We start from the raw sequence: 69,684 nt of genomic DNA on the forward strand, positions 1-69,684 counted from the left end.
TTTTTAAAACGTTAGGAGTGTAAGAAATTTGGTTTTAAAGTTTATAAGTATGGATGAAAGAAATAATCGTCAACTGAGATGGCATTGTCGGATCCATGATAAATTAATGGCGGCGTAGAATCACCCGTGAGTATGTGTGTAATAATACACTCAGTAATTTAATATTTTCAAAAAGATTCTTGGCACGTTCGAGGACGCATGTTTGTTTAAGAGGGGGAGAATATAACGACCCGACTTGTCATTTTGTGAATTTGCATCTCGTTCAGTGACTTAAGGTCCCGAGTAGATTCGTAATATGTATTATGACCCGCGTGTGTGGTCGAGCTTGGTTTTCAGAAGATTCGGAATTAAACTGAAAGAATAATTCTTATTTTTGAAGCTTAAATGAAAAGAGTTGACCGGAGTTTGACTTTTGAGCAAACGACTCTGGAATGGAATTTTGATGATGTCAATAGCTTCGTAAAGTGATTTTGGATTTAGGCGTATGTTCGGATTTGGATTTGGAAGTCCGTAGGACAATTCGGCACATTTCGGCGAAAAGTTAGAAAATGAAGTTCTTGAAATATTCATAAATTCCATCGTAAGTTGATTGGTTGATATCGGGGTCGAAATTCGATTCCGTAAATTGGAACAGGTCCATTATATCATTTATGACTCGTGTGCAAAATTTGAAGTCATTCCGGATTGATTTGATACGTTTCGGCGCAAATTATAGAAGTTGAAAACTTTGAAAAAACACACTCATAATTCGATTCGAGGTGCGACTTGTAATTTTGGTATTGTTTGATATAATTTAAAACCCCGACTAGGTCCGTGTTGTGTTACGGGGCTTATTGGTATATTCGTACGAGGTCCCGGGTAGCTCGGATGAGTTTCGGACGAGGGTTCGAATCGTTTGACGACTTGTTGAAGCTGCTGGAATTTTCTGCTGCGGGAGCTGTTTCTGGGCAGCACCTGATGAAGTCGCACCTATGGAATTATGGGCGCAAGAGCGACATCGCAGAAGCGGCATTGGGTAGACTGGGTAGAGGTCGTAGGTGCGACGTATTTTACGCACATGCGTGATCGCATAAGCACAAGAGGGAACGTAGAAGCGGCTGGTCCGCACATGCGCATTTGGCCATCGCTGAAGCGAAAATGCTTCCGCAGATGCGAGGCTTTAGCTGGGCAGTGTACTCCGCAGATGCGGCATTTCTGTTCGCAGAAGCGGAACTGGGCAGAAACATAAGGATTTGAGATTGGTCATTTCACCATTTTCAATTGGAATTTTTGGAGCTCGATTCTTGGGCGATTTTGAGGATTTATTCATGACTTCGACTTGGGTAAGTGTTCTATATCTGGAAATGATTATATTTCATAAATCTATGGTTATATTCATCATTTATTTCAGATTTAAATGGAAAAAATTGGGATTTTTACAAAATCGTTCAAAAACGGAAATTTAAGATTTGGAGGTTGATTCGTTATCGGAATTTGATAAAATTGGTATGATTGAACTCGTATCGGAATGGGTGTTCGGATTTCGTAAAAATTCTATCGGGTTCCGAGAGGCGGGCCCCATATTGACTTTTGGTTGACGTTTTCATGTAAAATTTTAAGTCGACGTTTTATTATCCGAAATTATTTTCGATGAATTTTAATGAAATTATACAATTAATTTGGATAGATTTGAGCTGTCTGGAGGTCAATTCAAGCAAGAATGCTATTTTGAAATATCGGTTTAACTTCACAAAGTTTAGTATCTTGGCTAACCTTGAGTTGGAGGAATTACCCCTTAAGCATTGGGTCTTATGTGAAAATTGTGTGATTGAAAGCCATGTACGCGAGGTGACAAGTACGTACTTGATTTATATGTGCAAAGTATACCGGTTAAAATTTCTAGACACCCTTATGTATTAAATTAGAAAATTGTTGGAACTTATTAAATCCTTTATTTGTCATGCCTCATTCCTTGCTTGCCGAGGTTGTTTTTATATGATAATTTGGTGTGGTTGCCACTTTGATTTTTATGTGAAATGTAGTGGTTGATTGGGTTGACATTTCTTGGAAATAATTTTATTATGGATTCCTTATCTGCAAATAATTAATTAAATAAGTTTAAAATGAGGCATTAATATATATATTTATCAAAACTTTGGATTAAAGAAGGCCTTGTCCTATGCTGAGTTAGTTTTCCATTTCTCTTGTTGTTTTTGAGGTTTTATATACGTTGTGTGGATACTTGGGCTATTACCAGTGAAATTTATTGATTTTGTTGTATCTTTGGAATTGGTGGTGGCCATTGCGCAATTTGTGATATGAATTGATTGTATTGTGTTGTTGTGATAATATTCCGTGTAAATTGTTGGGTGATTTGAGTTATTGTTATGGGGACCTAAGGGTGGCATTTCACTGTTGATAATATGCGGACATAAGGGTGGCATATCATTGTTGTTATGTGTGTTGGGGTATTGTCTGGGAGTAGAGATAAGGGAGGCTATTATAAGGAGAGATAAGGGTGACTATTGATATTGTCAAGGCGGAGTGATATGGGTGGATATTATTATGGAGTGATACGGGTGGCTATAAGAGAGATAAGGGTGGTTATTGTCATGGATGATACGTGATGATGTGGGATTATTGTGTTGGTGAGTTTTATGTGATGTTGTTATTTTTTTGTGTTTATTTTTATCTCTTGTGCAACTTGTCTTGTTGTTTCGGTAAACTAGATAATAGTTTGATATATGTTGAAATTGTGAGCCTGTGGCCATTGCCGGGCGGATTATGTTATTGGCACGTGAACTGTGCGGACATATGTGATATGAAATATGGGCACGAGGTGCCACGGAAATATAATGATTTTGTTATTGGCATGTGAACTGTCCGTGCAGATGTGATATGAAATGCGGGCACGAGGTACCGGGGAAATATAATAATTTTTATTATTGGCACGTGAGTTGTCCGCGCGGTTTTGATAGAAATATGGGCACAAGGTGCCGTGGAAATATGAAAGTGGACTGAGACCCATGTTACAAAAATATGAAAGTGGGTTGAGACCCGTGTTTTATGATTATGAAATGAGGTGTCACAGAGTGATATTTATTTGAAAGAAGTATATTCGAAAGATATTTATTTGAAAGAATTATATTCGAAAGATATTTATTTGAAAGAAGTATATTCGAAAGATATTTATTTGAAGGAATTTTATGTTCGAAAGATATTTATTTAAAAGAAGTATATTCGGACGGTATTTATTTGAAAGAATTATATGTGAAAGATTTATATTTGAAGGACTTGATTAATTAGTTGTACTTGTATTCCTTATTCGTTTGAGCAATAATTATGGTGTTCTTGTTGCCTTGTTGTTTATATCACTGGTTGATTTTTGTTGCTATCACTGCTAGTTATTTTCTAGTACTATTGTATACTGTTGTATTGCACCGGTTATTTTACTAGTGAGTGCCTTGACTGTACCTCGTCACTACTCCACCGAGGTTAGTCTTGATACTTATTGGGTACCGACGGTTGTGTACTCATACTACACTTCTGCACATTTTTGTGTCGAGCCAGATATATGAGATGTCGGATTCGGACAGAGATTAGAGTGTGATCGCAAGGATTTAAGGTAGGGTTGCTTGGTCATCGCTGTCCCTTGGAATCTTTACATTTTATTATACTGTCAACTCTTATTCGAACAGTATTGTATATTCGATCCTTGAGATCACTGCATGTATTCAGTTAGAGTTCATGACTCAGTATTACCAGTCTTGGGAGGTTGTTATATTTATTTCTGCTGTTGGTTTCGATTATCTATTTATATATAAAAGAAAGACTCGAAATGTAATATTAATCGGCTTACCTAGTCTTAGAGACTAAGTGCCATCACGACGCCTGTGGTAGGATTTTGGGTCGTGACACCACTACTCCTCCAAGCCCCCATAGTCAGCAACTTGACCCCAAACTCCTGTGCTTTAGCTTCCGTCAAGGCTCCCCACTTGATCCTATGTTGGTTATACATTGCCATCTTCCTCTTCTTCCTCGTGATCTCAAGGTCCATGACCAAGAGCCTATGAAGGGTCGAGAGGTTCTCACTCGGGATGACCTTGCAATCTGTGCAAAGACCTCTATCGGACTTCCTGCAGAGTAAATAATCAATCTGAGTCTCGGCCACCGAACTCCAGAAGGTGACCAAGCGCTCCCTCTTTTCGGGAAACTCGAGTTTGCTATCACCAAATCAAATGCTCTAGCAAAGTCCAGCAGAGACGTTCCTCCTCCATTTCTATATCCAAAACCAAAGCCACCATGCACATCATCATATCCCACATATGTCGCTCCGATGTGGCCGTTGAAATCTCCTCCTATGAAAAGCTTCTTGGTATGCGGGATACCACGCACCATCTCATCCAAATCCTCCTAGAAACGCCTCTTGACTTCCTCATCCAAGCCTACTTGGGGTGCGTACGCACTGATTATTTTCAAAGTAAAACCTCCAACCAGTTGCAAAGCCAGAAAATTCAACAAGGGTGTTCAAAGTCTATTTTTAATCAGTAACAAGTAATATTTATCTTATACGGAGTATAATTTTCCGGCGAAGGATAGTCAGTTGACCACCCTTGGAGGAACGTAGCTTCACCCCTTCCTCCAACAACTAGCTTAATAGTTATTAGCATATCATTCATCCTCCTAAACTCCACCACTAGTTCATGGAGGTCCTTATCAACCAAGATACCTACCCCGTTCCTGCCCACTGCCCTCCCACAATACCATAATTTGAATCTGTCCACATCCTGCGCCTTATCTCCTACCCACATAGTCTCTTGTACACAAGCTATATTAATCTTCCTATACTCGAGAATCTTTGCTAACTCTACATATTTTCTAGTTAAAGTTCCTATGTTCCAACACCCCCACTCTCAGCCTAGTAGCTCCCTTATACCCCCGAGGACAAGACCTTACCCTACCATCATTCACCAAAGCCACTATAATCTAGGAGTCACTACGCAAGCACTATCCCGAAAACAAGCGACAAAAATAAAATGAAAAATTGAAATATCATACACCACTAAAGGTCGCAAAACATGTAAGGAAATAAAATAAGGAACTAACAGAAACTATAATCTACAACTAAAGGTCATAAAAATAGAAGAAGAAACAAAATAAAGGCCTTAAAGGGAACTATAATCTACAACTAAAGGTCAGAAAAACAGGTGAAGAAATACAATAAAATAGCTAAAGGGGACTATAATCTACAACTAAAGTCAAAAAGAATATGTACAAAGCTAGAGCAGAACTACTAGGGGATATATTAAATAAAGATTCAAAATAAAGATGTAAACAGGTAGATAACAATATAAACAAGTAGGCAAAGCTATCACTAATGTAATTAATTTTACAATGCTAGGGCAAATACTATCTAAAGATTCAAGAATAAATAGACAGGCAAGGAGATACAATTACGCTAAAATATCAAGACAAGAGAGGATTAATAGAACCTCAATTGCAGCCCTTGAAGTTAACGGAAATCTGGCCGGCGGTGATGGATTGCGATGAGCTAGCTGAAAGGGACAATCTGAGAAACCTGGACCGGTCGTTCTTGAGCCTCGATCACTTGAAAAATGATTGCCTCACACAACCCCACACACACAAACAACGACTAGCTCAGTGTGATGATGCAGGAGAATCGCTATGTATATAAACAAATATTCCTAGATTGTCAAATATGTGTTGAATCTAAGTTTGTCAAACATCCTTATAAGTCTGTTGAAAGGAATTCAAATTCTTTAAACTTAATTCATACTGACATTTGTGATATGAAGTCAATACCATCTCGTGGTGAGAAAAAGTATTTTATAACTTTTATTGACGATTGTACTCGATATTCTTATGTTTATTTGCTTAAGAGTAAGGATGAAGCAATTGAAGCAACTAAGCAATACATGAATGAAGTAGAGAATCAATAGAATAAAATGATTAGAAGTGATAGGGGTGGAGAATACGAATCTCCTTTTGCAGAAATATGTTCGGAATATGAAATTATCCATCAAACTACTGCCCCCCTACACACCTCAATCCAATGAAATTGCAGAAAGGAAAAATCGGACATTAAAAGAAATGATGAATGCTTTATTAATAAGTTTTGGCTTACCGTGGAGCTTGTGGGGGGAAGATATCCTTACGGCTAACCGACTACTTAACAGAGTACCCCACAACAAAATGCAATCTATTCCATATGAGAAATGAAAAGGAAGAAACTCAACTTGCAATATTTCAAAGTGTGGGGGTGTTTAGCAAAGGTACAAGTACCTTTACCAAAAAGTGTAAAAATCAAATCAAAAACTGTGGATTGTGTTTTTATTGGATATGGTACAAACTGTAAAGCATGTCAGTTTTTGGTTCATAAATCTAATAATACCGAAACTCATGTTAATACGGTAATTGGATCAGATAGTGCTGAATTCTTTGAAAATATCTATCCGTATAAAATTGAATGTGAGTCGTCAAGTGAAATACCTAAATGACCACAGGAAGAGCCAAAGGAAAATACTCCAAGTGAAGAGGATCGAAGGCGTAGCAAATGTCAAAGAACATCCACTTCCTTTGGACCAGATTTTGTGATATTCTTGCTTGAAAATGAGCCTCAAACTTTCAAAACCGCTATGTCATCTTCTGATTCAGCATTTTGGAAAGAGGCAGTCAATAGTGAGATTCAATCAATTTTGGATAATCATACATGAGAATTGGTTGATCTTCCTCCAGGAAATAAGCCTCTAGGTGAAATGGATCTTTAAGAGGAAAATGAAAGCTGATGGCACTATTGACAAATATAAGGCAAGACTTGTTGTCAAAGGTTATAGACAAAAGGAAGCCCTTGATTACTTTGACACTTACTCGCCAGTAATAAGGATAATATCTATTAGGGTGTTAGTGGCACTGCGGTCGTGTACGGTCTTGAAATCCATCAAATGGATGTTAAAACGGCTTTCTAAAAAGGAGAATTGGAGGAAGAAATTTATATGGAACAACGTGAGAGGTTTGTGGTTCCTGATAAAGAAAAGAAAGTGTGCAAACTTGTTAAGTCCCTTTATGGACATAAACAAGCACCCAAATAATGGCATGCTAAATTTGACCAAACAATGTTGGCAAATGGGTTTAAAATCAATGAATGTGACAAATGTGTTTACATTAAAAATACTTCAGGTCATTGTCACGACCCCAATTTCCCTCCATAGGATGTCATGATGACACCTAATCTCTAAGACTAGGTAAGCCTAACAATTTGCGGAATAACTAATTAATAAATCGAACTCCAATCTCAACACATGATATATAAATTAAAAAAACTGTGATTTAATAATTACACTCCCAAAACCCGGTAGAAATAAGTCACAAGATTCTAAGAGAAAGTAGCAAGTATCTCTATACATCAAAGTCTAAAGAGAATGAGGGAAACAACATAATAAGGATAGAGGGGGACTCCGAGGTATGCGGACGCTGGCAGATATACCTTGAAGTCTCCACGTACGGTCCAACTCACTGGTATCTGGCCCGGTAGGAAGAACCTGGATCTGCACAAGAAGATGTGCAGCAATGTAGTATAAGTACACCACAACGGTACCCAGTAAGTGCCAAGCCTAACCTTGGTAGAGTAGTGACGAGGTCAGGTCAGGTCCCTACTGTTTTAAAATATAAGAAAGGTAGAATATATAATAATATTTTGAAATGACTGAGAATTTAATCAACGAGAGGTTTCAGAAAATAACAACACAACAAATAGAAGTAAACAACAGGGGCACTCCCGAGGTACCGCCTCATAGTCCCAAATGTAAATATGCACGACATAGGGAACTCCCGAGGTACTGCCTCGTAGTCCCAAAGTAAATATGCAAGACAAGGGGGATCTCCCGAGGAACCGCCTCGTAGTCCCAAAGTAAATATGAAAGACATGGGGATCTCCCGAGGAATCGCCTTGTAGTCCCAAATTAAATATGCAGCAGTAACTGAAGGAACGACGAATTTACAGCAAGAAATCTTACAGTTAAAGATTTAATTCAAATTAAGGGAAGCAGGTAATTCAACTAATCATGTTGCACAAATTGCAAGTAAGAGTTAAGGCATGTAGGCTTGCGATAATAGGCTAAACATGATCACTACATATTCTAAGGCAACCCAGTTAAGGAATTTAAAAGAAGACAACTCGGCAAGAACCAGAATTCCAAATTTAGCCCGTGTACGCTCTCGTCACCTCGCGTACACGGCGATCAAATATCACAAATTGTTACAACAGTACCAAATCCTAAGGGGATTTCCCCCACACAAAGTTAGAAAAGGCACTTACCTCGAATCTCGCTCAATCCATCGATAAGGATGTCTTCCCCTCGATTTTGCGACTCTGAATGGCCCAAATCCAGCCAAAGGCAATTACATATCATGAATACAACTACAAAAATCTAATTTAAGTCATAAATCTATGACTTTAGCAAAGAATCAAAATATCACCCGAAAGAGTTGACCCGAGCCCATATCTCGGAATCGGGTAAAAGTCATAAAATAAGAACACCCATTCGATATCGAGTTCACCCATACCAAAATTACCAAAGTCCGACACCAAGTTGCCACTCAAATCCCTAAATTAAACCCTCCAAATTCCTAGACTCAAACTCCCAATTTCCACCTTAAACACATGCCATCTAGGTGGGAAAAGTAATGGGGAAACGAGATTATTTATAAAAAATAAGTACAAGAGACTTACCTCAAGAAATCCCTCGTAATTGCTCCCAAAAATCGCCAAGACCTGAGCTCAAAATGTTAAAAATGAAGAAAATTGTGAGCCCTTGTATTTGAGTGTTCTGCCCAGCACTTCCGCTTCTGCGGAAACATAGCCGCATCTGCGGCGTCGCAGAAGTGACAACTTATCCGCTTCTGCGGTTACCCTCGCACCTACGGTCTCCTCATCCGCTCATGCGGACTCGCTTCTGCGGGATCCTAGCCGTTTCTGCGGGATCCTAGCCGCTTCTGCGGTCCCAGCTTCCTCGCCTATTTCCTCTTCTACGGTTCATAGACTGCTTCTACGTGTGTGCATCTACGCAAACTCGTCTGCTTCCACGGAAAGGCCTCCCATGCACTCGTCCGCTTCTGCGATCACTCTTCCGCAGAGGCGACTCCGCTTCTGTGGCCTTCACCTCGCATCTGCGACCACTGGCCATTTCCCCCAGCCCCGCATTTGCGCCCACTTGCTTGCTTCTGCAGGCTCGCACCTGTGGTCAATCTTGCGCAGATGCGATTACACCAGAACTGGTACCTTCAGCCATTCTCACAAGTCCAAATTTGATCTGTTAACTATCCGAAATCCACCTGAAGCCCCCGGGACCTCGACCAAATATACCAACCAGTCCTAAAATATCATGCAAACTTAGTCGAGCCTTTAGATCATATCAAACAATGCTAAAAATACGAATTGCACATCGATTCAAGGTTAATGAACTTTAAAACTTCAAACTTCTACCTATGACGTCGAAACCTACCAAATCACGTCCGATTGACCTCAAATTTTGCACACAAGTCATAATTGACATTACAGACCTACTGCAACTTCCAAAATTGGAATCCGAACCCGATATCAAAAAGTCCACTCCTGGTTAAACTTTTCAAAAATCATCCAATTTTCCAACTTCCGCCAATTGACGCTAAAATGACCTACGAACCTCCAATTCAACATCCGAACACGCTCCTAAGACCAAAATTACCTTACGGAGCTATTGGAACCGTCTAAACTTTATTCCGGAGTCATCTTCATACAATTCAAACTATGATGATTCCTAGGACTTAAACTCCCACATTAGGGACTATGTGTCCCATTTCACTCTGAAACCAAAAATAAATCCTCCCAGCAAGTTACGTAATCATAAAATGAAATAAAAGGAGCAATAATTAGAGGTTTAAGGCTAATACTCTCAAAACGACCGGTCGGGTCATTACAGTCATGAAGTCATTGTTTGTTTATATGTTGATGACATGTTGATAATGAGCAAAGATATGGCAGATATAAATTCTACTAAGTGCATGCTGGCTAGAAAATTCGACATGAAAGACTTAGGAGTTGTTTATATGATCTTAGGAATCAGAATTCACAAGACTTCACAAGGTCTAGCATTATCACAGTGTCACTACATTGAAAAAGTACTTGACAAGTTCAAGTATTTGGATTTCAAGATTGCCAAGACTCCAATTGACGTGATTTATGCACGTCAAAAGAATGAAAGTGAAAGTGATTCACAACTGGTCTATGCAAAAGTATTGGGAAGTTTGATGTATATCATGAATTGTACGCGACCAGATATAGCATGTGCTATTAGAAAACTGAGTCGGATGACAAGTAATCCCAATCAAATACATTGGATGGCAATTAAATGAGTTTTAGGATATCTGAAACATACCCAAGACTATGCTCTGTATTAGAATAAATAGCCCTCTGTAATTGAGGGATATAGTAATGCAAATTTGATCACCGGATCATCTGAAATTAAATCCATGAGTGGGTATGTTTTTACAATTGGGGGTGGATAAGTGTCTTAGAAATCATCCAAGCAAACGTGCATCGCCCGTTCTACGATGGAATCTGAATTCATAGCTTTAGACAAGGCCGGTGAAAAAGCTGAATGGCTTCGGAATTTCATGGAAGATATTCCATTTTGGCCCAAACCTTTGCCACATATGTATTCATTGTGATAGTCAAGCGGTAATAGGTAGGGCAGGGAGAGTTATGTATAACGAAAAATCTCGTCACATACGATGGAGACATAATACCGTTGGACAACTACTCTCTAGTGGTGTTATCACAATTGACTACCTGAAGTCAAGAGATAACGTGTCAGATCCACTTACAAAAGGCCTATCTAGAGAGGCAGTTGAAAGATCATCAAAAGGAATATAGTTAAGGCCTAGGACAAATCATCATGGCTGTAACTCTACATAGGAGATTGGAGATCCCAAGAAAAGAAAATACAATTGCTTTTATACAAGAACTTCTCAAGGACTGGTAGTACAAATAATGAGCTTCTAAGATTAGAATTTACAAAGCTGGTATGAAATAAATACATCATCTATTCGAAATGTACAGAAACAGATTAAAAATTCTAAAGCTACCATGAACAAGAGGCAACCAACAAATGGAACGCAGGTACGTTTTCAAATCCCGCTCCCGTCGATCACAGCAATATCAGCATCCAATATCTGTACGCAAGGTGCAGAAGTGTAGTATGAGTACAACCGACCACATGTACTCAATAAGTAACAAACCTAACCTTAGGTTGAAAGTAGTGACGAGCTGGAACACATGTCAAAGTCCAACACCGATAGCCAACAATGCCTCATACCAATATAATAAAAAAAATGGCACTGGAAATAATTCAGAAATAAAATGTTCAACTCGTTCACAGTTCCAGAAAATATGCATGTTTTTCAAGTCTAACAGTGAAAACCCAAATCTTTTATCGAAAACACCAAAATATGAGTAAGTTTGCAAAATCGTGATTTTCCTTCCAAAACATTTCAATAGGTAAATGTTTCATTATCAAATGGCATGAGGAACAATACATCTCTATGCCTACATGTCAATGTGTATGAGAAGTCATAAATGATGCAATATCGTACAACAGAAGGAAAATGCATCTATATGACTGTATGTCAAGTGTGTATGTCAATGCAGTGCAACATAGTGAACAACCATATACATACTCTCAGAGTATCAATCCACTCAGTCCTCCCAATCACTCGGCACTCTCACTCGCACTCAATAGGTACCTTCGCTCACTGGGTGTGTGTGCAGACTCCAGAAGGGCTCCTTCAGCCCAAGCGCTATAATCCGCACGGACAACTCACGTGCTATAATATAAATATCTGGATCCGCACGGATAACTCACATGCTATAGTGTCAATATCTGGATCCGCAGGGATTACTCACGTGCTGCACGTACAGTTCACGTGTTATAGTATCAATAACCTCACAATCAGGCCCTCGACCTCACTCTGTCATCAATCTCTCCAGTCTCTCGTGCCCACGATGCCATAAAACTAGCCCAAAAATAATGATATGATGTGTCAATATATAGCAACAGAGACTGAGATATGATATGAAATGAATGAACATGACTGATTATGAAATTTCAATATAAGCAAATAACTCAACAACAGTAATGACCTCAGTGGGTCCCAACAGAATAAGCATGTAGCCTAGATATGATTTCTAACATAGATCACAGCTCAATAACTCTAGTACGTAGAGATTTCATGATTACAGATATGTTCCAGTAACTACACAACACCACAGAAATAACGGATTTATAATTCACATGGTGCACACCCACACGCCCGTAACCTAGCATGTGTGTCGCCTTAACAGCAAACACATAACACGAAATTCGGGTTTGATACTCTCAGTACTAAGTTTAGAAGTGTTACTTACCTCAAACAAGACGAATCCGCTGTCGAGCAAGCTAAACAATACTCCAAAAATTCCATTCCACATGTATCAACCTCTGAACGCCTTCCCATCTCCTCAATTCCAAGTCAAACGATTCGAAACTAGTAAAACAACGTGAAAATTAATCAAAACTATACTCCAATGCTTGCAATTAACAATTTATAAAAATTCCTAACTCTGCTCAAAAATCAAGAGTGGGGCCCATGAGTCGAAACCCGACAAAAGTTACAAAATACAAACGCCCATTCAACCACGAGTCCAACCATACCAAATTTACCAAATTCCGACAACAACTCGGCCTTCAAATCCCCAAATTTTATTTTCAAATCCCCAAGCCCAAATCCTCTAATTACACCTCAAAAACACGTAATCTAGTTGGAATACTCAATGATAATTCAATATTATCGACTAACAATGATCATAAGTGACTTACCTCAAGTTTTCCTGTGAATTCTCTCTGAAAATCGCCCCAAAACAATGTTTGGAATATCCAAAATGACAAAAATGTCGGACCCTTCTATTTTTGTAGCCTGCCCAGTGTTTCCGCTTCTGCAGAGTACTTAACTGCATCTGTGGTCTCGCAGATGCGAGGTACTCCCCGCTCCTGCGGCTTCTTTTGCTTCTATGGACAAGAGGTCTGCTTCTGCGGCCTCGCATTTGCGGAACCCAAGCCGCTTCTGCGATGAGGCCCCTCCCCTCTCACTTCCGATTCTGCGATCAACTCGTCGCAGGTGCGAGTACGCTTCTGCGATCCTGAGTGCGCACGTGTGACCCTTGCCCTTGCCAAGACAATTTCGCTTCTGCGCAACCAAGCTTGCTTCTGCGAGCCAATTACCGCAGGTGCGATCGCATCAGTAGACAACAAAACCTTTTTAATTGTTCTAAGTCCAAATTTGATCCGTTAACCATCCGAAACTCACCCGAGGCCCCCGGGACCTCAACCAAATGCACCAACAAGTCCTAAAACATCATACAAACTTAGTCCAACCTCTAAATCATATAAAAAAAAAATGCTAAAATCACGAATCATACCCCAATTCAAGATTAATGAAACTAAGAATTTTTAACTTCTACATTCGATGCTGGAACCTATCAAATCAAGTCCGATTGACCTCAAATTTTGCACATAAGACATAAATGACATAACAGACGTATTCCATGTTTCCAGAATGGGATTCCGACCCCAATATCAAAAAGTCAACTCCCCGGTCAAACTTCCAAACTTAAATTTCCATTTTAACCAATTCAAGCCTAATTTAACTACGGACTTCCAAATAATTTTTTGGACACGCTCCCAAGTCCAAAATCACCATATGGAGCTATTGGAATCATCAAAACTCTATTCCGGGGTCGTTTACACATAGTCAGCATCCGGTCAACTATTTCAACTTAAGCTTTAAATCTTGGAACTAAGTGTTTCAATTCATTCTGAACCCTCTCCGACGAGTCACATAATTATAATTGAACACAGGATAAGCAGTAAATGGGAGAACGGGATTATAATACTCAAAACGACCGGCCAGGTCATTACATAGCCATTCCCCATTCATGTGGGGGGTTGTTGAAATTGAAGGTTGGTGAATGGAAAATGGAGGGAAGAAATGTGAAGGGAAAGTGAGCTCCCTTATGCTTTGGAAAGATCAGTTATCTCTCATTGGTGGTGGAAAGTAAAGGGAGTGTGCTTATATTGAGAAAGCACTTCCTTTGGTGTTAAATAATGTTCGAGTAATTGCTGGTTTAATTGCTATTCAGGAGGATCAACACTTGAGTTAAATGATTATGAACTAAGTTTAACTACTAAAATAACGCATTTTATAATTGACAGCAAGGAATTGGAGATTCGCATAGTGGTTTCTTATCAATGTGAGGGATAAGGGTTTGATAGGATAGGTGCAAGATAGCTACTTGGGATTTAACTCTAGTTTAATGCACTCTAATATTTTAATGATTCTCACGAATTCACTCGATGATTAGTTCAAACGTGCAATCAAGACTCCTCTCTAGATTAAATCTTAACTCTACGAGGTGAACTAATATAAGCACTGTGAAGTATGCAAGCATGCGTTAATGGATTGGTCCTTAGGAAAACGTCTCTCGAATATTTTCCTAACTTGATTCAATCAACAATTAAACAAGCTCTTTCGATTACTTAAGAGAATCAATGAATTAAATCAAACAAAATAATGCAAATATAATCACCAAGATATTCCTCTTTCGATTAAATAAACTGATGAATAAAGTTGCAACAATTCAAAACTCCATAAATGAATTCAAGCACGAACTAGAGTTAAAATCCACAAATATTTATCAAAACACCATGTCTGTCAAACCCTAAGGTAAATGTCACGACCTAATTTCTCCTATAGGCCGTAATGGCGCCTAATGTCGTCGCTAGGCAAGCCTATGATGAAGTTACTATGTGAATTATTCTTTTACCAAATTTTCAAGTAATTAAATCCCATTTGTTTAGAATTTGGAGAAATAGAGATTCAAATGGTTAAAATGAAGACAACTGAATGCAAGCATAAATATGTACAACAACAACAACCCAGTATAATCCCACTAATGGGGTCTCGGGAGGGTAGTGTATACGCAGACCTAACCCCTACCCTGGGGTAGAGAAGCTGTTTCTGATAGACTCTCGGCTCCCTCCCTCCAAGAACTCCCACCTTGCTCTTGGGGTGACTCGAACTCACAACCTCTTGGTTGGAAGTGGAGGGTGCTCACCACTAGAGCAACCCACTCTTGTCATAAATATGTAAATACCCCAAACCCGTAAAGTCTACTAGAGTGTGTGCTAGGATCCGGTGTCGCAAGTGTATGAGCACTAGTAGAATATACAAAACTCTAACTACTGTCTCAAGTAATATAGACAGAAAATAAGTACAAAAGAAAGGCTCTAGGTGCTGCAGAACGACTCAGGATGTAGCTCACCACTAGGCCTCCGGGTAACGGGGGTGTGCACTGGTATGTCCACCAGATGCACCTGCCTCAGATCCTGCATGGTCAGTGCAGAAGTGTAGCGTGAGTACATAAACAACATGTACCCAGTAAGTATCAAGTCTAACCTCGAAGAAGTAGTGACGAGGGGTCGACATCGACACTTACTATAGGCTATAAATAAAATGCGAAAATAATAAATAAGCATGGATTATATAATCAATTAATACCACACAGTAACAAGCAGTTAATAATAATTCCCTTTACTAACAATAACTTCAAATAAATTATTGTCCTTTAAATAATAGTGACCGCTCAAGCCATAAATTAATATTAAATAAAAGTTAGGCTTCGAGTATTATCACGCACGATTTATGCCGAGGTCGTCCGACCCAATCCAGAAATATATTGTGCACTGCCGAGGGTCGAACGACACGAACCATAAATGCATCTATTAATCTGCCGAGGCGAACGACCTACTCCCATGAGAGTAGAGGAAAGGTTGCCTCGCTCGCGGAAATAAAATTGTCAGAGTTCTCATAAAATCCTTAAATTCTTTCCAAACACAAAAAATCTAAACTAGAGACTTTAAATATTTAAATCTTTAATCTCAGCTAATTTCAAAGCAGTTAATGTGCATAACCAACTTAACAGTGCAAATAAGGCATGGTGTAAGCCTAAGTTTATCCGGATATCACATAGAATACAGCTACGCACGGACTCTCGTCACCTAGTGCGTATGTAGTTCCCCACACATACAATTCACACCAAAGACACACGTAAAGGGAAGAGTTCCCTCTAACAAGGTTAGGCAAGAGACTTACCACGTCTCAAAGCTTACTTTTAGGTCCACAGCTGTGCTCTAAACCCTTAACTCGGTGCCAAACGACTCGAAACTAGTCAAATATTATATAAAATAATCAATACATGTTCAAAAGTTCATATTCTAGATATTAAAGTGATTACCCAATCCCAATTGAAGAATTCCTAAAATTTACCCCCGGGCCCACGTGCCTGGATTCTGAAAATGTTTGAAAAAAGTTGTTACCCATAACTTCATGAACTCAAGTATATGATTTTTACTAAATTCCATAACCATTTTCGTTGTTAAATCCTATTTTTATCAAAAATCTATGTTTTTCATCTAAACCCATAATTTTACTAATTTTATATGTTAAATCTAGTATTTAACTCACATTATATAGAAATTACTTACCTCAAAGTATTAGATGAAAACCCCTCTCTAAGAGCTCCAAAAATTGCCCAAGGAATGCAATAAATGAGCTCAAAATGCCTAAGTCCCGACTTAAATCAAGTGTTCTGCCTTCTGCGATTTTCGCATCTGCGGTAAGGGGCCCACAACTGCGGCATCAAGACCGCTTCTGCGGAATTCCACAGGACCATCGTTGGCCGCAACTGCGGATGTGTTTCCGCTTTTGCGATCATGTTTCTGCGGCTTCTCATCGCAAAAGCGGGGTCGCTTTTGCGCAAACCCCTTCGCTTCTGCGGGCACACCAGAACTTATGCACCAGCAGCCCTCTTGAGTTTTAACTCAATTTGCGCACCGTTCGAATGGCCTCCGGGGACCCTGAGGCCCCGCCCAAACATACCAACAAGTTTGAAATCATAAGACGGACTTGCTCGCACCCTCGGAACGCGTAAAATAACATCAAAATTAAGAATCACACCCCAAACCGAATTGAATCAAAATATGAACTTCAAGTTCTTCCAACTAACTCCGAATGCGCCGAAACATACTTAGACTACTCAGAACGACACCAGATTTTGCGTGCAAGTCTTAAATCACCATACGAGACTATTCCCGGTCTCGAAATTCCAATTGGACCTCGATAACACCAAAACCTACTCCAATCCAAACTTAAAGAGCTTAAAAACCTTCAAAGAGCCAACTTTCACTATTAGGCGCTGAAACGCTCCCGGGTCATCCAAAACCCGATTCGAACATACGCCCAAGTCCGAAATTATCATACGAACCTATTGGATCAAATCCCGATTCTGAGGTTGTTTACTCAAAATATTGATCGAGGTCAAACTTAGCCTTTTAAAGCAAAACCATGAAACCAAGTGTTTCGATTTCAGTCAAATCTCGAACTAACCATCCCCGCAAGTCATAAAATAGTAAAAGCACATACGGGGAGTTTTATTTCGGGGAATAAGGTTCTAAAAAGTAAAATAACCGATCGGGTCGTTACAGTAAACTACTCCATAATCATGGAGAAAGCCATCATAAATATAATTGAAGAGTAAGAAAACATCAATCTAACGTTACAATCCAAACTCTCGTATTAAATTGATGAAAAGATGATGAAATCTAGTGTCTTGTAGCCTCCAATGCTCTCCCGAAGCTTCCAAGGTCAAAAGTCCCCTAAAATTTGTATTTTTGATGTATTTGTACCATATAGGAATGGGTCCGGACGAAACTATCTTTTCCAAGCCGAAGTGAGAAAATTGGACCGCGAAAATACATTGTGCCTCGCGCCACGCTAGTGCAAAATATTTAGAGAGTAGATTTTTGTCAGACATGCCATTTTGCACTGTCGCGTCGCGCCCCATGCGGCACGACTGCATCTTTTTCTCAGAGTAAATTATTTCATCAACTTTTTGACATCCAAACTTAATCCTCAACCCCCGAACATGATCCTGGCTTAATTTCTTGGGCTTCTACTCAGACTTCAAAGCTCCAACTTGTTCGATTTAGCTCCACATTATATTAATACCTCGGAATCACTTCCTGCAAGGCATAAAACACATAATGAGTGCAATTCACTATCATTTAAGCTCAAACACATAATGAGTCCAATTCACTACCATTTAAGCTCAAACATAAGTAAAATACAATAATTAGTGTCACGACCCAACTGGAGGGTCATGACTAGCACCCGGGCCATACTTGCCGAGCACCAACGTACATTTTATCTAACCTTCCTTATTATCTTTAAGGGCCGACAAGATCAATATAAATAGTAGACATGGATCATGAACATCCAACAATGAAAGATAATGTCATGAACATACATAACATGGGACGACAAGACTGTCAAGAAACTATATATAAGGTACGAGCTATCATGATGCCATGAAAGACTATACAACAAAAATCAGCCGAAAAGGCATTCTAAACCATACATAAGTCGACACCTGTCTATGAGCCTCTAAAGGAACATAAGTGCTACAACATTGCCAGAACAGGGCCCCGACATACCCATAATATCTATAACAAAAATGCATACCAAGACCACGGCAAGTCCGGAGAAGGGATCTCGCCAATAACCGCTAAACTGGACAGCCTACTGTTGTGGGGGAGCTACGTCTACCTGTCTATCAGGACCTGCAGCACGACATGCAGCGTCCACAAATAAAAAGGACGTCAGTACGAATAAAGTACTGAGTATGTGAGACAAGAAAGCATAAGTAAGAACAGTAATGTAAACAGGGATAGAGAATATACAACCTGTGACATCTGGGTACCTCTGAGGGCTACTGACATGAAATACATGATACATACATATATATACATAAACTTTTAAAACATACGCCTTTGTGGGCATCACCATCATCATATCGTACCCGGCCATAATAGGCTCGGTAAAACGTACCCGGCCATCATAGGGCTCGGTAGAATCGTACCCGGCCACGTGGAGCTCGGTAAAACCCAACTGATCAGTGGTTGCACAATAGGTGCCGTACCCGGCCGACTATAGCGCGGCTCGGTAGAGTAAAATAGATACATATATATGATGCATGCTGGACTCATTGGAATCACATTTTGAACCTTTCGGAGTGACATAAGGTTGGTATCCTTCGTACACGTTATTAGGATTAACTCTTCATCAAGAATCTTATAAGAATCAGGAACTACCAACAACATTGATAATATAAGAATAAGAGAAGTAACATCAATATCAATCGTTTCATAAGAAGGGCAGCAATGTAAGTACTGCTAGCTTCTAAGAGTAGAGTATCTTTGGGAGCTCGTTCATTACATTATGTACAATCGGAGTCGTGAAAAAGAATGAAGGGGATAGCCTCACATACCTTGTATATACTGCCCAACCTCAAACTATGCAAATGTCACGACTCCTTAGTCTACAATAAGACAAATGACACTATCATTATCGTTTAAGCGTCGTAACTATTATGTATCGACCGCAACCTATTTTACGATGAAACGGACAGCACCTACCCTATTTATATGACTTCCCACAAGTCAATACAATCACCAAACAGCCCAAACAACATCATTAATAATCATATTGAGCCTCCAAAACAGTCCACCAACCAGCAACATTACTACCAAGCCTTTCGGTATATATTTCACAAGTTCTAGCTTCAACGACTTAGCTGCAACTTGGATAATCTTAAATATATATAGAGTAAGAGGTTCCTTACCTTTAAACAGAAAGAACAACTCCAATTTGACCTTAATTTTCCATGAAATATCCCTTCAATTCTGCCACAAGAACAAGGAAGCGAAACTAGCAATTAATTCGGGTTTTTCGGCACTAGAATTACTTTAGAAGACTTGAAATCACCTAGGGTTGATATTAAAAACTTGAAGGTGTATTTACAGGACATAAAACACTTAAAACAACCTCCCACACGAGCTGGAACAACACAAAAATCAGCAACAACAAGAAGAACAAGAAACTTACTAGCGCCACGGGATTCCCGACATTTGATTTGTGTTGTTTGCCCTTTGTTTGGGTCTTGGATCATGAGAGAACCTTGAGAGACTGTTTTTAGGGTTATAAGGTCTGAATATACTGAAAAATAATGACTTAAAACGGGGTTGAGGTATCTTATATATGTCCATATGTCTTAAACCGCCTTTGTGGGCCCCATAGAGAGCAGCTTGGCGCACTCTCGCGAAAACGCGAATATCTCTCTATTCCGAGATCGTATCGATGAACGGTTTAATGCGTTGGAAACTAGACTCATAGATCTTCAATTTGATAGGTAGATCACCCCATAATTCCAAGTACATTGGGAGAAAAATGCAGTAATATTTGACCTAAAGTTTAAGTAAAATTATAAACCTAAGTTGCAACAACTTTTATCGACTTTTGTTTCATAACTCGCTTGACTTCAAGACTTATGATGCGGATATTATATGATTCAAATACATTAAAACAAGACCTCTTGGGACAATTAATCACCTCTAGTGTTACCCAAAAATACGGGTTACAACATCCTTGATTCGTTTAACTTCAAATACTTGTTAACCACTCTTATACACCCTTGTATCGTTTAAGACCAATAGGATTAACTTCTTATCATCTCAAAGATAATCTCTTCTTGGATTTATGTCGACTAACTTACGGCGTGATCTATGGTATGCGAATTTGGGTTGTAACACCCTCTCCCCCTTAGGAACATTCGTCCTCGAATGTAAGGGTTTATGGGGTGTCTAACTCATTGTGGATTCCGACGGAGATTTTCGGCTGAGTTTCCCCTATAAAATGGACACTAGCCAAACTTGCAAGCAGTTAAACCTAACCTATGGCCTTACAAGACTATACAAAGCATTATGGATATGTACATTATCTGCATATTACCATTTTGTATTAAAAAGAGTATTCACAAGCTATTGCTTACCTCATAGAGCCGTTTCACCTTATAATGCGTCCTTCTTTCCCCCGGCATCCTCGTTATCTTCACTCTGGAATAGGTAAGGATATTTAGACTTCATCTCCTCTTCTGCTTCCCATGTCATTTCTTCTATATTCTTGTTCCTCCATAATACTTTCACGGAAGCTACATCCTTTGTTCTCAGCTTGCGGACTTGTCGATCTAATATAGCCACTGGCACTTCATCATATGATAGATCCTTTGTAACTTGTACATCTTTGATAGGGACGACCCGAGAAGGGTCTCCAATACATTTCCTCAACATAGATACATGGAATACCGGGTGGACAAATTCCAATTCAGATGGCAATTCTAACTCGTAAGCAACCTGTCCAATTCGTCGAAGAATTTTGTACGGCCCAATATACCGCGGACTCAACTTACCCTTCTTCCCAAAACGCATAACACCCTTCATCGGCGAGATCTTCAGGAAAACCCAATCACCAACCTCAAATTCCAGATCACGACGTCGGACGTCGGAATAAGACTTTTGCCTGCTTTGTGCCGTCCTCAGTCGCTCTTGTATCACTTTCACCTTCTCAATGGCTTGGTGAATCAAATCTGGCCCATATAATTCTGTCTCACCGACTTCGAACCATCCAACTGGTGATCTACATCTCCTCCCATACAGTGCCTCATACGGGGCCATTTTAATACTGGAATGGTAGCTATTATTGTAGGCAAATTCTATAAGTGCCAGATGGTCATCCCAATTCCCCTTGAAATCTAGAACACATGCTCGTAGCATATCTTCAAGCGTCTGGATGGTACGTTCAGCCTGTCCGTCAGTCTGCGGATGGAATGCAGTGCTGAGATTTACTTGTGTGCCTAAACCCTTCTGAAAAGACCTCCAAAAGTTAGCCGTAAATTGAGCTCCTCGGTCTGATATAATAGATACCGGCACACCATGAAGCCTAACAATCTCCTTGATATACAACTTCGCATAATCTTCAGCCGTGTAAGTTGTCTTAACTGGCAGAAAATGGGCAGATTTTGTAAGTCGATCAACTATCACCCAGATGGAGTCAAACTTATGATAAGAGCGAGGTAATCCAATAATGAAGTCCATATTAATCACCTCCCATTTCCAGGTCGGAATCTCTATATTCTGAATCAATCCACTAGGTTTCTGATGCTCGATCTTTACTTGTTGACAATTAGGACACTGGGCTACAAATTCTGCAATAGACTTCTTCATGTTATCCCACCAATACTGCTCCTTAACGTCATGATACATCTTTGTCGAGCCAGGATGGATAGAATATCGGGACTGGTGAATCTCAATCATAATCTTCTCTCGCAACCCTGCCACACTAGGTACACATAATCGGCCCTGGTATCTCAGTGTCCCATCTCCTCCGATCTTGAAAGCTGTAATCTTACACTGCTGAATTCCCTCTCTCAATCTTACTAAGGTAGGATCTTCATATTGCCGTGCTTTTACCTCGGCTACCAAAGATGATTCTGCTGTATTCTGTACAGTAACACCTCTGTCATCAGAGTCCAACAATCTGATTCTCATATTGGCCAGCTGGTGAAGCTCTTTGGTCAACCCTTGTCTACCTGCCTCAATATGTATTAAGCTTCCCATTGACTTACGGCTGAGAGCGTCTGCCATAACATTAGCTTTACCGGGATGGTACAATATCTCGACATCGTAGTCTTTCAGTAATTCAAGCCACCTATGCTGCCTCAAATTCAACTCCTTCTGCTTGAAGATGTATTGTAAACTCTTGTGATCTGTGTAGATGTCAACATGGACGCCGTATAAGTAGTGCCGCCATATCTTCAAAGCATATATTACTGCAGCCAATTCCAAATCATGAGTCGGGTAATTCTTTTCATGCTTCTTCAATTGTCTTGATGCATAAGCAATCACCTTCCCACGTTGCATCAATACGCACCCCAAACCTATACCTGAGGCATCACAATATACCACATAACCTTCTGTTCCTTCTGGGAGAGTGAGCACTGGCGCAGATGTCAATCGATTCTTTAGCTCCTGAAAACTATGTTCACAAGAATCAGACCACTGGAACTTGGTAGCTTTCTGTGTTAACTTAGTCAATGGTGCTGATATAGAGGAAAACCCTTCTACAAACCGCCTATAATATCCGGCTAGCCCCAGGAAGCTGCGGACTTCTGACGGTGTTATAGGTCTCGGCCAATTCTTCACTGCATCGATCTTCTGAGTGTCGACACTAATACCCTCATCAGATATCACATGGCCAAGGAATGCTACTGAGTTCAGCCAGAATTCACATTTAGAGAGCTTAGCATATAACTTATGATCCTGAAGGGTCTGTAATACTATCCGCAAGTGGCCCGCATGTTCCGCCTCCGAACGAGAATACACCAGAATGTCATCAATGAATACGATCACGAACACATCAAGATAGGGCCTGAATACACTATTCATGAGATCCATAAAAGCTGCTGGGGAATTTGTTAGCCCGAACGACATCACCAAGAACTCAAAATGCCCATATCTTGTCCGGAAGGCCGTCTTTGGAATATCCTTCTCCTTAACCCTCACCTGATGATACCCTGAATGCAAGTCAATCTTGGAGAAATACTTGGCACCCTGGAGTTGGTCAAACAGGTCATCAATTCTTGGAAGTGGATACTTGTTCTTTATTGTAAACTTATTCAACTGTCGATAATCGATACACATCCTTAACGACCCATCTTTCTTCCGCACGAACAAGACTGGCGCACCCCAAGGTGAAGTGCTAGGCCTAATGAAACCCTTATCCAGCAAGTCCTTCAACTGTGCCTTCAACTCTCGCAACTCTGCCGGGGCCATCCTGTATGGAGGGATAGAGATCGGTTGAGTGTCAGGCAATGCATCAATGCTAAACTCAATCTCCCTTTCAGGAGGAAGGCCTGGGAGTTCATCTGGGAAAACATCTGGAAATTCATTGACCACGGGGATTAATTGTAGAGTAGGCGGCTTCGCCTCCGCATCCCTAACGCGAACAAGATGATAAATGTAACCTTTTGAGATCATCTTCCTTGCCTTAAGATAGGAAATAAACCTACCTTTCGGCGTAGCAATGTTCCCCTTCCATTCAATGGCGGGTTCACAAGGAAACTGAAACCTAACCATCTTCGTACGACAGTCAACATTTGCATAGCATGAGGCCAACCAGTCCATTCCCATTATCACATCGAAATCAACCATTTCTAACTCAAATAAATTTGCCGAGGTTTGACGACTACAAATCATCACAGTGCAACCTTTATATACCCTTCTAGCAATCACAGAATCTCCTATCGGAGTGGATACCACAAGTGGTTTACTTATCAATTCAGGTTCAATGCCAAACTTATTAGCCACAAAGGGTGTAACATATGATAAGGTAGATCCTGGATCAATTAGCGCATATACATCATAAGAAAACATAGACAATATACCTGTAACAACATCCGAAGATGACTCGAGATCTTGTCGACCGATTAGAGCATAGGTTCGATTTTGAGCACCACTCGAACTCGGCACTGAACCTCTACCTCTACCACGACCTGTCGACTGTTGAAAACCTTGTGCTGGAGGTCGAACTGATGAGGAAGAACCAGACATAGATCCAGTCAGTTGAACCATACCACCACCTCCTCTATTAGGACAATCCCGCATCATATGGCCACGCTGTCCGCAAGAATAGCACGCATCGGAACCTCGACGGCACAGTCCAAAGTGGGCCTTGCCGCACTGATCACAACGAGGTGTTGGGGGTCTCGTCTGACTAGTATCTCTATGAAATTGTGAGCCTGATGCCCTCAAACTCTGACCTGAACCAGAATAGGTAAATCGATCATACCGAGGCCTCTGAAACTTTGGAGGAGCACTAGCTACAGGTGGCGCCGAACTCCTCGAAGATTGGGGCCTGATACTGCCTCTGAACTCATCAGAATACCCTACAAATCTCGCCCTCTTATGCTGGCCCCTATCCTGCTCCCTATCTGCCCTTTGCTGGCGCTTACGATCCTCTAGGGTCTGGGCATAAGCCTGAATACGGGAAATATCCATGCCCTCTACCAAGGAGGCTGTTGTGCACTCATTTATCAGATGTGGTCCCAACCCGTTCACGAACAGATGCACCCTATCACTCATCTCTGACACCATATGGGGAGCATACCTTGCTAAAGAATCAAACTGTATACTATACTCTCGTACACTCATATTACCCTGTCGAAGGTTCAAGAACTTATCAGCTCTAGCTCGTCGTATCTCAACTGGCAAGTAGTGACGAAGAAAGGCCTCAGAAAATTCCTTCCACACGGCTGGAGGAGCGTTCGGACCCCTAGATCTCTCCCAACTATCATACCAGAAAACCGCTAAATCCTGTAACCGATAAGAAGCCAACTCTATTGCCTCCGTATCACTAGCATGCATAACCCGCAATGTACGATGAATCTGATCAATAAATGTTTATGGGTCCTCCTTTGGGTCTGATCCGGTAAACACTGGAGGGTCTAGATTAATAAAATCACGAACTCTCGCACTAACTGGTTTATCAGCAGCACCGGCATTCTGCCTCTGAGCCTGAGCAGCTACCAAGCTAGTTAACAATTGCACCGCACTGCACATATCGTGGTCTGTAGTGCTAGACGGAGGAACTGGATGTACTGGGTGCCTCCTAATATCCTCTGGAGGAGACGGAGAGGTATGAGACGGCATCTCACTCTGAGCCTCACTTTGGCCTGCTCTGGCTGGAGGCACCTGAATGTTACCCTCTCCCACAGCTGTATCAAGCCGTTTACTAATTGCTTGCTTCCTAGTCGAAGGCATCGCTGAAAGAAAACAAGGTGAATATTAGATATGAACACTTACTACTCAACTCTACGCACGATCTAGATTCAGGAAGAAGGTAACAACCCTAGATGTCACGTAGCCTCCTGATTATAAATGTGGCGCGCTACACATCCATAATCAAAACTCTACTAGACACGGCTCATAGACATCCCCTAGGACAGACTTGCTCTGATACCAAGTTTGTCACGACCCAACTGGAGGGTCATGACTAGCACCCGGGCCATACTTGCCGAGCACCAACGTACATTTTATCTAACCTTCCTTATTATCTTTAAGGGCCGACAAGATCAATATAAATAGTAGACATGGATCATGAACATCCAACAATGAAAGATAATGTCATGAACATACATAACATGGGACGACAAGACTGTCAAGAAACTATATATAAGGTACGAGCTATCATGATGCCATGAAAGACTATACAACAAAAATCAGCCGAAAAGGCATTCTAAACCATACATAAGTCGACACCTGTCTATGAGCCTCTAAAGGAACATAAGTGCTACAACATTGCCAGAACAGGGCCCCGACATACCCATAATATCTATAACAAAAATGCATACCAAGACCACGGCAAGTCCAGAGAAGGGATCTCGCCAATAACCGCTAAACTGGACAGCCTACTGTTGTGGGGGAGCTACGTCTACCTGTCTATCAGGACCTGCAGCACGACATGCAGCGTCCACAAATAAAAAGGACGTCAGTACGAATAAAGTACTGAGTATGTGAGACAAGAAAGCATAAGTAAGAACAGTAATGTAAACAGGGATAGAGAATATACAACCTGTGACATCTGGGTACCTCTGAGGGCTACTGACATGAAATACATGATACATACATATATATACATAAACTTTTAAAGCATACGCCTTTGTGGGCATCACCATCATCATATCGTACCCGGCCATAATAGGCTCGGTAAAACGTACCCGGCCATCATAGGGCTCGGTAGAATCGTACGCGGCCACGTGGAGCTCGATAAAAACCAACTGATCAGTGGTTGCACAATAGGTGCCGTACCCGGCCGACTATAGCGCGGCTCGGTAGAGTAAAATAGATACATATATATGATGCATGCTGGACTCATTGGAATCACATTTTGAACCTTTCGGAGTGACATAAGGTTGGTATCCTTCGTACACGTTATTAGGATTAACTCTTCATCAAGAATCTTATAAGAATCAGGAACTACCAACAACATTGATAATATAAGAATAAGAGAAGTAACATCAATATCAATCATTTCATAAGAAGGGCAGCAATGTAAGTACTGCTAGCTTCTAAGAGTAGAGTATCTTTGGGAGCTCGTTCATTACATTATGTACAATCGGAGTCGTGCAAAAGAATGAAGGGGATAGCCTCACATACCTTGTATATACTGCCCAACCTCAAGCTATGCAAATGTCACGACTTCTTAGTCTACAATAAGACAAATGACACTATCATTATCGTTTAAGCGTCGTAACTATTATGTATCGACCACAACCTATTTTACGATGAAACGGACAGCACCTCCCCTATTTATATGACTTCCCACAAGTCAATACAATCACCAAACAGCCCAAACAACATCATTAATAATCATATTGAGCCTCCAAAACAGTCCACCAACCAACAACATTACTACCAAGCCTTTCGATATATATTTCACAAGTTCTAGCTTCAACGACTTAGCTGCAACTTGGATAATATTAAATATATATAGAGTAAGAGGTTCCTTACCTTTAAACAGAAAGAACAACTCCAATTTGACCTTAATTTTCCACGAAATATCCCTTCAATTCTGCCACAAGAACAAGGAAGCGAAACTAGCAATTAATTCGGATTTTTCGGCACTAGAATTACTTTAGAAGACTTGAAATCACCTAGGGTTGATATTAAAAACTTGAAGGTGTATTTACAGGACATAAAACACTTAAAACAACCTCCCACACGAGCTGGAACAACACAAAAATCAGCAATAACAAGAAGAACAAGAAACTTACTAGCGCCACGGGATTCCCGACATTTGATTTGTGTTGTTTGCCCTTTGTTTGGGTCTTGGATCATGAGAGAACCTTGAGAGACTGTTTTTAGGGTTATAAGGTCTGAATATACTGAAAAATAATGACTTAAAACGGGGTTGAGGTATCTTATATATGTCCATATGTCTTAAACCGCCTTTGTGGGCCCCATAGAGAGCAGCTTGGCGCACTCTCGCGAAAACGCGAATATCTCTCTATTCCGAGATCGTATCGATGAACGGTTTAATGCGTTGGAAACTAGACTCATAGATCTTCAATTTGATAGGTAGATCACCCCATAATTCCAAGCACATTAGGAGAAAAATGCAGTAACATTTGACCTAAAGTTTAAGTAAAATTATAAACCTAAGTTGCAACAACTTTTATCGACTTTTGTTTCATAACTCGCTTGACTTCAAGACTTATGATGCGGATATTATATGATTCAAATACATTAAAACAAGACCTCTTGGGACAATTAATCACCTCTAGTGTTACCCAAAAATACGGGTTACAACATCCTTGATTCGTTTAACTTCAAATACTTGTTAACCACTCTTATACACCCTTGTATCGTTTAAGACCAATAGGATTAACTTCTTATCATCTCAAAGATAATCTCTTCTTGAATTTACGTCGACTAACTTACGGCGTGATCTATAGTATGCGAATTTGGGTTGTAACAATTAGGGTGCAAACCATGACTAACACGGGATTCTAGCCTACCATCATCTTGTTCTCTTTTGAGATCATTTATATCACCATAATAGATAAAAAAAAAACTTGTTCAATCTTTATTTTAAGCAAATAAATACAAAATAGTGTCATGCATATGAATATTTCGCTTATATAATATTTTCTCTAATTCATGTATATTGTTTAGTTTGGTATAAACACACGAATATATATATATATTTTCCTTGATTGTATAAATATAACATTTTTATTAATTGGATGAACTTTTTATTTAAACTTATATTTTCGGATATGACATTTCTAGACAACGGATTATTTAGTTTGATGATTTTAGAAACTAAGAAAATGATAAATACAAATGAAAAGTGCCTTTTGGACAAATAATTTACTAAAAGGTCACAAGTTCCAAGTTTTTTGACAACCTTTGGAAAGTGCCTTTTGGACAACCTCTGGGAAAAAAAGTTTTTTTTGAACAGTTTATACTTTGGTTATTAATGAAAGTTGATAGCTACCTCCAAAAAACAAAAAAAAAACACTTTTAATCCTTTCCTAGTTAGGTGAAGTTTTGCATTTTTATCATTTTTTTAAATATGTGATTAATTATCTTTGTGAGTCATCAGAACTATTGGACCAATACTCCAGCTAATATTAAATGAGAATATCATACTTACACGTTTGGAATGTCTTATTTAGTTAGTTACACCCTATATAACTCAGTGTTATTTCTACCTTTCAAGAAAACCAAGTACGTCCCCCTTCTTCCATGGAAAAAAGAAGTGAATCTAACTTTTTGAAAATTTCAGTAGGATCTAAAGTATATTTTATATCATTAACTTTTAAGCATCATGCTGTTCTGAAAAACTTTTATGTACAAGTGCATGAATTAAATCCATTTCAAAATTGGACAACAATTTGAACATTTATGTTAAAGTCATTAATATATTCCATAGAGTATAAATTACCACAAAATTGGGATGTCATTATGATAACATATCAGTTATCATTGTTATTAAATTACCAATAACTAATATTTATCATTAAAAATTAATTATGTTATAAGTAATCCAATCACATAAATATTTTGTATGCTAAAAAAGCTTTAAACTCTGAAAGGAGAAATAAAGAAGAAGCAAGTAACGAGAAAAGTGTCAGCCAAGTGGAGAGGGACATTAGCATCTAATAGTCATCTAATAATTGAATTTTAGCCATTTATATAAAAATAAAATATAAACAAAAAACCCCTAAAAATTCGAAAAAATTCTAGCGTAATATATTGGAGTTCGAATTTTTTACATATAAGATTCCAGCATAATGTGCTAGAATTTCATAATGTACTGCAATTCTAATATTATATGCTGGAAGTTTATATCGAGGAGTTTTATAAGCTAACATATGATGCTGAAATTTTCCGTGTTTCAAATAGGGTACTTTTGTCCAAATTTTATCTCTGCATAAAATAATATCTATATTTTAATGATTTTACAAATACCGACGGTTTTTTAATTATCGACCCCAAAAATGACTACCCTGTTTTGACGATGTATATGATGTTGAATCGGATACGTCTTTATTAAGAGGCCGGAGGGGGGGGGGGGGGGGGATTAGTGAGAGGGAAAAGACCACACTTGTTAGACAACAGATACGTGAGCGCTGACGCTATACAAATGCAACTCCGCCTCTGATCACCCTATCACATAGGACTACTATATAACAAGAACACACCTCAAAGCCATCAAATTATACATACCTCCCTATGACTCAAAAGACATCAATTGTCAACTACACACGGCGAATTTAATAATACTATACTGTTTGTATGCCGCTTTGTCTAACATGAAAGAAATTACAAATTTATTCAGTAGGAACTTCTGTCTTTTATTTAAGGATTAAATTGGTGATAATTTCCGAGAGTCGAAGCATTTTTGTCGTCCACCTTCTGCTCTTCTGGTTAGTCATGTTTAATGTTTTCAAATTTATTACTCTGTGACATTCCTGGGTATCCTAAGCGCACGCAGCGTATTTGTTTTTTCACTTCCTACATTTAAGCTGTTGGCCAGTTTATATTCTCTAGTTTATTTTTTTGGGTCATTGGCTCGGTGTACGGTTGTTTAAATGCTTTTTGGATCTCGCATCTGAATTTCTTATCATATTATGCTGAGTAGATTCTCTCTGTTTGTTAATGAAGTGAGAATACATTCATGTATAAGCACCTATTAACCGCTCCCTGTTCTCTTGGAACCGCTCTTGCTTTCAGTTTTATTTTGTGTTCTCTCACTGTCTAGCATGAAAGCAGTTGAGTAGTGTGGACTGTGGATGTATAGTAGTGATCACATTTATGTTGTAAATAACATATTAAGGTACATCAAGTTCATTTTGACATTTTTTGGGGGGACCTTTTGGCTACTGTTTGCAACTTACTTTTTGCAATAATTGATCCTAAAGTTGTGGATTGCAATAATTTTCCTTTTTCCTGTTCCCCCTCAAATAGAATGTCCCTTCACTAGTCTGATCAAGTTAATACATTCGTGATACCAGGAGTTGAAATGTTGAATTTGCCCATTGCATGGATTATTGAGTACAAATTAAAGTTTAAATCTTTGGACTGAAATTTCATTTCAGGGCTTAGAAATTGGAGGAGGAGATGGAGGACATTTGGGCTGTATTTTGTGGAGCATCAGATTGCTCGAATAAGAATGGAAAGACTTGTACTGCTGATTGGGTGTCAGTGGCACACCCTTCATCTTGTATCAATCATGCGTTGATCATTTCTTTTGATGTTATACTCCTGCTCTTCTTCCTATTGACACTGTTTTCTAAGACATCCTTAAAATACACCAATATTCCTGCTCGCTTTTCTGTGTTCTCGCGTTTGCAGTTGGCTTCTGCTATTTTCAATGGTTTACTGGGCATACTGTATTTGTCCTTATTCATTTGGGTGTTTGAAGACCAGGTGAAGAAAACCCATAGTACATTACCACTGCATTGGTGGTTACTAATCTTCTTTCATGGAATTACATGGTTATCCATAAGTTTAACCGCAAGCCTTCGGGGAAAGCATATTTCAAGAACCCCTCTGAGGCTCTTGTCAATTCTCGCCTTTGTCTTTGCTGGAATTTTTGCTGGTATGTCACTTGTTGCGGCTATTCTTAATAAAGACGTAACAATGAAGATAGCTCTAGATGTTTTGTCCTTTGTAGGAGCATGTTTATTGTTGTTATGCACCTACAAGGGGCTGCGGCATGAAAAGAGTGATGAAACTGATCTTTATGCTCCCTTAAATGGTGCTGCCAATGAAATCAGTAAAATTGATTCGATTAGCTCTGTCACTTCCTTTGCTAAGGCTGGGATTCTTAATAAAATGTCATTTTGGTGGTTGAATTCACTGATGAAGAAAGGGAAGCAGAAAACTCTTGAGGATAAAGACATACCCAAATTGCGTGAGGCCGATCGTGCTGAATCATGTTACTTAATGTTTATGGATATACTGAACAAACAGAAACAACTTGATCCCTCTTCCCAACCATCCATTTTGAAGACAATTGTGTTATGTCACCGGAAGGAGCTAATTGTGTCAGGATTCTTCGCGCTGCTGAAAATAACTACTCTTTCTGCTGGTCCGCTGCTTCTTAATGCATTCATTAAGGTTGCTGAAGGAGATGTAGCTTTTAAAAATGAGGGATTTTTATTGGCCATTCTGCTTTTTATATCAAAGAACTTGGAATCCTTGTCACAAAGGCAGTGGTACTTCAGGAGCAGACTAATTGGTCTAAAAGTAAGGTCTTTACTTACAGCAGCCATTTATAAGAAGCAGATAAGATTATCCAATGCTGCTAAGCTGATGCATTCTAGTGGCGAAATCATGAACTATGTAACTGTGGATGCTTATCGAATTGGAGAGTTTCCTTTTTGGTTGCATCAGACCTGGACAACGAGTGTCCAGCTCTGCTTTGCACTTATCATTCTCTTCCACGCAGTTGGACTTGCAACTTTTGCATCCTTGGTAGTGATTGTACTCACTGTGCTGTGCAATACCCCTCTTGCAAAGTTGCAACATAAATTCCAGACCAAGCTAATGGTAGCACAAGATGATAGGCTCAAGGCTATCTCAGAGGCTCTTGTAAATATGAAAGTTCTGAAATTATATGCATGGGAAACTCATTTTAAAAGTGTCATTGAAAGTATGAGGAGAGTTGAAGAGAAATGGTTATCAGCTGTTCAGTTGCGCAAGGCATATAATAGTTTCCTTTTCTGGTCATCACCTGTTTTGGTCTCTGCTGCAACATTTGGGGCTTGTTATTTCCTAGGTGTTCCACTGTACGCAAGCAACGTTTTCACCTTTGTAGCAACTTTACGTCTGGTTCAGGATCCAGTGAGAACCATTCCAGATGTTATTGGCGTGGTGATTCAAGCCAAGGTCTCATTTGCAAGGATTGTAAAGTTCCTTGAGGCCCCAGAGCTGGAAAATGCAAATGTTCGGCAGAAGCACAACTTTGGAAGTCCTGATCATGCCATACTTATGAAATCAGCTAATCTCTCATGGGAAGAGAATCCATCTCGACCTACTCTGAGAAATATTAATTTGGAGGTTAGACCAGGTCAGAAGATTGCTATATGTGGGGAGGTGGGCTCAGGAAAGTCAACTCTTTTGGCAGCAATTCTTGGAGAGGTTCCAAGTATCCAAGGAACTGTAAGTTGTATTGGTTAGTTACTGTTTTCCTTCCAAGGAACCTACTTGGAAGGAAATGACAAGTAGGTTCTCGAAGTTTTTATTGCAGGCACATTCATAGCTTACTTCACTTCATGCATATCTAAGAAAATAATTCCGTACTCCCAACTGATTATAGATTCTCTGTGTTCTGCAGGTTCAAGTTTTTGGAACAATTGCTTATGTCTCTCAGTCGGCGTGGATTCAGACAGGGTCAATACGAGAAAATATTTTGTTTGGTTCTCCACTGAATAGCCAGAGATACCAGCAAACTTTGGAGAAGTGTTCACTGTTAAAAGACCTTGAGTTGCTTCCTTATGGTGATCTCACTGAAATAGGTGAAAGAGGAGTTAATCTTAGTGGTGGTCAAAAGCAGCGCATTCAACTTGCTCGTGCATTATATCAAAATGCTGATATATATCTGTTGGATGATCCATTCAGTGCTGTAGATGCCCATACTGCTAGTAGCCTGTTCAATGTGAGAAATTTTGTTGACAGTATTGTGCTTCATATAATTTATTATGATTTGCAAGCTCAAGTCTGAACTGGTCTTTTGCAGGAATATGTCATGGGAGCTCTCTCAGGGAAAACCGTCTTGCTTGTGACCCACCAAGTTGATTTTCTTCCTGCATTTGATGTGGTTCTGGTTAGTTTTTCTTGATGAACTTCTCTTTCTAATCGACTTCTTATCATTTATTTTTTAAAGAAAAAAAAGGAAGTAAACTCTCAAACTCCTGATATATTTTCTGTAAAATCACAGTAGTCTTTGGTAATATTTACAAGAAGTGTCCTTATATATGTCTACTTTTATACACAGTTAATGTCAGATGGAGAAATTTTACATGCAGCGCCATATCATCAGTTATTGGCCTCGAGCAAAGAGTTTCAGGACTTGGTTGATGCACACAAAGAGACAGCTGGTTCAGAAAGGGTTGCAGAGGTTAATTCTTCATCAAGGCGGGAATCTCATACAAGAGAAATTCGTAAAACTGATACTGGCAAAAAATCTATAGCCTCTGTAGGTGATCAGTTGATTAAGCAAGAAGAGAGAGAAGTGGGAGACACTGGATTTAAGCCTTACGTTCAGTATCTAAATCAGAACAAAGGGTACTTCTTCTTTGCTGTGGCTGTAATCTCGCACATAACGTTTGTGGTTGGTCAGATAACCCAGAACTCCTGGATGGCAGCAAACGTTGATAATCCACAAGTTAGCACTTTGAGACTGATTACAGTTTACTTGCTAATTGGAGGTGTATCAACGCTGTTTCTGCTCTCTAGATCTCTATCAACGGTTTTTTTGGGTTTGCAATCATCAAAGTCCTTGTTCTCACAGCTATTAAATTCTCTTTTCCATGCTCCTATGTCATTTTATGACTCTACACCTTTGGGAAGGATTTTAAGCAGGGTAAATACATCAAATGTGATCATTGAAAAATAAGCTATAACGTTGATATTAAGGATGTTTATGGACCTAACCATATTTGCCATCTCTCCACTACCTCCCATGTATGCAGGTCTCATCAGATTTGAGTATAGTTGATCTTGATATTCCATTCAACTTGGTTTTTGCCTTTGGAGCTACCACAAACTTCTATTCTAATCTTACAGTGCTAGCCGTTGTCACTTGGCAAGTTCTGGTTATCTCCATCCCAATGGTTTGTCTTGCCATTCAGTTGCAGGTAAGAGATGGGTGTTTTATTTATCTCGGCACCTTTATACATCCCGTGCACATACACACACACACACTCAATCATTATGTAGAACATCCAGGCAATAGATCCTTCAATATATTAAATTTTGAATTTCATGTCTTTGCCCATCGGCTTCCTGTATGGAAATAGTACAGGATTTATAATTAAACGTTTTCCATATACGCTCATAGTCTGAATATATGATAGTCTGGAATTCAAATAAATTAGAGATTCTCTGAAAAGGATTGGAGGATTATGAAAGTTCAATTCTCTGCAGCACTATTCTCTTATGTGCCAACAGTAGCTGATAAATTGGATTCTTGACTTTTTCTTACTCTTGGCAGAAATACTACTATGCGTCTGCCAAAGAGTTGATGCGGATAAATGGTACAACCAAATCATTTGTGGCCAACCATCTTGCTGAATCTATTGCCGGATCTGTGACTATAAGGGCATTCAAAGAGGAAGACAGATTTTTCATGAAGACTTTTGAGCTAATCGATATTAATGCCAGTCCTTTCTTCCACAATTTTGCAGCAAATGAGTGGTTGATACAACGACTCGAAACTATTAGTGCAATTGTTCTAGCATCCTCGGCACTTTGCATGGTTTTGCTTCCTCCGGGGACTTTCAGCTCAGGTAAGCCATTAACTAATATTACTCTTGGGATTTGATAAAGAACTCTACATTATTGTTTCTTAACCTTTCGCTTAAACAGAAGAGCTTTTCTGATTACAGCCTCTTATTCTTTTGCAGGATTTATTGGGATGGCTTTGTCTTATGGTCTTTCCTTAAACATGTCTCTTGTTTTTTCCATTCAAAACCAGTGCACGCTAGCAAACTACATTATTTCTGTAGAAAGACTTAACCAGTATATGCACATTCCAAGTGAAGCGCCTGAAATTGTTAAAGAAAACCGTCCACCGGTCAATTGGCCAACTAGGGGTAAAGTTGAAATTCAAGATTTACAGGTAAATTTCTTCTCATCACCTAATTTTCTTGTATTTAGAACTGATCAAGATGCTGATCAGTGTGCTCCAAAACAGATCAGATATAGGGAAGATTCCCCGCTTGTTCTTAGGGGGATCACTTGTACATTTGAAGGAGGTCATAAAATTGGTATTGTTGGCCGGACTGGCAGTGGCAAGACTACTCTCATCGGTGCCCTATTTCGATTAGTGGAGCCAGCAGGTGGAAGGATTTTGGTAGACGGAATTGACATTTCTAAAATCGGTCTTCATGATCTAAGGTCCCGATTTGGGATTATACCTCAGGACCCTACACTCTTCAATGGAACAGTAAGATACAACTTAGATCCCTTATGTCAGCATACTGATGAGGAAATATGGGAGGTAATTTGCGTTTACTTATTATGTATTGGGTCATTATCTTTTTCGAATTTTATGGTGAATGTGCATTGTACCAAAGGTGATCTAATTTCTTGATTTCATTCTCATCTTCATTGATACAGGTTCTTGGGAAGTGTCAGCTAAAAGAGGCAGTTGAGGAAAAAGAGAAGGGGCTTGACTCATTGGGTAAGCTTTTCTAAGAACATGTCTGATTGTGTTATCCAAGTGGGGTTCTTTTAACTGTGTTAGTCTTTTCAGTTGTGGAAGATGGATCAAACTGGAGCATGGGGCAGCGACAATTGTTCTGTTTGGGACGTGCTCTTTTGAGGAAAGCCAAGATTTTGGTGCTTGACGAAGCAACTGCATCAATCGACAATGCCACTGATATGATATTGCAGAAAACTATCAGGACAGAATTTGCTAATAGTACTGTTATTACTGTTGCCCATAGGATACCCACAGTAATGGATTGTACAATGGTTCTGGCCATTAGCGATGGTAAGACCTGTTTGTTTACTTTGAAACACTACTATGAGTATGTTTTAGCTGTAATGACTTTTAACTTTGGTGGTGAATACAGGGAAGCTAGTTGAGTATGATGAACCAATGAAGCTAATGAAGAACGAAGGTTCGCTCTTCGGGCAGCTTGTGAAGGAGTATTGGTCTCATTATCAGTCAGCGGAATCTCATTGAAGATAACTGCGTATTTGCAATAATCTTTTTTGGCCTAACACATACAGCCCATGTAGTTGCAAATGCTATGGATGTCCCAACAAGCCGCCATCTGTGTTTTCATGAGCATGTGAAGATTAGGAATCTGGAATACATAGGAATGTGGGGTATTAAAAAAGTAAAAGAGCTAGTGCTCCGAATTCTATTGTTTAACATGCCAGTGCAGCTTGGGAGGTAGTGAGCCCGTATAACTGTAATTTATGTCTATGTTCACAGATGTATATCTTCCACCAGTATAAATGAAGTTCTTTGCTACCTCAGCAAACTTCAGACGTTGTGTTATAGGCACACAAAATGGTCTTGTTTCTCTTCCTTATTTCCAGATAAAGAATTCTCAAAATGACATGACACAGTTATGCTACTATTGTCAACTAATAAGCCGTAGCATTTCTCCATCATCATTAAGGATGAAGGGCTAGCAATGTCATAGTCAATTGGTTGAAAGGAAGGAGATTCCTCGTGAGTGAACTAGTAATACTAGGTGACGAGAAACATTTTATTGGTAAAATCTGTACTACATCCTCTATAGGACCAGTTTTGCTGTCAACCAGTTTGAACGGAGTTTGGCAAAATGAAAATATTTAATAAGATTCTGCATATGATTGCCTAAACTTGGCAGTAAAACTTCAGTGCTGCATCAGAAAACGACAGTACCGAAAAACAATGGAACGGTAAATTTCTCAGCACTTGGAAAAAAAGTCTTTGGTTCTCTGTAACAATGCTATTCATACTAAAACCTGCTTTAGTAACTAGAATAGGAATGGTGATCCAAACAACTTCATAAGCTACTATAGATGCAACCTGAATTGGAAGTAGTCATCAGCCAGGTCTTGGATGCTGATTTATCGGTCTTATCACTTGTATCAGTAGACCAACTTTGATCTTCGAACTTTGAAGTGAAAAAAAGAAAAACACTTTCTGGCAAAGCTTTCACTGGTTCGTTAAAATAGCATAGAGGAACTCTACAATTAAGTGGGAGAACCAACTTATAAAACCATAAGAAAGAGGAAGAAAAGAACCCCTGAGTTCCAACCATATGAATAGTTGTCTACCAACAGTATGCGAACTAGCCTAAAATCCTGTTCTAATCAATTATATTCTGAACGACAAACATCAAAAGAAGTGGATGAGCATCAGCCAGGTAATTTATGAAAGTGAATAATGTTTCTATAAATTATCATGACACAAACTTAATCCAACCCCACAATCTCTCTCTAAAAAGTCCCTCCTAAAAATTTTTAAGATCCCACTGTATCTGTATCTATATGAGTTATTGGGAAAAATTAATCATTAGAGTTGCTTGGAATTGAGACGGACAGCACCGCAGGTAACTGACATCCGCACGTGAAATCTTTATCCTTATGGACCTCCAAGTATGGCATTTTCAATATCTTCCCTACTCAGTGCATAGCTGAATCTTCTCTCTACATCTTTCTCAAGATTACCGGGTCCACTCTTTAGATACCTGTGTTTCAAGAAATATTCAGCCTGTATTGGATCGAAGTTCAAACTGGTGATGCAATATTCTTTGAACTATGCAATCAAAAACTCATAACATGCGCCTTACCCCACACATCAATGAGCTCTTACAACCAAACCAAAGGCCTGGGGCAACTCAAAGAGATATCTGCCAGACTTTTTTTTCATGAACTTAACAACTGAAAGACCACAATCGGGAGTTTTTTTTCCTTTCTAAGATGGCGTCAACTTGTAACATCAAAAGGACATATCTATTCCCCTCAGGGTCTCACCACAAGCAAGGCATAACACAGAGCAATAGATAACATATCAAAAAAATTCTCTTTCTAAACACAGAAGCAGAAACAACAACCAATCAAATTCTCCAAAATTGTGCATCATGAACACCTTGAGAACACAAAATCAAAAAAAAAGGGGGGGGGGGGGGGGGGGGAGGAATGTTGTGGTGTATGCAGGATTTTGATCAAAAACCATAGTTGAAGCCAACAGTATAGGAGGTCCATCCATACTGGCACATTAAATGGGTATATATTGTATTTTTTCCCTTTTCATGAAAAAGCCTCAAGATAACATCATCTAGTGGTAGCACTTTTTTTGTTTAGCTTAAAAGTTCTGTCTCTAACAATGTATTTTAATCTGATAGTAAAATCACTTTATACATAAGTAAGTTAGATCAACTCCGTGTTGGTAAGTCAAAATTTTCCTTAATTATCTAAATGAAAAATACTTACATCAACTCTAGGTAAGTAGTAATATCAGTTATTCTAAAACTACATAAATAATCTAAACCTACATCATAACATAAATATCTAAAGTACTTAAAAGCAATTATTTTAACCAAATAAATAATGTAAATTAACTCTAGTTACGAAACAATTGCATTTTGGATCTGAATAAAATCTTCTTAAATAAACTCTAGGGTAGTAACAATTTCACTTATAATCTATTAACTACACAGCTAATATAACTTCCAAATTAAAAGCTTAAAGGCAACGATTTCAACTTAATCCAAACCAAATATACTTGAGTAAACTCTAGGTTACTAAAACAAGTTGAATATTAAAAAGATATGTTTCAGAGCTCTACTTAAGATACGGAAAAAGACGAGTAAAACGGAGTTAAGATGCTTTTAGGAGGAATCAAACGCTGAACCGTCCCTTCTCATTCTCAATGAACCCCCGTGATTTTCCTTAAAAAGTAGGCTCCAAAGTGGGAACCTGCTTGACTTGGATCAAGAATGCTCTTAGAGAGAATCAAACGCATTATATTTGGTTCCCAATGAACCTAAAATGGACTTGCTTATCAAAAGTGGGTTCATTATTCAGTATATGTACAATTCTTTTCTGAAATATAACCCGAATGTATATACTTTACGCTTAACAATGGATTGCAATTCGAAATGTATAGCCTATATATGGAATTTCCTTATGAGCTATGACTAATCAACCAAACAACCCTTTTTGGTAAAACCAAATCTAAGCAGACTTAACCTCTTCAAACTCCAACTTTTAGTTATAAACAGCACAAGCTGACGGATAAGAAAGCAACTGACCCACATTAATAAGACCCAATCCTATTATTAAATGGACCTTTTTCAAGTTAACCTCTCCATCAAGAATTTCACACCGTAATCTCTTTCGTGTTCCAGTACCCTAGAATCACAAAACATTAGTATACATCACTCAATTAACTAAGCCTTAGATGGGTTCGGCTACATGAATCCTCCATTCACATTCTTCTCCCATTAGGCCCATTTCATTCCTCATGACATGCGTAAAGCAGCTAAATTTAACCAAACAAGACATTAAAAATATGATCTTTGTCATAAACTGTCTTATTAATAAATAGGCCTTTTTCAAGTTAACCTCTTGATCATGAATTTCACACCATAAACTGTAATCTTGTTCCAGTACCCTAAAAACAGAGAAACATCCTATCAATCACTCAATCAACTAAACCATAGTTGAATTCAACCATACTAATCCTGTTATTCCCGTCAATATTCCTGTATTTGTAAATATTAATTCTGCAAAATATAAGTTAACGTAATGAAACAATAATAATAAATTCGAGCCCACTGAATTCACAGTGTTTCCTTAAGGAATTTAATCCCCTCCTAGTACCCAAGGTAATGGATTATTTCCTCCCAGGATAGAACGAATAACACACTGGTGTAGCGGTACTTCAAACCCCAGTGTTTCGGCGAACACAAAGTTCGGTAGCAAATCACACTTACAGTTGCTTTGTTTGAAGTTAAAAAACAATGCAGAACGAAGGAGTATATACTCAGAAAAACGTATGGAAGTTCTGAGAGGAAGGAATGCAATGTATAGCCAATTTGTTGAGCGAATTGTATGTTGAGTTTTTGGTATCTTTCTTCAACATTTGCTGCTCATATATATAGCAGCCAAGAAGGAGTGCAAGACCAAACGTCCACCCTTCATGGTGGATCAAGCATTACATATTTGTGGAGCAAGCACTTCATATTTGTGGAGCAAGCACTTCATGGTGGGAAGACCATTATCCGGCTGCCAAATTATCAATACACGGATTGGAAAATATCCGTTTACAAATACGGATAATCTTACGTTAATATTTACTATTAACAAATAAATTTGGTCCAAAAAATTAATCAATCAATCGATCATTTGACCAAATCCAAATCCAAATCCGAAGCCGAAGCCGAAGCCGTAGCCGTAGCCGAAGCCGAGCCGAGCGAGCGACGACGACGACGGCGCGAGGCTTGCTTTCTTCTTAACTCTTTAAGAGCTACAAGAAGAGCAATTATATATATACCCACCAAAAATGTCTTCCACTTCCAATATGGGACAATGTCTCATTGTTAAGAGGGGGAAACTTAAAATTTTACTCAAAATTTCATTTTCCCTCCATTTCCCATTCACCCTCATTTTAAGAATATTACATCTTAAAATAAAACCTCAACAATCCCCCACATGAATGGGGAATGGCTATATCACGGAAGTATGCATGAAAAACTGTGTGATTTACAAGCAAGGATTAATTGCATCTGGATAAGTAGGTTTCCCTTTGAACTTTCCGTAGTAAACTTATGTCGGATATACTCGGTCAATCGGTAGATTTGATATCTTTGAACCGTCGATCTTTGGTGTATACCTAGACAACCATAAGTCACACAATCAACCCTTAACCGTCTTTGGTTCTCATTGTTGTGTTCGTTTCAGCCATGAACACCGCCTGGTTTCATAAGTGCGTAGAAAACTGGCCTTACAAAGTTCTCCTTGAAGCGGCTCACACTTCACACTTAAATAGGTGATTCCTAAACGTGTCATCCTGTAGATACACTATTTGATATACCCCGTATCAAATTTAGAAATCATTAAAAAGCCTTAATGCTTTATCCTTGGTACTGAACATTGTCTCATCACGAGAATGGACTAAAATTTTATTTGACAATGTTGAACCGTCATTAATGACTTTGTTTGATCTCTTTGAACCTAGATCTTGGGATCTCCAGTCTTCTAGGTAGAGTTACCGCCACAATGACTTGTTCTCGGCCATAGCCCCATTCCCCTTGATGATTTCTCAACTACCTCTCTAGTTAGGCCTTTTGTAAGTGGATCCGACACATTATCACTTGACTTTACATAGTCAATTGTGATAATTCCTCTAGAGAGTAATTGCCTAACGGTTTTATGTCTTCGTCGTATATGACGAGATTTACCGTTATACATGACGCTCCCAGCCCTTCCAGTTGCCGCTTGACTATCACAATGTATGTATGCATATTGGTGCCAACGGTTTGGGCCAAAATGGAATGTCTTCCAAGAAATTCCGGAGCCATTCAGCTTCTTCACCGGCTTTATCTAAGGCTATGAATTCAACCTCCATTGTAGAGCGGGCAATACATGTTTGTTTGGACGACTTCCAAGATACCGCTCCTCCACCAATAGTGAATACATATCCACTCGTGGACTTAGAATCAGTTGAACCGGTGATCCAATTTGCATCACAGTATCCCTCAATCACCGCAGGGAAATTACTGTAGTGCAATTCAAAGTTCTGGGTATGTTCTAAATATCCCAAAACTCGTTTCATTGCCATCCAATGAGATTGGCCTGGATTGCTCGTATATCGACTCAGTTTACTTATAGCACAAGCTATGTCTGGTCGTGTACAATTCATGATATACATTAAGCATCCCAATACACGAGCATAATCCAATTGTGATATGCTTTGGCCTTTGTTCTTTGCTAATGCAAGATTCACGTCAATTGGAGTCTTTGCAACTTTAAAGCCCAAGTGCTTGAATTTTTCAAGTACTGTCTTAATATAATGAGATTGTGACAATGCCAGACCTTGAGGAGTCTTATTGATCTTAATTCCCAGAATTAAATCAGCAACTCCCAAGTCTTTCATATCAAACTTGCTATTGAGCATACGCTTAGTAGCATTTATGTTGGCAATGTCATTACTCATTATCAACATATCATCCACATATAGGCAAACAATGACTATGTGATTTGGAACATTTTTAATGTACACGCATTTATCACATTCATTTATCTTAAAACCATTTGACAACATTGTTTGGTCAAATTTCGCATGCCATTGTTTGGGTGCTTGTTTTAGTCCGTAAAGAGACTTAACAAGTCTACATACCTTCTTTTCTTTACCTGGAACCACAAACCCTTCAGGTTGTTCCATGTAAATTTCTTCCTCCAACTCTCCATTTAAGAAGGCCGTCTTAACATCCATTTGATGAATTTCAAGACCATACACTGCAGCTAATGCTACTAACATCCGTATGGACGTAATTCTTGTAACTGGAGAGTATGTATCAAAGTAGTCTAGACCTTCTCGTTGTCTATACCCTTTGACTACGAGCCTTGCCTTGAATTTATCAATAGTGCCATCATCTTTGATTTTTCTCTTAAAAATCCATTTAGAACCCAAAGGTTTATTTCCAGGAGGAAGATCAACCAATTCCCATGTATGGTTGTTCAATATGGATTCTATTTCACTATTGACTGCCTCTTTCCAAAATAATGATTCCGAAGAAGTCATAGCTTCTTTAAATGTTTGAGGCTCATTCTCCAATAAGAAAGTCACAAAATCTGGTCCAAATGAAGTAGACGTTCTTTGACGTTTACTACGTCTTGGATTCTCCTGATTACATGTACTTTCTTTTGTTTCTTCCCGAGGTCGTTTAGATCCTTCACCAAACGACTCACATTCCTTTTTATACGGATATATATTTTCAAAAAACTCAGCATTATCTGATTCTATAACCATATTATTATGAATGTCGGGATTTTCTGATTTATGAACCAGAAATCGATATGCTTTACTATTTGTCGCATATCCTATGAAAACACAATCAACGGTTTTCGGTCCTATCTTTACCCTTTTGGGTTTAGGAACTTGCACTTTTGCCAAACACCCCCACACTTTAAAATAATTCAAGTTGGGCTTCCTTCCTTTCCATTGTTCATAAGGAATGGATTGTGTTTTGCTATGGGGCACTCGATTTAATATTCGATTAGCCGTAAGAATGGCTTCCCCCCACAAGTTCTGTGGCAAACCAGAACTTATCAACAACGCATTCATCATCTCCTTTAATGTGCGATTCTTTCTTTCCGCAATCCCATTAGATTGGGGCGTGTAAGGGCTGTTGTTTGATGAATAATTCCATATTCTAAACATATTTCTTCAAAAGGAGATTCATATTCACCACCCCTATCACTTCTTATCATTTTTACTTTCTTGTTAAGTTGCGTTTCAACTTCATTTTTGTATTGCCTGAATGCGTCTATTGCTTCATCTTTACTATTCAGTAGGTAAACATAGCAATATCGAGTACCATCGTCAATAAAAGTTATGAAATACTTCTTTCCACCGCGAGATGGTATTGACTTCATGTCACAAATATCTGTGTGAATTAAGTCTAAAGGATTTGAATTCCTTTCAACTGACTTATAAGGATGTTTAACATACTTACATTCCACACATATTTGACATTTTGATTTTTCGCATTCAAACTTGGGCAGTACTTCCAAGTTAATCATTTTCCGCAAGGTTTTATAATTGACATGACCCAAACGTACATGCCATAAATCATTTGACTCAAGTAAGTAAGAAGAAGCTGAAATATTATTATTATTTTCAACAACCATTACATTTAGGTTGAAAAGGCCCTCGGTGAGGTAACCTTTTCCCACAAATATTTCATTCTTACTAATTACAACCTTGTTGGATACAAAAACGCACTTAAAACCGTGCTTAACAAGAAGTCCAGTAGAGACTAAATTCTTTCTCATTTCGGGAACATGAAGGACATTGTTCAAAGTCATGACCTTGCCAGAAGTCATTTTTAGAAATACCTTCCCATATCCTTCAACTTTTGCTGTTGAAGCATTTCCCATATAAACTGTCTCTCCGGGTTCAGCAAGAGCATAGGTAGCAAGAGCATAGGAACTTGCACTTTCTCATCACGTAGATTTTAATATCCAACAAAACGCCACGAAGGCTTAACTCTCCAAAACGGGAGTACACAAACCACAAAGGTTTTAGTTTGCAGAATAATAAGAATAACACAAGTACAGAAATAAATATTAAATTCCTTAAGATTGTTATTCCCGTCAATATTCCTGTATTTGTAAATATTAATTCTGCAAAATATAAGTTAACGTAATGAAACAATAATAATAAATTCGAGCCCACTGAATTCACAGTGTTTCCTTAAGGAATTTAATCCCCTCCTAGTACCCAAGGTAATGGATTATTTCCTCCCAGGATAGAACGAATAACACACTGGTGTAGCGGTACTTCAAACCCCAGTGTTTCGGCGAACACAAAGTTCGGTAGCAAATCACACTTACAGTTGCTTTGTTTGAAGTTAAAAAACAATGCAGAACGAAGGAGTATATACTCAGAAAAACGTATGGAAGTTCTGAGAGGAAGGAATGCAATGTATAGCAAATTTGTTGAGCGAATTGTATGTTGAGTTTTTGGTATCTTTCTTCAACATTTGCTGCTCATATATATAGCAGCCAAGAAGGAGTGCAAGACCAAACGTCCACCCTTCATGGTGGATCAAGCATTACATATTTGTGGAGCAAGCACTTCATATTTGTGGAGCAAGCACTTCATGGTGGGAAGACCATTATCCGGCTGCCAAATTATCAATACACGGATTGAAAAATATCCGTTTACAAATACGGATAATCTTACGTTAATATTTACTATTAACAAATAAATTTGGTCCAAAAAATTAATCAATCAATCGATCATTTGACCAAATCCAAATCCAAATCCAAATCCAAATCCAAATCCAAATCCAAATCCAAATCCGAAGCCGAAGCCGAAGCCGATGCCGTAGCCGTAGCCGAAGCCGAGCCGAGCGAGCGACGACGACGACGACGGCGCGAGGCTTGCTTTCTTCTTAACTCTTTAAGAGCTACAAGAAGAGCAATTATATATATACCCACCAAAAATGTCTTCCACTTCCAATATGGGACAATGTCTCATTGTTAAGAGGGAAAAACTTAAAATTTTACTCAAAATTTCATTTTCCCTCCATTTCCCATTCACCCTCATTTTAAGAATATTACATCTTAAAATAAAACCTCAACAAATCCTCCATACACATTCTGCTCCAATTAGGTCCATTTCATTCTAATACAAGAAACACATAAAACAGCTAACTTTAAACTAATGTAAACATATTAAGAATAAGACCTTTAATCCTAAACTGTTCATCAAATGATACTCCGTCCGTTTCAATTTGTTTGGTGACTCGGCACGAAGCTTAAAAAATAAATAAAGACTTTTGAAATTGTGATCTAAATATGCCATATCAGTCGTGTGGCTATAACAACTTCTCATTAAGGAAATTTTAAAATGTGTCATTCTTTCTGGAAGGGCATAAATAAGTAGGAAATAGTGCCAAACAAAGTGGAACGGAGGGAATACTAAATACTAACCTTATATAGAGGTCAGTGATATCAAGTGACAAGTGAGCATGCCAATCTGGCTTTTCAACAAACCAAAGTGCTCTATCATCTCTACTCTGATAAAACCCCAAACTCCTCAACCAAGCTTCTATGCAGGGCAAACTATGAGAGTACAAAGCCTTCTTCTTATCGGGCAGTTTCTGAAGCCATTCGTCCACTGTCTGTGACACTTCTGCTTCTTCGGAAGACTTGGAACATGCCACCGTTGTCCTTGACGGTGAAGATGAAGTAAGAGGAGAGGGACGTGAACGGAATTTGGAGAAAAGTAAAGGACTTGGAAGAAAGAATCTTGAAAAATTTGAAGGTGGTGGAGAAACTATAGATAATGATAATAATCTGTCCGTGCTAAGCGATGCAGTAGAAATGGTCGCCATTTGTGTTCTATTCCTCTATTACACTGCTTCCGCCTATGTGGTTAAGGTGTTGAATTTTACGTTTCAGAATCATCTCAATGTTCCGGAGATGAAGATAGGATTTCAACGACGTCGTATTTGTGCATTTCAACCCACACTGACACTATACCATGGAATTATTCTACGTTATCATTATAAAATATTTGATATCATTTGCTACGTTCTATTTCGATACAATTTTTAAAACTTCAAGAATTGAAATTGCTGCAATTTTTAAGTCTATTTTATATTCATTTCGTACTATTTAAGTTGATTTCATTTAAATACTAAACGATAAATAACGGTTAGCTAACCATTAAACTTGAACCAAAGTGAGAAACTGATTTAATTCAAATTAGTTTGGTATACAAATTATTGATTCTTTGTATATTATGTTTTGTTAAGTTTAAAAATAATTTCTCATTTGTTAAAATTTTACATTAATTGATAGAATAAACAATTGCCTTCTTTTACGATTTTGAGCAATTGTCATCTATTGACTTAATTTTTAGGTTGAGTTCGGCATAAATTTTATTTATTAATATTTTTAATTTTTTTTTACGTAATATTACAGCTCATGTTATATTATTTATGCTTCAAATTCTAGTCAATGGGAGGTGTTAGAATCCTAAAATTTATTGAATTAATAAACTATTGCCTCGTTATATGACTTTGAACAATATTCATCTTATTAACTAACCTTATAAGCTAAATTAAGAGTAAAATTTATTTCTTAACAATATTTGATTTTAAATCAGTAATATGCTCACACTTCAATCATTACATTCTAAGAATTTATGAAGATTTTGCGTATTTTTACGTTGATTATCAATATACTGTAATGGGGCTGTCACACGGGTATATTCTCATCACGTGGTTGAGGTCGCTGCGCAATTTAGCAATCATTTCTTTTCTTTGAAAACCAAATAATTCCCGCCACTTCCATTTCCCGCCAGAACAGTCTCGACCAAGTTCTAACTCCACAGTCCTCTCGAACATTCGAACACCTGCCGCGCATGTTAGACTACTGTCGTCTCTGCAATCAAAAACCCAACGGAGAGAGAGATCGGCGGTGGAGCCAGAAAAATTTGCCGGCACGTGTTAACTCCGCCGGAGAATTAAAACTGTAACCATTGGTATAGAGATACGCCCCTCCGTTACACACACGGCGCAAGTTAGTACTCTGCATTTGCATCAATGGCGGAACCTGTAGACTACTCGAAAACCCAAAGGATAGTGCTCCTCATAGATCTGCACCCACTTCTCACTCTTCAAAACCCTAGCAACCACTACCTCACCTCCATTCTCGTGACCTCCACGCGCCTCCTCACTTTCCCATCTCTCTCCAACTCGCTTTTCGCTTTCAAACTTTTCTTCTCCTCACTTTCCCCTCTCCGTTCCTCCTCCGCCGTTAATCGCTTGTTCCCGAACCTCTCCGTCGCTTCCCTCGCTTTCAACCACCCGTCTCAAACCCTAAATTCCATCACTGAAATCCTAAATTCCCTCTCGCTGCTGCCAATCGAATTAGAGGCAAATTATCGTAGGGCTTGTCACACTTCCGGTTCTCTTCTCCAGCTAGTAAATGATTATGCTTGGGAGTCTGAAATTGAGAGTCCTCCAGGTAAGTTAACTGGTGAGATTCCTAAGATATATCGAAATTTGGTTATTTTGTTTTCGCCTATTTGTAGATCCTTGAGTAATTTAGCTGAGTATATGAATGTGAATGTGAATTCTGAAATTTTTAAGGATTTCGAAGGTTTTATGGTCAAATTCAATGAAATTTTTGGTCTTGTGAGGAACTCTTTCTATAATAGAAGTATTCATTTTAGTTGGATCGGCGTGAATGATTTAAAAAAGGAGGGAGAGAAGGTTGAATTTGTTGATGAAGGTGAATGGTCGTCCATGTTGGAGAGTGGAATTAGAAATTTGGGCTGGGGGATTAGTTCAACTAATTCCGTTGTTTTAGGTTCCGCTCTGATTCCATTTGGATTGATATATCCTGAAATTGGGGCCTCATTTGATTTTATGAAAAGCATTGGTTCATCTGATAGAAGTTCTGCGCAACTGAATCTTGAGATCCTTGATGTCAATGGGAAGCCTTTGGAATGCAAGTTTTGTGATCTCGAATTGCTCAATTTCACGACGTTACCCAGGCTTAGATCTGAAGATATTCTGAATACACTAGGTTTTGGAGACAAGCGAAATGAAGGGTGTGATCGAGAAGAATTGTTTTGGTCTTGTCTTGGTGAAGGTTCAGTAAAGATGCATCTCAAGGCTGTGAAGAAGTACAATGTAGGGGAAAAAATTGAAGGATGCTCGTCTAGTTATGTTTTAGTGCAGGAGTCAACCAGATGCAAAACTAAATACTGTAGCGATACTTTCGTTGATGGAGTCCTTGATGTACTATTTGGAGTGAAGGGTCAGCATGCCCCAGGAAATTCCACAGTCATGTGGAAAATTCTTCTCAGTTTTTTGTATAAAGAAAGCTATTGGGTTTTAGTAACTCTATCTAGTAGCAACAGAAATACAATAACGGGTGTCCTCAGGCCTTTGACAGCGCAATTGGCTCTTCTTTCAAGCATAGAAGAAGCTAATTGTGGATCAAACTCAAAACAGATGAATGACAGGATCTGTGGAAGCTCTAATGAAATCAACGACTCTCACGGGTTGATTGGCTCCCAAACCGAGTCTTCAACATCTGCTAATTGTGAATCACTAGGGGTCGGGAAAAGAGAAAAGAATAAGAAGTCTTCAACCCGGGATTTGACTTTGAGTTCATTCCTCAAGGCAGCATTTGAGTGTAATGATTTTGAGTTGGTAGAGCTTTGTTTTGCCAGACAAATTGAGAAATCAAAGAAGCTGAAATTCTTGAAGTGCTGGATGAAACAGATCAAGAAGACCAGCACCTGCTTGCTAACAGCTGCAGATTCATGTAAAATACAACTGGAACAGCCACCGTCTATATATTTTCCCTCTGATTCAACCCTCATGCTGGAGGGAGATGCACCTCTGGTATACTCAGAAACTGCAGAAGCCTTCTTCACTAATCTACGAAAGAAAATCCAGCATGGTCTACAATCTGGAAGAGACTTGCACACTTTAGCAGAGCGACTAGTGAAGTCATCAGTACATGCATTATCTAAGAAGTATGAGACAGATGACACTATAGGAGGCCAATCTCGAATTCCGAAAGCAAGTGATTCATGTGCCAAAAGTGCCCTTCCTGAACTTATGAAGTTCCTGCTAAGAAAGCCCAAAGAAATGAAAGAGAAGCTGAAACATGAGGATCCCTCCTCTGAAGTATCTGATTTCAGTTCAACCTCGGAAAGTATTGTTCGAGAGTATCCTTTCATTAGTTTCTTTTAGCACTAGTTTTTGAATTATTACATCTTAAATTCAGCTTTATCAAGTAAAGGAATTAATATTGTACTTTAGTGCATTTTCCTTAATGTGCATAAGATTTGAATTGCAGATATTGCTTCGGATGGAAATCCTTCGATCAACCTTTTCGGAGATTATTAAGGAGTCATCGAAGCAGAGGCTTGTTAAAGAGATCTGCTCCTTTTTAGAGATCATTCAATACCTTGTTGAAGGAGGGATTCATGGTCGTGTTAGTCTCTATGATTATGTTGAACGCAATATTAGGACACGGTAAATATTTTGCTTTGAAATAAAGAGGTTGTTTTTCTCTATAGTTATGACGATCTGATTCATGTCTCACGGCAAGTTTCATTTCTGTATTCCCTTTTTGGTATTTGTCCTGACTAGAATTCAGGATGAGAAGTAGGTCACTTTTGTCCTCTCGATCCTCTTATTTCACCAACCCCAATAATTTTTTCCCCTTGTTTCCTTGCTTTATCCTATCAAGATAAGTTGATAATTTTCAAGATTAAACCTACTATAGCTCTATAGACCATCAAAGTACTATTTTGATATCATCATCGTGCTCTAGCTGTTATTTGACTACATTACCATTCTGTTTCATGAACTTTTCTCATTTTTAGAACTTTCATTCTTCTTAAGAAACTTTAATTAGTCTTCTACTTTGTAATCCTACTTTACCTATTAGGGATTTTCCTGTCTGGTTTTAAGCAAAACCATGTTAAGTGTAAATTTACTACAGGATGATCAGCTTTTCATTTACTATAAAACGAAAGTCTGTTACACTGAACTTCTCAGGTAACTCCATTGCTTAACATCAGTACCTAGTTCATGAATTACAGTGTACAAGTTTCATTGACTTTGCCATCAGAGTTTAAACCAATCGCGCTGTTATTATTAGAACTGGCTCTTGTTTGCTCTTCATAGATAAGAAACTCATGCAGCGCCCTGGCAGTACTGTTACCTGAAATATAACATAGAAATCCCCACATGATTCAGGTACAAGGACATTCTCGAAGATGTTGTGAATAGAATCTACACACAAATGGATCTACTTCCATTTGGTGATGAAGATGAAAAACAGTCCCTTCTATTCAACAGTGAGGACAGTAATCAGTCTTGGAGGGATAAACAAGATAGATATGAAACGGCTGAAGCCAACTACACGCGATCAGCAGAGAATGAGTCTTGCCAACCACCAGAAGATGTTGGTGAGAGCTCCCAAGGGATTAAAGTGGGGGATCATGCCCGCAAGTTAAGTGAAGCTCGTGATAGGAGAGAGAAGGCTCGACGATTTGGATCTTTCACAAGGATGCCAGATCTGCAAAGAGTTTGGGCCCCGAAGCAGCTTAATGTTGTAAAAACAAAGTGTGAAGAGCAGAAGGAACTGAAGAGGAAAGAGCGGAAAAGAGGTTACGGAAGTGTAGTATATGAGACACCAATGAGTGGAAAGAACTGGTCATTCTCTCAAAATGCTGGTGATGAGGATGAAAAGCTAAAACAGAGCTCTTCTTCTGTTTCCAAGGCTCTCTTTCAGGATTGATGATGACAAGTTGCACCAGTATTTTAGCTATGATTCTCATTAGAGGAATACTGTTGTAGCGAGTGAAGCATGTTGTCTCTAATTAGAGAGAAAAGCGAAGCATGTTATTTACTTTGTTGAATTATTTTGTAGATATAGAAAACATTTCCTGCACTGACAGGAAAATGTTAATAACAAAAACTGGTTTTCCTCAATTAATGTAGAAATTGAGCAGGGTTAGTTGTCATAACTGACAGCCAACTAAAATGCAACTGCTAGCAATATCACTGATTTCCTTTCATACGGTGAGGATAGGGCACATAAACCATATGTACACAGCAAGATGTCGATAAGCATGTTTTCACTCAACATGTAATAATACTCTGATGTGGTAAACCCACAAAAGAAGTGATAATTTTTCCTTGCTTTGTTTGGAAAGTAGAGAAGCTAAAGTAGAAATAGGAAAAACAAGGTAAAATGATTCTCTTATTTGTTTAAGTTACTAGAATAATAGGGGTTCTGGAAAACAAATCCATCGTTAGAGAGAGATTACTCAGAGCATCCAGAAATAGTTTAATTTCAAAAAGCTTAATACATACTTTCCTTTGATTTTCCTTTTACATACCCCTAAATACACAACAACTTTGTAAACACCTTATGTATCTTTTTAATACCCCACTATTTTGTCAAGTGGCAAGTGCTTATTTCGTCAAAGTCTTGCATCCTATTGTACTTTTATTTTATTTAATCTTTTTAAACATTTTAAAATTAATTTTGGAAAAAGAATTTACATTTTTTCCCCTTCTAAATTCATTTCCAATACTGGTCAAGCTAAACATTGATAAGAGATAACCGGCATTCTATTCAGGACATGGAGTGCATACAGGTGGAATATAAATTAGTTTCTTCTTTCAAAATTTCCCTCAATATTTCTTCCCGTGGAGGGAGAAATGTTTATAGGGCCCAAATGGAACTGTTTCCCTCTCTTCCTTAGTCGTCCACTTTAAACTAGAAGGCAATTCTATGCAGGATTCATGGATTCCCCATGACTGAGCTATGTGAACGTGAACAATCTTCAAGAAAGTTGTACTCTGATATTTCATGTCACCGATTGCAAGCCCCCTTCGCCTTTTCCGCCATTATTCAACTGCCAATCCATATATACACACACTGAATCCCCCCCCCCCCCCCCCCAGCAGTGCTACACTTTCCATTTAGACGAAGTTTCCTCCAGTCATATATTGGACCGACCCCCAGATATCAAAACACTGAAAAAACTACATTCCAAGATCATTCTCGATCCGGGTCTATGTTGCAACACGTCTCTTGCCATCAAATTGATGCGTGCTTTTGCCACTTGTGGCCAACCTGATGTGATTCGCCAACTGTTCGACAAAATACCTGACAGGGACGTGGCAGTTTATAATGTCATGATCAGGAGCTACGTGAATAACAAGTTCTATCAAGATGCTATTTTTATTTATAATGATATGACTAAACGAGATGTTAGCCCTGATCACTATACATTTCCCTGTGTTCTTAAAGCTTGTTTTGGCTCCAATAATTTGAGGGCCGGGCTGCAGATTCACGATACTATTAGCAAGAGGGGTCTCGATTCTAACCTATTTATTGGGAATTGCCTTGTGGTCATGTATAGGAAATGTGGATATCTAGTGGAGGCTCGCCAGGTTCTTAATGAAATGCCCAAACAGGACGTTGTTTCTTGGAACTCAATGGTTGCTGGATATGCTCAAAATGGAAGGTTTGATGATGCTTTAGAGGTTTGTAAGGAAATGAACTTTCTAGGTATGGAACCAAACGTGGGAACCATGTCTAGCCTTTTACCTGCTGTTAGCAATACCATCATTGAGAATGTCTCGTTCGACAAATATATTTTCATGAATGATGAATATGGATAAAAAGGATTTGGTTCAATGGAATGTGATGATAGCTATTATGTCAAGAATTCTATGCCTAATGAGGTGGTTGAGCTCTATCTCCAAATGGAAACTTGTGGAATAGAGCCTGACGTTATAACTTTTGCTAGCATTCTTCCTGCTTGTGGGGGACCTTTCAGCTGCATCGTTGGGAAGGAGGATTCATGAATCTGTTGAGAGAGAAGGTCTTAGGCCAAATTTATCTCTTGAGAACTCCTTAGTTGATATGTATGTTAGAAAATAATTCTTTTATCTCAAAAATAAATTGCAACAGATACATTATACTTTACTACCCATGATTAATAGCCATTATTATAATATTATAACTGACTTTTTATTAGCATCCATACCAAATCATCTATGATAAGCTATTAATGGTTTTGAATTTGTTTGTTCAAATTATCATTATCCGTTGCTTTGAAAGTTACAAACCCGTAAGCTTTGTTTTGTAACAGTCATTCGCATTAATTCTTTAATCTTTCAATGCTATAGACTTTGGAGCATTTCAGCAAGGATGGTTATTTTCTTATCTATAAAATCCCAAGTTCCTTTTGCTTTGAAAGGAAAAAAAACTAAGAGTAAAAACTTCTACTCTCTCTCTCTATATTTTTTGTGTTGGATTTTTTTTTATACGATATTTGTTGTTTCTGCTCCGAGTTATACTAGAAGAGCTTGTTGAATCATGGGGATACGCCTAATAATATTTATCACGGTGTGGGCAAAATATCCTTAAGGACAGTATCCTTGACACGCCTCAAGCTAAATCTTATTCTCCATATCCAATATTTTTTCCAACATATGTCTGGTGCGGATGCTTGACAGAGGCAAGGAAAATGTTTGAGGGGATGAAGTTTCGGGATGTTGTGTCATGGACTTCCTTGATATCTGCTTATGGTAAGAGTGGCCAAGGCCGAGATGGAGTTGCTTTGTTTTCAAGCATCCATTGGAAAATGTTTTTAAGAAGAAACTCAATCCAGATGGTTCTATTGATAAATACAAAGCTAGACTTGTTGCAAAAGGTTTTACTCAAAAGCAAAATATTGATTATTTTAATACTTATGCTCATGTAACTAGAATTTCCTCAATTCGTGTTTTACTTGCCTTGACTTCTATTTATAAACTTTTTATTCACCAAATGGATGTTAAAACTGCATTTTTAAATGGTGATTTAGAAGAGAAAATTTACATGGAGCAACTTGAGGGTTGTATAGTGTCTGGCCAAGAAAACAAAGTATGTAAATTGCTAAAATCTTTGTATGGTCTAAAGCAAGCACCTAAACAGTGGCATGAAAAATTTGATCAAGTATTGATTAATGATGGTTTTTTCATCAATTGAAGTAGATAAATGTGTTTATACAAAATATGTAGATGGTACATGTGTTATTATTTGTCTTTATGTGGATGACATGCTTATTTTTAGTTCCAGTCTTGATTTGGTACATAAAACCTTGTGTTCTAATTTTGAGATGAAAGACATGGGAGAAGCTAGTGTTATTTTAGACATGAAAATTATAAGAGGCAATAGCTTGATGTTGACTCAAGAACATTATGTTGAAAGAATTCTTAAAAAAATTGATTGTTTTGATGTGGTACCTGTAAGCACTCCTTATGATGCTAGTAGTCAATTAAAAAAGAATAAAGGAGATGTTGTAGATCAAAATAAATATGCTCAAGTTATTGGTAGTCTAATGCATTTGATGAATTTACTAGACCTGATATTGCTTATGCTGTGTGTAGATTAAGTAGATATACACAAAACCCGGGTCATGATCATTGGAATGCATTAGTAAGAGTAATGAAATATTTGAGAGGTACCATGAACTATGGTATTAAATATAGTGGATTTCCCACTGTACTAGAAGGATACAGTAATGCTAACTGGATCTCTGATTCAGATGAGACAAAATCCACTTGTGGTTATGTGTTCACCCTTGGTGGGGGTGCTGTGGCATGGAAATCAACTAAACAAACAATAATAGCTAGATCTACCATGGAATCTGAGTTTGTGGCATTGGAATTGGCTGGCAATGAAGCCGAGTGGTTAAAGAACCTTTTGGGAAGTATTCCACTAGGAATAAAACCGACACCTTCTGTATCGATGCATTGTGATTGCCAAGCTGCAATAGCCATTGCTAAAAATAAATCCTTCAATGGGAAGAGTAGACATCCGATTGAGACATAATGTGATAAAGCAGCTGCTGAGAGATGGAATTATATCCATAGATTATGTGAAGTCAGAAGTGAATTTGGCCGATCCTCTGACTAAACCTTTGGGAAGAAAATTAATATCTGAAACATCGAAGGGAATGTAACTATTGCCAATTTGAGTTATATCAACAGTGATGGTAACCCAACCTATGTGATTGGAGATCCCATGAATTAGGTTCATATGGGTAATAACAAGTAATAAGTTGATTAAATATGCAATATTAAATTTTGTCCCTTCCTATGGTGTGTGTATATAGTGCTAGACTGCAAGGAATGAGAGGCTGAGTTATTAAAGTCTTAATCTAATCCATAGCCTTTTATAGGTGGTGTATTGTGCTGCAGAGTACACTTGATGGATGGACCTATATGAGTATGGAGTGGGGCCGCTCCTATGCAATTTATGGCAAAATATTTCTAGAGCACTCATGAAAACCAGGTGCGCGCATGGCCTATTAGCGCAAAACCGTGACAAACAACAAAGTGTGTGCGGGTATAATGTGATAGATAAGACACTAAACTTACAAAAGAATTCTTGGTTCATAGAAGTTCTAAACTTCACCATTTGTTCTATAAGTTTAATTTTATTTTATCTAGGTCTGGTTCATAGTCCAAGTGACACCAGATTCGACGCATTATGCTCATTTTGTGAAAACCCAGCGAAACTTCTTATTTCGTTCTATTCATTAAAATTATTTTTGAGATATATGGGGGATTGTTAGAAAATAATTCTTTTATCTCAAAAATAAATTGCAACAAATACATTATCCTTTACTACCCATGATTAATAGCCATTATTATAATATTATAACTGACTTTTTAGTAGCATTCATACCAAATCATCTATGATTAGCTATTAATGGTTTTGAATTTGTTTGTTCAAATTATCATTTTCCGTTGCTTTGAAAGTTACAAAACCGTAAGCTTTGTTTTGTAACAGTCATTCTCATTAATTCTTTAATCTTTCTATGCTATAGACGTTGGAGCATTTCAGCAAGGATGGTTATTTTCTTATCTATAAAATCCCAAGTTCCTTTTGCTTTGAAAGGAAAAAAAACTAAGAGTAAAACCTTTTGCTCTCTCTCTATATATATTTTTTGTGCTGACTTTTCTTTTATACAATCTTTGTTGTTTCTGCTCCTAGTTATACTAGAAGAGCTTGTTGAATCCTGGGGAATACGCTTAATAATATTTATCACGGTGTGGGCGAAATATCCTTAAGGACACTGTCCTTGACACGCCTCAAGCTAAATCTTATTCTCCATATCCAATATTGTTTCCAACATATGTCTGGTGTGGATGCTTGACAGAGGCAAGGAAAATGTCTGAGGGGATGAAGTTTCAGGATGTTGTGTCATGGACTTCCTTGATATCTGCTTATGGTAAGAGTGGCCAAGGCCGGGATGGAGTTGCTTTGTTTTCAAAAATGTTGGAGTCTGGTCTTCAACCTGATTCTATTGCTTTTGTTTCCGTTCTTTCCGCTTGCAGCCATGTAGGATTGCTATAAGAAGGAGAGTACTATTACAGGCTAATGACAGACAAGTACAAGATTGTGCCGAGGTTAGAACATTATGCCTGCATGGTTGATTTAAAAGGACGCGCTGGACGCATAAATGAGGCCTACAATTTCCTCTAGCAGATGCCTATGGAAGCTAATGAGAGAATCTGGGGGGTGCCTGTCGGTTGCACAATGATATGGACATTGGTCTTGTAGCTGCAGACAATCTTTTTGGATTGTCCCCAAAGCAGTCTGGTTATTATGTGTTGCTATCAAATATTTATGTGAAGGCTGGAAGATGGCAAGATATGACGACTATTAGGTCAATCATGAACGGTAGAGAGATTAAGAAAATGACCGGTGTCAGCAATGTTGAGCTCAATCACTTGGTACACACCTTTCTTGCTGGTGACACGTCTCATCCACAATCAAAGGAGATCTATGAAGAGTTAGACATACTAATAGGCAAGATGAAAGAGGAAGGATATGTTCCAGAAATAGATGCTGCCCTACACGACGTTGAGAGGAAGATAAAGAAAATCATCTAGTAGCTTGCTATTGTCTTTGCAATTATGAATTCCGCCCAGGTACATCTATTAGAATTACTAAGAGTCTATGTGTATGTGGAGATTGCCACATTGCTGCGAAGCTTATCTCCAAGATCATGCAACGTCTATTGTTGTTAGGGATACAAATCGCTATCATCACTTTCAGAATGGAGTTTGCTCATGTAGCGATTAGTGGTGACTCTGCCTGGAGGTACATAGGTGTATGTGTATTTCAGTGGTTCATGTATGGTGAATTTCCGAGTATCTTATTACAACAACAACAACAACAATATACTCAGTATTATCCCATACTATGGGGTCTGGGGAGGGTAATGTGTACGCAGACGGCAGACCTTACCCCTACTTTGTGAGGATAGAGAGGTTGTTTCCAATAGACCCTCGGCTCAGGAAAGCATAAGCACCACATTAATGAAAATATAAACAAGGAGGGGCAGTACCAAAAATCCATATAAAAGCAGAATAAAAATTACAAGACGTACAAATGTGATCAACAATTAAAGAAACAACGGTTAGTCATAAAAACCCACTACCAACAGAAAGCAAGACTGCGTGCCAATACTACTGTTATGAACACTCTAGACTACCTACTCTACTACCTTAATCCTCGACCTCCATACCTTCTTATCAAGGGTCATGTCCTCGGTCAGTTGAAGTTGCGTCATGTCTTGCCTAATCACCTCTCCCGACCTCTTCTTTGGCCTACCTCTACCTCTCTGTAGGCCCTCCAATGTCAACCTTTCACACCTGCTCACCGGGGCATCTGTGCTCCTCCTCCTCACATGACCAAACCACCTAAGTCGCGCTTCCCGCATCTTGTTCTCAATAGGGGCCACGCCCACCTTGTTGCGAATAACCTCATTTCTAATCCTATCTAACCTGGTGTGACCGCACATCCATCTCAACATACTCATCTCTGCTACCTTCATCTTCTGGACATAGCTTGACTGGCCGACACTTAGCCCCATACAACATCGTTGGTCTGACCACCACTCTGTAGAACTTACCCTTAAGTTTCGGTGGCACCTTCTTGTCACACAACACCGGAAGCGAGTCTCCATTTCATCCTTCCCGCCCCAATACGATGTGTGACATCTTTATCAATCTCCTCATCCCCCTGAATAATAGATCAAAGGTACTTAAAACTCTCTCTCCTAGGGATGACCTGCGAGTCCAGCCTCACTTCCCCTTCCCCTCCTCGAGTCTCGCCATTGAACTTACACTCCAAGTATTCTGTCTTGGTCCTGCTCAATTTGAAGCCTTTAGATTCTAGGGTCTGCCTCCATAGCTCTAATTGCGTGTTCACACCGTCTCGCGTCTCGTCAATCAATACAATATCATCTGTAAATAGCATGCACCACGACACCTCCCCTTGGATGTGCCGTGTCAGTACGTCCATCACCAAAGCAAACAAAAAAGGGCTGGGTGTCAAACCCTGATGCAACCCCTTCATAACCGGAAAATGGTCCGAGTCCTCAACCACCCTCCTCACTCGAGTCTTTACTCCATCATATATGTCCTTAATCAACCTAATATAGGCAACAGGTATACCTCTAGCCCACAAACATCTCCACAAAACCTCCCTCGGTACTTTATCGTACGCATTTTCTAAGTCGATGAACACCATATGCAAGTCCTTCTTTCTCTCCCTATACTGCTCCATCAATCTCCTAACAAGGTGGATGGCTTCTGTAGTCGAACTCCCCGACATAAACCCAAACTGATTCTCAGAAATAGACACACTTCTCCTTACCCTTAGCTCTACCACTTTCTCCCATACTTTCATAGTTTGGCTAAGCAGCTTGATACCCCGATAGTTGTTGCAATTTTGAATATCACCCTTGTTCTTGTATAAAGGAACCATCGTGCTCCACCTCCACTCTTCGGGTATTTTCTTCGTTCTAAACGTGACATTAAATAACCTAGTGAGCCACTCCAAGCCTGCCTTACCCGCACTCTTCCAAAACTCCACCGGGATTTCATCTGGTCCGGTCGGTTTGCTCCTGCTCATCTTGCGCATAACCCCCTCAACTTCATCAACTCTAATCCGCCTACAATACCCAAAGTCACAACGACTCCCGGAGAGTACCAAATCACCCAGTACAATGCTCATGTCCCCCTCCTCGTTCAAGAGACTATGGAAATAGGTCCGCCATCTCCGACGGATAAGCCCCTCATCCAACAAAACTCTATCTTCTTCGTCCTTGATGCACTTCACTTCGTCCAAGTCACGCGCCTTCCTTTCTCACTCCTTGGCTAACTTGAACAACCTCTTATCCCCACCTCGGCCCTCGAGTTCCTCATACAAACGGCTAAAAGCTACAGTCTTGGCCGCCGTAACTGCTAGCTTATTATTGAAGTGAAAAAGCACCTAGTAACAGTTCCCTGGTCTCTTGGAACTGTTTTCTCTTCCAGTTTTATATTCGTTATCTTTTACTGTCTAGCATTGACGAAAAGAAAAGATATTTCACTGTCTAGCATGAAGATAGTTGCGTGATGTGGACTGTGGATGTTGTAGTGGTCATCTTTATCTGCATTCACATTTATGACTACATAAATAACATAATAAGGTGCATCAAGTTCATTTTGAACATTTTGATCACTGCTAGCAACCTAGTTTCTGAAACATTCTAAAGCTGTGCATTTCAATAATTCTTGTCCATACAATTTCTTTCCCATTATTTTCTTTTTCTTTTTCACTGGAATGTCTCTTCACAAGGCTGACCTTGTTAATACATTCTTGATACAAGGAGTTGAATTTTCCCATTGCATGGATTACCATTGCATATAAATGAAGTCTAAATCTTTCGACTGAAATTTCATTTCAGGGCTTAGAAATTGGAGAAGGAGATGGAGGACGTTTGGGCTGCATTTTGTGGGGCATTAGATTGCTCGAACGAAAATGGAAAACCTTGCAGTATTGATTGGGTATCCACAGCTCAACCTTCATCCTACATCAATCATGCGTTGATCATTTGATTTGATGTTATACTCCTGCTGCTGTTCCTATGTACACTGGTTTCTTAGACATCCTCGAAATACACCAATATTCCTGCTTGCTTTTCTGGGTTCTCACGTTTGCAGTTGACTTCTGCTATTTTCAATGGTTTCCTGGGAATACTGTATTTGTCCTTATTCATTTGGGTGCTTGGAGACCAGGTGAAAAAAACCCATAGTACATTACCACTGCATTGGTTGTTACTGACCTTGTTTCATGGATTACATGGTTATCAGTAAGTTTAACCGCAAGCCTTCGGGGAAACCATATTTCGTAAACCCCTTTGAGCCTCTTGTCAATTCTTGCCTTAGTCTTTGCTGGAATTTTTGATGCTATGTCACTTGTTGCGGCTATTCTTGATAAAGAGGTGACAATTGATAAGTTGGCATTTTGCCAACTTATTCATACCTTTTTCTTGGGTTTTAAGGTTCTTTAAGTAAGATTTAATAGCTTGAACTAACTTAATTTGGTTTGTCTCGGGTATTTGAGCTTAAATGAAATAGTTGATGAAGGATTTGATCAAAAATGATGAAAAGAGATGGAATTTGGTGAAGAATTTGAAGGTTGAAAAGTGCAGAGAAATTGGCTCCACGAAGGCAATCATGGAGTTCAAAAGTGTGGAGAAAATGACTAAGTTTGGAAAAATTTGTGCAAACGATCTCAGTCGTGGAGCCATTTCAGCCCACGAACAAGGCCACGAACATCATTGGCTCCACGAACAAGGCCATGAAGTCACCTGAAACTTAGCCTACAACTAAAGTATTAAAGCAAAACGTGGAGATGATCATCAATCGGCTCCACGATTTGTGACCACAGGGCGATTTTGTCACAGGTTTTAGACGATAGATTCTTAGCTAATTCTCGTAGGTCATCTTTCATTCCTTTGAATATTCTAATATTCTACCGAAGCCTTTAGCTCTTTTGGAATGATTTGAGGATCTCCATCATTGTGTTTGAATTTTCTTACTCATTTAGTTTCGAATCATGTTTATCTATTCATTTGAACCTATAGTTTTTATCTTTAGCATGAGTAGCGAAGCTTTATAGCTAGGGTTGTAAACTCTTATGGCATTAATGTGAATGGGTGTTTGATTATCTTGGTTATTATTACTTGGGTTGTGATTATCCAATTGTTTGCATGCTTTAATACTAATTTGGTGGTTGTAAATACTAGATTGAGTCCTTTATTATCTATTTCTTGCTTGGAAAGGTGGGAGTTGGATTGGGTATTTAACAAGTAGCAAGGATTTGAGCTTATTAAGGAATTAATGAAGCTTGATTAATGAAATCAAACTAGGAATAAGGAGATTTCTACTTGGGTCATTATAAATTGGGGTTTAATGCATTCCTTTGGTTTGGAAGAACTCTTTAGGGATAAGCTTGCTAGAGTTAGAAAATTCTAGTGAGTAGCTAGCAACGGATCATAAAGTGTTCAGGGTTCGGTTTGGATCGGTTTCCCCCCAAAAAGAAACCAAACTAAGTAAGTCGATTTTTCAAATATTGGAATAAAACCAATTAAGTCGGTTTTTATGGATTCGGAGAATGTCGGTTTTTATCGGTTTTTCGTTTTTTTCAATTATTTATCGGTTTATCTTAAATATGAGACATAAACTATCAAACACATATTCCGGCGACTACATTTTCAACTTAACACTATCAAACCAATTGCTCTTTGAGAAATCTATCATTTACCAAGATATATTGATGATAATTGAACCAAATAGTGATGAATAATTTTAGGATTCAATTAAAAATAGATTATTTTTAACATGACATAAATTCTTGTATTTAGCAAAAGAAAACTATCAATCAAACTAGAATGTAAAGGCAAAGAACTAGATTATTATAATAGCAAAGAACTAGACTAAAAGTGCAAACTATTAGAATGTAACATAAAAATTTAGAAAATTTGTATAAAAATATACATATATATAAGTGTAATATAATAAATTTTAAATAGCTACTTCTATATTCTATTTGGTTCAGTTTTGTTCGGTTATTTTTTTGATTAAAACCAAAACCAAACCAAACCAAAAAAGTATCGATTTTTTTAGTCGGTTTGGTTAGGTTTTTCGGGTTTTTATGAACACCCCTAACCATAATCACTAATCCAAAGTATTTAGGCAAGTTAAGTATACCCATGAACTAATTATATCATATTGAGGTTACAACCCGGTCCTTCTCTTACTAGAAAACAAAATCATTTTTACTTGCATTTTATGTGTTCGATAAAATTCCTAGCTTAGTTTTAGTAGTAATTTTAGATGTAATTGATCATCCACTTTTTTGTTTGAAGATTACTTTAAGAATTATCTAGTTTACACACATTTGAACACCTTAGCACACCTATTCCTTGTGGGATTCGATCCCAATCTAGTTGCTTTTATTTTGCTAACGACCGTCTACGCTTCACTTAGAAGTATAGGATTGGATGTTATCAATTTTGGCAGTTGCCGGGAAGTACGACATTCTTGTACTACTTTGTTATTGTGTGTTTTCTTGAGTTTTTATCTTTCCTTTGTAATACTTTAATTTGTGTGTGCTTGTTGTAGGTTACTAATGGCAGGTAACCATGAACTTGGTGATTTGCCTTTTGGAGCTATTGAGGAAGATGTGTAGGTGATGAAGCGGTGCCGGTTCAAGGAAACTGACGTGGTAGAGGGAAAGCCCAAAACCCACCTACAGTACCTCCTCCACTACCAACACCTACTCCACTACCACCACAACCATATCAACAACATGTCGTACAAAATGAAGGATATGCAAGTGAAATTGTTCCTCCTCGTATTAAGCCGATCACTTTTTAAATCACAAATGTCATGCTCACATTGCTTGAGCTTCATTGGGGCATCTCATCAAAATGCTTACAAGCACTTGAAGGGATTTGTGGATGCTTGTTGGGGAAGTAAGCAAACCAATGTGTCCAAGATGCTTTGAGGTTGAGGTTCTTCCCCTTTTCACTAAGCTGAAAGGCCTTTGATTCGCTGGAGCGTTTACCAAATCACTCTATCCACACTTGAGATAAGTTAGCGGCGAAATTCATTGCCAAGTTCTTTTCACCCGGACATATAGCAATGTTGAGGGATGAGATTTTGGCTTTCAAGCAAGAACCAAAATGAGCCACTACATAAGATTTGGGAGCGTTATAGAACTATTGTGAAGGAATGTCCTAACAATCCACACTTGAGATAAGTTAGCGGCAAAATTCATTGCCAAGTTCTTTTCACCCGGACATATAGCAATGTTGAGGGATGAGATTTTGGCTTTCAAGCAAGAACCAAACGAGCCACTACATAAGATTTGGGAGCATTATAGAACTATGGTGAAGGAATGTCCTAACAATGACATGACCGAGAATATGTTGCAGCACACCTTCTATCGTGGCATCAATACAACCAATCAATGTATGGTGAACCAATTGGCAGGGGAAAACTTCATGACTACACCCTATTCAGAAGCTTGTGCAATACTTGATAAAATGGGGGGAAATATCATCTGCTTGGCAATACCGAGCAAATGTTCCTCAAGGAGATCCTAATATGATTCATCTTCACAAGGAGTTGCAAGAGTTGACTACCATTATAACTCAACTTTCCAAAGCTCAGCTCCAACAAACTCAAGCTCCGAATCAAGTCATGCAATGGAGGGCGTTCATCTTTTGGGATCTAAACAAAGGGCCAATGTTGTTCTCGCAATTGCCTTGATTGTTGTTGTTCCAACTGCCCTGATTATTATTAGGCCTCCATTGTCCTTGATTAGACTCTTGGAAAGTACCTCTTTGACCTTGATAGTTGCTCATAAATTGCACTTACTCATTTTGCTTTTAATCAGGACCCGCTTGATTGTAGCATCCATCATCTTGTGAATATATCTCATCTTGAAGTTGATGCATGAACTTGTTTCGGAGCTTGAGTTTGTTGAGTGGAGCTTTGGCAAGTTGAGTCATAGTGGTAGTCAACTCGGCAATGGCTTGACCACGATCTTGTAACCCCTTGTGAAGATGAATCATATTAGAATCTCCTTAAGGCACATTTGCTCGGGATTGCCAAGCGGATGATGTTTCTGCCATTTCATCAAGTATTGCACAAGCTTCCGGACATGATGTAGTCATGAGTTCCCCCGGCCAACTGGTCCACCACACATTGATTGGTTATATTGATGCCACAATAGAAGGTTTGTTGTAACATATTCTCGGTCATGTCATTGTTAGGACATTCCTTCACCATGGTTCTATAACGATCCCAAATCTCATGTAGTAGCTCGTTTGGTTCTTGCTTGAAAGCCAAATTCTCATCCCTCAACGTTGTTCTGGGGTAAAAGAACTTGGTGATGAATTCCACTGCTAACTTATCCCAAGTGTGGATAGAGTGATTTGGTAAACGCTCCAAACAAGAAGATTTTCCCCCTTAGTGAAAAAGGGAACAACCTCAACCTCATAGAATCTTCAGACACATTGGTTTGCTTACTTCCCCATCAAGCATCCACAAATTCCTTCAAGTGCTTGTAAGCGTTTTGATGAGGTGCCCCTGTGAAGTACCCACTTTGCTCAAGCAATATGAGCATGACATTTGTGATTTGAAAATTGTCCGCCCTAATGCGAGGGAGAACAATTGTACTTGGGTTTCTGTTTAACCATTGTAAAGTCGTTTCAGTTGTGGAAGATGGATCAAACTGGAGCATGGGGCAGCGACAATTGTTCTGTTTGGGACGTGCTCTTTTGAGGAAAATCAAGATTTTGTCGCTTGATGAAGCAACTGCATCGATTGACAATGCAACTGATATGATACTGCAGAAAAAAATCAGGACAGAATTTGCTAACAGTACTGTAATTACAGTTGCCCACAGGATATCCACAGCAATGGATTGTGTGATGGTTCTGGTCATTAGTGATGGCAGGACCTGTTTGTTTACTTTTAAACACGACTATGTTAAGACTTTCAGACTTGTTAATCCCAGTATGTATTAGTTCTAATGACTTTAACTTTGGTTGAGAATACAGGGAAACTAGTGGAGTATGATGAAGCAAGATGGTTTGCTATTCAGGCAACTTGTCAAGGAGTATTGGTCTCATTATCACTTAGCGGAATCTCATTGAAGCTAAATGCATGTTTGCACCATCTTCTTTTCCCTGGCCTATATTGTCCATGTACATTGAACTGCTATAGATGCCCCAACAAGCCACCATTAGGGCAGTGGAGAGCTTGATGTCAATCTGTTTTTCATGAGCATGTGAAATTAATCAAGATAAGGAATTCCGGGATAACATAAACCAACGTGGGGCATTCGTATGAGCAAGAAAAGTAAAGGAGCTAGTGCCACAAGTTCTATTATATAAGTTGCTGAGCAACTTGGGAGGTAGTGCTCGAATTAACTGTACCTTGTGCCAATCTTTTTGATTCTGTATGCATTGGTCACCAGATGTATATTTTCCACTAAGATTCTTGTTATTCCTTCTTTCCCAAATAAATAATTTTCAGGATGTCATTACACAGTTATGCTACTATTAATAACTAATCAGCGATAGTAATTTTTTCAAGAAGGTGGAATCTAACAAATAAAGAAACATTTACGTTCGGTAGAAGCTTTTTCTTTATCCTCAGATGGAGGCAAATCCAAAGCCCTCCTGATCTTTACTACACCCTATATAGAACCACTTTTGCTGTCAACCAATTTGAATGAGTTTCCCGAAAATGAATTCTGCATATGATTGCCTAAACTTGGCAGAAGAAAACTTCAATGCTGCATCGGCAAACCTATGTAGTGCAAAATATCAAACATGACTTTTCCAGAAAAGCTTAAACGAACAAAAGAAAGAACCATAGACATCTGACCATATGAATAATTGTCTACAAACAGTATGAAAACTAGCCTAAATTCTTGCTCTTATCAATTTTGTAACTGTATGACAAAAAAGCAATACAAGCGGATGAGCATCAGCCGGGGAACTTATGAAAGTGAACAATGTTTCCTATAAATGACTATGAAACTTAAACTTGACATTTCTCTCAACAGATCCCTTCAAAAATTACTCAGATTCCACTTAATGTGTATCTGTATGAATTCTTGCGACACATTACTTGTTGAATTTGACAAGATTAATGTGAACTAGTGTGAACATTTGAAGCCTTCTTTTAGGAAGAAATTGGTAGATGCATTTACATTGCATGTTCACACTTAATATGATGTCATGCATGACATTATTAAGGTCATTTCCCTTCTATAAATAGCAAGGGTTTTGTTCATTTGAAAACATCTCTCACTTGCCTTCTTATCTCCTAAGTCATTTGAATCTTCTTTCTCTCTTGTAGTATTTCACTTGTTTTTTGGAGTGAAATAAAGTTTGAGTTGATTGTGTCCGAGGACTAGGCAAAAATCAAATTTTGCCGAACCTCGTTAATTTCTGGTGTTCCTTTTATTATTGTCTCATTTACTATTTATTAGCTACATTTAGATATAATAGTTATGATTTAATCACTCTCTATATATTCGGCTTTCGCAACAATTGGTATCAGAGCCAAGGTTCTATCTTAATATGCTCTGTGGTTGCAGCATAGTCTGAACTTCCACATCAGAAAATAATTACTTTGGTGTTCTGTACTGTCAGCAAATAAATAGTATTTGTAGCAAAAATGAGAGATAATAAAAATGAAGAGTCCATATCGGGTGTCAGTAATACGTCGTTGGCATCTTCGCTTATGACAAGAATTATGTCAAATGCAAAATTTACAGTTGAAATTTTTGACGGGTCAGGACATTTCGGGATGTGGCAAGCTGAGGTTCTTGATGTCCTTTTTCAACAAGGGCTAGATATTGTCATAGAAGAAAAGAAACCAGATAATATTGGAAAAGAAAATTGGAAGATTATCAACCGCGTTGCTTGTGGTACCATTCAATCTTATCTCGCAAGAGAACAGAAGTATCCATACACAAAAAACAATTCTGCAAGTAAATTGTGGAATGCGTTGGAGGATAAATTCTTGAAGAAAAATAGTCAAAATAAACTTTACATGAAAAAAAGATTGTTACGCTTCACATATGTTCCTGGTACTACAATGAATGATCATATCACCAGCTTTAATAAGTTGGCGAGAGATTTGCAGAATATGGACGTGACTTTTAGTGATGGAGATATGGCCTTAATGTTATTAAGTTCACTTCCCGATTAGTACGAGCACCTCGAAACTACTTTACTTCATGGGAATGATGAAGTGTCTCTCAAGGAAGTTTGTTCTGCCTTGTACAGCTATGAACAAAGAAAGAGAGAAAAACAAAAGAGTGGAGAAGGAGAAGCACTGGTCATGAGAGATCGTTCTCAAAATCATATGAGAACGAAGAAAGGAAGATCCAAGTCAAGATCCAGACCGAGCAAAGATGAATGCGCCTTTTGCCGAGAAAAGGGGAACTGGAAGAAAGACTGTCCAAAGTTGAAAAATAAGGCCAAACCTAACAAAGGGAAGGCTGTCATAGATTCAAATGTAGCTGATTGTGACGACTTTGATTTCTCACTAGTTATAACTGAGCCATTCAAACCATCTGACATATGGCTGATGGATTCAGCTTGTAGCTATCATATGTATCCCAACAGGGACTGGTTCATTGATTTTCAAGAAGGGGAATGTGGAGTTATTCACGCCGCGAATAACAATCCCCTTACCACATATGGTATTGGTTCAATCCGATTAAGGAACCATAATGGATTGATCAGAACATTAATAGATGTTCGATACGTACCGGAATTAAAGAAAAATCTCATTTTTGTAGGAGCCTTAGAGTCAAAGGGGCCCAAAGTCGTTGCATAAAATGGGATAATAAGAATATGCTCCGGTGCACTAGTGGTAATGAAGGGAATTAGACGAAATAATAACATGTACCACTATCACGGTAGTACAGTTATTGGGACAGCAACAGTGACATCCAGTGATGACAAGGAGGCAGAAGCAACTAAGCTATGGCACATGCGCTTGGGACATGCTGAAGGAAAATCCTTGAAGATTTTATCAGATCAAGGATTGTTAAAAGGAGTAAAGACTTGCAATTTGGAGTTTTGTGAGCATTGTGTCAAGGAGAAACAGACAAGCGTTAAATTTGGAACAGTTATCCATAATACTAAAGATATTTTGGATTATGTTCACTCTAATATTTGGGGTGCTTCCAAAACACCTTCATTAGATGGGAAACACTATTTTGTAACCTTTATTGATGACTTTTCCCGGAGAGTGTGGGTGTATACTATAAAAACCAAAGATGAGGTGCTGGAAATTTTTCTCAAATGAAAGGCGATGATAGAGACTCAAACAGGCAGAAAGATAAAGTATCTTCGCACAGATAATGATGGAGAATACAAAAATGATCTTTACAATAAAATTTGTGAAGATGATGGCATTTTGAGACATTTCACCATCAGAAATACACCACAACAGAATAGAGTGGCATAATGCATGAACCGGACTTTGCTGGAGAAGGTTCGGTGTATGTTGTCCAGTGTTGGCTTGGGCAAAGAATTTTGAGCTGAGGCAATAACATATGCATGCCACATTATTAATCATCTACCATCTGCTGCTATTGGAGGCAAGACACTATTTAAAAAATGGTATGTAAAACCTGCTGAAGATTATAATTTTTTGCATGTGTTTGGCTCAATTGCATACTATCATGTGAAAGAGTCAAAATT

At 38.7% G+C, this 69,684-nt stretch overlaps 3 protein-coding genes and 1 pseudogene across 3 annotated transcripts; 3 read left to right on the forward strand and 1 right to left on the reverse strand.

Moving 5' to 3' along the window:
• The first annotated feature begins 30,280 nt into the window (after positions 1-30,280).
• On the forward strand, positions 30,281-37,311 carry LOC104101531 (ABC transporter C family member 10-like). The gene is made up of 12 exons (XM_009608999.4): positions 30,281-30,511; positions 31,184-33,251; positions 33,427-33,747; positions 33,829-33,915; positions 34,087-34,674; positions 34,784-34,948; positions 35,305-35,599; positions 35,717-35,931; positions 36,007-36,312; positions 36,432-36,495; positions 36,568-36,807; positions 36,890-37,311. The coding sequence occupies exons 2-12, from the start codon at positions 31,206-31,208 to the stop codon at positions 37,000-37,002; spliced, it is 4,440 nt and encodes a 1,479-aa protein (XP_009607294.1). The 5' UTR covers positions 30,281-30,511; positions 31,184-31,205; the 3' UTR covers positions 37,003-37,311.
• An 875-nt stretch (positions 37,312-38,186) lies between these two features.
• LOC104101532 (uncharacterized) lies at positions 38,187-47,011 on the reverse strand. The gene is made up of 2 exons (XM_009609000.4): positions 46,485-47,011; positions 38,187-38,506 (listed from the first exon to the last, which is right to left on the reverse strand). The coding sequence occupies exons 1-2, from the start codon at positions 46,886-46,888 to the stop codon at positions 38,401-38,403; spliced, it is 510 nt and encodes a 169-aa protein (XP_009607295.1). The 5' UTR covers positions 46,889-47,011; the 3' UTR covers positions 38,187-38,400.
• Positions 47,012-47,867: 856 nt separating this feature from the next.
• LOC104101533 (uncharacterized) lies at positions 47,868-52,059 on the forward strand. Its single transcript, XM_009609001.4, has 3 exons — positions 47,868-50,247; positions 50,366-50,557; positions 51,287-52,059. Exons 1-3 carry the CDS (start codon positions 48,104-48,106, stop codon positions 51,828-51,830), a joined length of 2,880 nt encoding a protein of 959 aa, XP_009607296.1. The 5' UTR covers positions 47,868-48,103; the 3' UTR covers positions 51,831-52,059.
• A 799-nt stretch (positions 52,060-52,858) lies between these two features.
• Positions 52,859-58,203, forward strand: LOC104101535 (putative pentatricopeptide repeat-containing protein At3g49142; annotated as a pseudogene).
• The last annotated feature ends 11,481 nt before the right edge of the window (positions 58,204-69,684 follow it).

Source organism: Nicotiana tomentosiformis, chromosome 3 (genome assembly GCF_000390325.3).
Source record: "Nicotiana tomentosiformis chromosome 3, ASM39032v3, whole genome shotgun sequence".
Lineage (NCBI taxonomy): Eukaryota > Viridiplantae > Streptophyta > Magnoliopsida > Solanales > Solanaceae > Nicotiana > Nicotiana tomentosiformis.

Bases quoted from the DNA above. Each gene is read 5' to 3' on its own strand.
- LOC104101531 (XM_009608999.4), top strand. From the start codon at position 31,206: ATGGAGGACATTTGGGCTGTATTTTGTGGAGCATCAGATTGCTCGAAT. The intron at 35,932-36,006 runs GTAAATTTCTTC...GCTCCAAAACAG, and splicing joins TTGAAATTCAAGATTTACAG to ATCAGATATAGGGAAGATTC. The intron at 36,496-36,567 runs GTAAGCTTTTCT...TAGTCTTTTCAG, and splicing joins GAAGGGGCTTGACTCATTGG to TTGTGGAAGATGGATCAAAC.
- LOC104101533 (XM_009609001.4), top strand. From the start codon at position 48,104: ATGGCGGAACCTGTAGACTACTCGAAAACCCAAAGGATAGTGCTCCTC. The intron at 50,248-50,365 runs GTATCCTTTCAT...AATGTGCATAAG, and splicing joins TCGGAAAGTATTGTTCGAGA to ATTTGAATTGCAGATATTGC. The intron at 50,558-51,286 runs GTAAATATTTTG...CACATGATTCAG, and splicing joins GAACGCAATATTAGGACACG to GTACAAGGACATTCTCGAAG.
- LOC104101532 (XM_009609000.4), bottom strand. From the start codon at position 46,888: ATGGCGACCATTTCTACTGCATCGCTTAGCACGGACAGATTATTATCA. The intron at 38,507-46,484 runs GTTAGTATTTAG...CTTGAAACACAG, and splicing joins ATCACTGACCTCTATATAAG to GTATCTAAAGAGTGGACCCG.